The 72089-nt window shown below is 40.4% G+C and overlaps 2 pseudogenes; one reads left to right on the plus strand and one right to left on the minus strand.

Annotated features, from left to right (window-relative positions):
• Positions 1–27411: 27411 nt before the first annotated feature.
• LOC148136806 (Ig heavy chain C region-like) lies at positions 27412–43513 on the minus strand (annotated as a pseudogene).
• Positions 43514–43878: 365 nt separating this feature from the next.
• LOC148136807 (Ig heavy chain C region-like) lies at positions 43879–59989 on the plus strand (annotated as a pseudogene).
• Positions 59990–72089: the final 12100 nt, after the last annotated feature.

A 72089-nucleotide genomic window follows, 5' to 3' on the forward strand; every position in this document is an offset into this window, starting at 1 on the left:
GGGGAGTAGAGAAAATGCTGGTTTTGATAGACCACTAAGCCTCACTTCTGTTATGGTAAAGTGTTAGAAAAGGTTTCAACAGACAGGATTTATAATCATCTTGAAAGGAGCAAGTTGACTCAGGACAGTCAACACGATTTTGTGAAATATCGGCCGTGCCTTACATACTTTATGAGTGTATTGAGAATGTGACCAACCGGTGGATGAGGGTAAAGCGGTTGATGTGTGTATATGGATTTCAGGAAGGTTTTGGTAAAGTTCCACACGGTAGGCTATTGCACAAAATTTGGTGGCATTGGATTGAGTGTGATTTAGCCGTTTGGGTCAGACATCGGCTAGCTGAAAGAAGATAGAAAGTGGTGGTTGATGCGAAATGTTCATCCCGGAATTCAGTTATTCGTGGTGTACCTCAAGTATCTGTTTTCGGTTCACTGATGTTTGTTATCTTTATGAACGACTTGAGTAGAGTCTAAAAGGATAGGATACTAAATTTGCAGATTTAAAGTTAGTAGAGTTGTAGATAGTACAGAAGAATGTTATGGGTTACAGAGGGACCTAGATAACCTGCAGAGACGGGCTGAATGGTGGAAAATGGAATTTAATGGGGAAACGTGTGAAGTGATTTAGTTTGGATTGAGTACTCGGAATAAAAAGTACTGCAGTAATGGGAAGATTCTTGGTAGTGTCGATGAGCAGAGAGATCTTCAGGTATTTAGACCATTGGGTTGCCTTCTCATCAAGGTGCGACATGAACCTGAAAGTCGAGTTGCATCTGAACTGGAGGGGCACACATCTCCTGTGTAGGCGATTTGCTCTTTAGTTCAGGACGGGACTGGGTACCAGAGTTACATATCTGAGAGGGGGGTATTGTAGATGAGGCAGTGACACGATGTAGTGAATCTATCGGGAAGGTTTTTCATGCAATGAAACAAAGGGATCGGTTAAAGTGTGTCTGCTTTAACGCAAAGAGTGTCAGAAATAAGAGTGATCAACTTATAGAATGGATCAGTACTTGGGACTATGATGTTGTTGCCATAACGAAGACATGTGTTGCACAGAGGCAGTAATGATTGCTACATGTTCCAGGATTTAGAACTTTTAAAAAGAACAGGGAGAGTGGAAAAAGTGGAGAGGGTGTAGCATTGCTAATCAGTGAATACGTCACAGCTACTGAAATGAAGATTGTCGAGGAAGGCTTGTCTACTGAGTCAGTATGGGTGGAAGTTAGGAACAGCAAATGAACAGCTACCTCATTTTTTTTGTAGACCCCCAACTTGCAGGAGGGAGATCAAAGAACTCAAAGGTCGGCAGATGTTGGAAAAATGCAGATGGAGCAGGGTTGTTGTTCATGGGTGAATTCAACTTTCCCAATATTGACTGGAACCACCTTCATTCAGATGGTTTGAATGGAGCCATTTTTTGTCTGTGTTCAGGAGGGTTTCCTCACTCAGTATATAGACAGACCGACAAGGGGAGAGACTATTTTGGATTTGGTGCACGGCAGTGAGCAATGGAGAAGACTTTGGTGACAATGATCACAACTGCCTCAGATTTACCATAGCCATGGAAGGGGGAAGGAGCTGTTACCATGGGAAGGTATTTATTTGGGGAAAAGGCAATTATGACGCTATCAGGCAGGAGTTGGGAAATGCAGATTGTGTGCAATTGTTCCACAGAAAGTGCACAACAGACATGTGGAGAAAGCTTAAGGTGCAGTTGGTGCGAGTGATGCATAAATGTATTCCTTTGAAACAGGCAAGAAGGAGTAAGATTAAGGAGCCTTGAATGACGAGAACAGATGTGATTCTCATCAAAAGAAAGACGACAGCTTATGTAAGGTGGAGGAAGCAAGGATCTAGCACAGCTTCAGAGGATTACAAGCTGTAGAAAAGAGCTCAGAAATGCAATGAGGAGAGCTGGGGTGAGTTGGAATGGAAAAGGCTCATCCGTCAGGAATACAAGAAGGATCAAGGTGAAGGTAGGGCCGGTCTGGGATAGCATGGAAAACTTGTGTACGTGGTGTCTGAGCAGATAGGGGAAGCCCTACATAAGTTTTTTTGCTTCAGTTTTCACGAATGAAAGGGGCCTTAATGAGAACTTTGAGGAGCTGGGAAATAGGCTTGAACAGATAGAGATTGAGGAAGTTGATGTGCTGGAAATTTTGGCAAACATTGAGATTGATAAGCCTCCAGGGCCAGACCAGATTTCTCCTAGGTTGATCTGGGAAGAGAAACAGGAGGTTGCTAACCTGCTGACGAAGACCTTTTCTTCCTCGCTCTCCACGGGAGTCATACCAGAGGATTGGAGGGAGGCGCTTGTTGTTCCTCTTTTCAAGATGGGTAATGGGGAAATCTCTGGCAATTACAGAGCAGTCAGTCTTATGTCTGTGGTCAGCAAGGCTTTAGAAATAATTTTGAGGGATAGGATTTATGATTATTTGGAGACGCATAGCGTGATTAAAGGCAGTTAGCAAAACTTTGTGAGAAGCAGGTCATGCCTCACAAAGTTTGTTGAGTTATTTGAGGAGGTGACGAGACCGGTTGACGAAGGTCGAGCAGTGGATGTAGTCTACATAGACTTCAGCAAGGCATTTGTTAAGGTTCCCAATGGTCGGCTCATTCCTCAAGACAGCAGGTATGAGATACAGGGAGGCTTGGCTCCCTGGATTCATAATTACTTGGCTGGCAGAAGGCAGAGAGTAGTTGTCGATGCAAAGTATTCTGCCTGGAGGTCAGTGGCGAATGGTGTACCGCAGAGCTGTGTTTTTGGGCCTCTGCGCTTGGTACTTTTTTTAAATGACTTGGATGAGGAGGTTGGGGGGTGGGTAATTAAATTTGCCGATGATACAAAGGTTGGAGGTGCCGTTGATGATATCCTGGGCTAGTGTAGGCTGCAGCGTGACATTGACAGGATGCAGAGTTGGGCTGTGAAATGGCAGATGGAGTTCAACCTGGATAAATGCGAAGTGATGCATTTTGAAAGGTCGAACTTGAATGCAGAAGAAAGGATTAAAAACAGGATTCTTGGCAGTGTGGAGGAACAGCGGGGTCTTGGTGTTCAAATGCAGAGAATCCTCAAAGTTGCTACCCAAGTGGATAGGGTTGTTCAGAAAGGATATGCTGTTTTGGCTTTCGTTAACGGGGTATTGGGTTTCAAAGCCACGAGGTTTTGATGCAACTCTGCAAAGCCCTGGTGAGACCACACTTGGAATACTGTATCCAGTTCTGGTCGCCCTATTATAGGAATGATATGGAGGCTTTGGGGAGGGTGAAAACAAGGTTTACCAGGATACTGTCTGGACTGGAAGGCTTGTCTTATGAAGAGAGGTTGATAAAGCTCGGACATTTCTCTCTGGAGAAGCAAACACCGAGATGATAGTCAGACACTTTTCCCCAGGGCATGATTGACTGCACAAGGAGTCATAGTTTTCAGGTGTTAGGAGGAAGATACAGAGGAGACTTCAGAGATAGGTTCTTTACACAGAGAGTTGTGAGCACATGGACTGCATTGCGAGCGGCTGTGGTGGAAGCAGAGTCATTAGGCACATTTAAGTGACTGCTGGACACAGCGGTAAATTGAGAAGAGCGTATGTTAGGTTATTTTATTTTAGATTAGGAATAAGCCTGAGCAGAACATCGTGGGCCGAAAGGCCTGTTCTGTGCTGTACTTTTCTATGTTCTATGTCATATGTTCTATTATTAGATACGCTGACGCCACCTTGAGAATGCAATTCTGATATTTACATATTAAAGAACCTAAACCATCATATCCCATTTCAAAAGATGATATGCGTAATTTAAATTTGTTTAAGAAGTATAACCTGGTGTTGTGTGATTTCTTGTTTAAACAACTAAAGTTGTCATTGTCCTGTAACAATTTTGGTGTACATTCTGTGTTGTACGATCATGTTCCACAGCCACCTGATGAGGAGGCAGCGCCTTGTAAGCTAGGGCTTCTAAATAAACTTGTTGGACTATGATAAGGCGTTGCGTGATTTTTAACTTTGTCCACCCTAGTCTAACACTGGCACCTCCAAATCATTCCTCTCTGACTGAATCCTTCAGTGTTTTCACCCGCCACCAACTCCATGCAATGGCGTGGGAAGGCAAGCAGAGAGGGAAATTTGTTGCACTGTTTCGACTCTGCTCCCGGGGACAGACAATTTCTGATTCGACCACATTGGAGTAGTAGCCCATTGGAACTGACCAGCTTGACGTTGAAAAATAGGGAGCTAAGGCATTTGTTATCATTCCTTTGGTGGTTGGGTTCTGGTAACGATTTGTGATAGCATGCTGGAACTTCACGCGTCGAAACAGTTTATATGTTGCTCTGTGTGAGTTTGCTGAACTGTTAATGAACAGTAAGGTCATGTATTTAATAGTAAAACATTTTCTGTTTAACCATTCTGTTTCGTTTCATTGGAACCCACTGAATAATGTAATTTTGATGGAAGGTGACAGACGGTTCTAAGCTGAAAGAATTACCCAGAAAGAAATTCTATTTTCCTGGCCAATTCATTTGCGTTGTGCTACAATAGGCAATCCGCACATTCTCAGCTCAACGCTCTGCCTGCATTGGTAGAAAGACACTCTGTCAGGAGTGTGATGGAATACTTCCCACTTGCCTGGATGGGTCTAGATCCTACAAACATTCAAGACGGTCGATACCTTGCAGGACAAAGTAAGCCGCTTCTTTCTCACCACATCCACAAGCATCGAGTGACTCCACAACCAATGCTCAGGAGGAGCGGTGCGTACTATCTATAAGGTGCACGGTAGAGGTTCATCACAAATCCTCAGACAGCAACTGACCACTTCCATCCAGAAGTACAAGGCCAATAGATACATGGGAACACCACCCCAGCAAGTTCCCCTCCAAGTTTCTCACATTCCTGATTTGCAAATGTAGAACGGTTTGTTTCGTAAAATTGGGTTGAATTCCCTGACTACCCTCCCTTGTAATTATGTGGGTTGACATATAGCACATGCACAGCAGCAGTTCAAGAAGGCAGCTCACAAACAACTTCCCACGGGGGAGCTAGGGAAGGGTAATAAAAACTAACCCATCCAGCGATGCCCATATCCCATGAGTGAACTTTTAAAACTCATTTATCCATCTGGAAACAAAATGACCCTCCTGTGCGTTTACTTGATGAGTTTTATTTTTTCATAACACAAGGAATTCACGTAACCAGGTAGTTTACTGTTTTACTGATCTTTGCTCTGAACCTAGACAATGTTACGACATAAATAAATGTGTTTGTGCAGCAAGTTAGATTCCGCAACATGAAACCAACTTTCCTCAAGTGAAATAGAAAAGGCGAGTAATCATCTGGATGGATTCCTTGAATGAAAAGAATATAAGAAATCTATAACAGTGATTAACCACAGGAGGATGAAGCTCCCAGATATGGCGAAGAGCGAAATCATAGATTTCTTTCTGCTCTCCATCTCTGGGTCTCTGCGTTTCTCTCCTTTGATCTGACACATTAACCCATTCCGAACTTGACTGGTTATTAAAATGTGTCTGACTGTCAGAGCATTGAGCAACAGAATTAAAACGAATGGTAGTAAAGGGGTAAAAACCGTGTCAAGTCAATCGAATGCCACCCACCAAGACTCAGTATAGTAGCTTGACTTTCTTTTACAGTAGAATGGCACATTATTGATAATCCACCGAGGCTCAATTGTAAAATAGATGGGGATATTTGTCAAAAAGAACAGGGTGCATGTTGTTGTTAGAACCACAGTTGCAGTTTTCTCAGTGCAATATTTTGTTCTCAGCTACTGACAACAAATTGTTACAAATCTGTGAAAGGAGAAAGTGACGGTGAACCAGACAGAACAATCGATAGCAGCAAAGGTTAAGACCCGAGCAACACTACACACAGGAGGGATGGCCAAAAAACAGAGTGGGTAATAATAATAGGTAAATCTCCTCAGTATAACACCAGAGATAATGACCATCAGATCGGCAACTGCCATAAGCACCAGGTAACGAGTAGTGGACCGAGAAACTCCGCTATTTACTAGGGAAAGGATAACAATCACCAGCAAATTAACTGTGGAAGACAAATGGGAAAGGAAGCAATGAATGATTGATTAGAAACTACTTCTCCTGTTCCAACGAAAAGCAGTAAGATTTTACCACCGAAACCCAGTGCACTGTGTGAGTGGAAGTGTTTGGTGTTGAGTGGGTTTGAAGTCTAAGCCTTTTGGAGCCACCTCAGATGCTCCTCCAGCCCAGTCGTTTCAGAGATTATGGAGTTTTGACAGAAGTTGAGCGCATGCTAGGAGAGCAAAAGGAATTCCAGGTAACTATTTGAATGATTGGAGTAGACACTTTAAGTTATCAGCTCCAACTCTGACAAGAGGAGAACGCCAACTCACTCATAGGGCTCGTGATTGGACTGTCAATAAAGCAATCTCAAGCCTCCTTTGATTGGTTTATTTTCCACTCTTAGCACTGAATGATATTCTGGTCAGAGTCACATCAGGATCAGGAAAAAATGATTATCAAAAACTGCACAAGATTTCAATCAAGACACACAGGACAACATTCCTCAGCATGCACGGGCTGGTTAAGGACAATTTGTGCGTGTTAGGACTGCTGATATATTTACACTGTAAATCTACACATATGTACATGACATGTATCTCAACATGCAGGCAGAAGGAGGGATATCTCCCAAGACTGGAATTACTTGATCAAAGACAGTGAGGAAGAAAGATTTTCCCGAAGATATGTTAGTTAGATAAAGCTTTGCAAACTACAGTGCGGCACGTATCCTTCGATTCCTTTACTTACAGAAAAAAAATGACATCCGATTTAAAAACTGATGAAGCATCCACTGCTGTTTGCGGAAGAGAGTTCCAAACCTTTCCCATCGTTTGTGTGGAGAAGTGCTTCCTAACATCTCTCATTAACTTTCTCTCCCCAATACTCATATTGTGCTCCTTCATTCTAGAATCTACCAGAAATGGAAATAGCTAATCTTTCCTCTTTTTTGCCATTAATATTTTGAATGATTTCGCTCAGATCATCCCTTAAACTTCAAAATTCGAGCGAAATCAGGCTTCATTTATACAACAAAAGCAGAAATTTCACAGTGGGACTGACAACATCTATATGAGAGAAAGCTGAGTTAATGTTTCCAGTCCAGTGACCCTTCTTCAGAACTAACCTGCCTGATCGCTCTGCATAACTTCAAATCATGTGAAAGTGGAACAGTTGATACAACACTGACATCTGAAAATGCTGCAGCAGCAGTGAAGTTGGGCATCTCTGTCAGTGGAGAATTGTACCAAGAATGCTGCTCAGTGAATTGCTATCACTGTTCTGGTGTCTGGATAAGGCTAACCAGTAGTGAACTGGAGACATTATTCTTAAAAGGTTAAGAGCATATTATCAGCAGATTTAAACAAATTCAATTGTCATGAAGCCTTACCAGGAATGCCAGCAAAGGCAAGGGTGGTGTAGAAGACCAGGTGATCAATTGGTTGAAACATTTCTTCCATGCGAGATGATCAGTCCCTTCAGGCAACTGGCAAGCTCCTTGTTTGAAACTCTGAGCTGATGCATTCCCCGAAATGCTGCCTTATTACTGTGTGGAAGCTCCTTGGAGAGATCGAAGTTACACCATGACTCTATTTCGCATCTTTTTTTTTGCTGTTTTCCAATTTTCTGTCAATGAACAATTTAATTACAATAATAAACTTAATGCCAATTGTCAAGGATGTTATTGCTCAGTACATCATAATGAAATAAGAAAAACACAAAATCTGGAATTTTACAGCAATAACACTGTCCACGCAAACACCATGAGTTCTATCCTTAGATTAGAAACTATTTCAACCAATGCTGCATCAAGATAGTTTATTCTAAGTGTGAAAATATTTTTCAGAACTGTTCTCCTTTACTCTTGTCTTAGACGTCAGGCCCGCTGGTCTATAGTTCCCTGGTTTGTAATTAACACCATACTAAAACAGTGACACGACGTTTGCCAACCTTCAGTCTTCCAGCATCTCACCTATGACTATCGATGATATATATATCTCAGCAAGGGGCCCAGCAATCACTTCCCTAGCTTCCCACAGAGTTCTAGGGTACACCTGATCAGGACCTGGAGGTTTATCCACTTTTATATGTTTGAAGACATCCAGCACTTCCTCCTCTGACATATGGTCATTTTTCAAGGTGTCCCCATCAATTCCCCCCATTCCATATCTTCCATGTCCTTTTCCACAATAAGCACTGATGCAAAACACTCGTTTATTATTTCCTCCATCGCCAGCAACGCCACACAATGGCAGCCTTGTTGATGTTTGAGGGGCCCTATTGCAGAACATAGAACATAGAACAATACAATGCAGAGCAGGCCTTTCGGCCCTCGATGTTGCGCCGACCTGTGAACTATTCTCAGCTCATCTCCCTAACTATTCCATCATCATCCATGTGCTTATCCAAAGATTGTTTCAATCTCTCCAATGTGGCTGAGTTAACTACATTGGCAGGTAGGGCATTCCATGCACTTACCACTCTCTATTTAATGAACCTGCATCTGACATTATCTTAAATCTATCAGCCTTCAATTTGTAGTTATGTCCCCTCATACAAACTGACGTCATCATCCTAGGAAAAAGGCTTTCACTGTCTTCCCTATCTAACCCTCTGAGCCTCTTTTACGTCTGTATCAAATCCCCCTTAGCCTTCTTCTTTCCAATGAGAACAGCCCCAAATCTCTCAGGCAACATACTGGTAAATCCCCTCCACAACCTTTCCAATGCTTCCACATTACCTTTCCAAACGCACATACTCGATATCCAGCATTGTCCACAAAGTCCAGACACATGCAATTTCAATCGCAATGCCACCAGCCCAGCTGCAGCTTGTTGTGTTGACAAATATCGTCTGGAGAACCGTGCCTTCAACGATCGCACACTGTGCTCCTTGGTACTCACAGACCTTTGGAGTCATGGCGATATGCTGCTGAGCAACTGCTACGACCCTTATGCCAAATGCATTTGAATTGTAATCTAACAGTGGGATTCTTTTCGCTCCCGAATGACACAGTTGCTTTGGTGTCAGCAACTGCTTAGAACTCAGTTACGCGTTTTGTTCAATGGCTCATGTTGCTTACGCAATCTTCGCCTGACAGCGCATTCAGCAAGTTATCACGCCTTCCTGCAGCGTTTGTCAGCGACAGATCATTTGCTAAGATGATTGCTTCAGACAGCGCTACATCCTACATTTGAAAGTGGAAAAGGTGGAAACATTTATAGGCTGAATAGCCTGTCACTATTTTCCGGGCGCGTCAGAGGCTGGGAGCTGATCTTATAGAGGATTTTCAATCATGAGGGACATGAATAGGGCAAATACACAAGTTCCTTTCGCTCAGGTGGGGCAGTGCAGAACTGAGGGTATAGATCTGGTGTGGGAGAGTGAAAATTCGAAAGTCAGTGAGGGGCAACGGCTTCACGCGGAGTGTGATGCTGGTTTGGAATAAGTTGCCAGATGAGTTGTTAGCGGCTGGTACAATTCCAATACTTCTAAGGAACCTGGACGTGTATTTGAATAGCAAGGGTTTAGAGAGAAATGGGTCAAGTGCTTGCAATCGCGGCAGGATCGGTTTCGGAGGTCTGTTGGACAAGGACGAGTTGGACTGAAGTCTGTGTTTTCCCTGCTGTCCATATCTAATGGCTCTATGATATTGCTGTGCACGTTGCTAACAGGGTGAGAGGGTGATATGATAACTCCAATTTTGATCCATGAGAGTTGAGCAAGCGAATTCATTCTCCTAGAAGACGTGTGAAACGTCTTGATAGACATCCAGCAAAATAAAATGAACACATTTTTGATTTGATTTGAAACCGGAACTCTGTTTCTCGTCCGAGACTGTGCCCGCTCTGCTTCATACTGCATACATTTCATGTTTTGCATTTGGATTCTCCTTAACTCTGTTCGCCAAATCTCTCTCATGCCCCCTTTTTGCCCTCCTGATTTCCTTCTTAAGTGCACTCCTATTGCCTTTGTTCTCTTCCAAGGGTTCATTCGATCTATATTGTCTATACCTGACAGATGCTACCTTCGCTTTGTTCACCAAATCCACGATTTCTTTACTCATCCAGCATTCCCTTCACCTACCAATCTTTCCTCCCAACCTGACATGAATATGCTGTCTCTGCACTCTCGTTATCTCGTTATCTCATTTCTGAAGGCTTCTCATTTTCCAGCCATCCTTTCACCTGTGAATATCTGCCCCAAGCAGCTTTTGAAAGTGTGTGCCCAATATCATCATAATTAGCCTTCCTCCAGTTTTGAACTTCAACTTTTAGATCTGGTCTACCGTTTTCCGTTTACCGTATTATAACTAATAATATTATGATTGCTGGCCCCATACGTGCACACACATAGTTAATCAGAAAATTTTCATAATACATACTTAAGAAATTCCACTCCATTTAAACCCTTAACACTATGGCAGTCCCAGTCTATGTTTGGAAATCCCCTACCATAACCATCCTATTATTCTTACAGATAACTGATAACTCTTAACAAATCTGTTTCTCAATTTACCTCTGTCTATCAGGGTCCCTGTGGTACTCAGTGCCATTCTCTATATGTCAGCCTTACTTCATCATTCTAATTCCCCATTGTGTCTATCTCCTTGTCTCCTGTATGTATTCAGGAAGTTACTGTCTCCATAGACCTCCCAGTTGCTGAGTGTCTCGTCCATCACGTCATTGAAGATGGTTTGTTATCCAGGGGGAGAAACGTTAATGGAGGCCTGGAGCTTTCAATAAATCCTGCAGCTAGGTAGGATCACATACTGTGAACAGAACAGGGATCAATAGGAGGGCTCCAATCATCGAATAACAAAGTGTGGCATAGATACATTTCTGGAGGTGGAGCACAGTACAGACACAATCCAAGCTTAATCACCATCCCTAATTTAATGTATGTTGTAATAAGACGCCATAAGGAGTTCACAGTCATCAATCCAGAACTGTACTGTCGAGTGGGCATCAGTACAACACATGTGAAAGCAGCGCTACCAAGAGACGGCGGCAATGCTTCCTGGGATCCTTGTGTTCTGTGTTCCCTCTCTGAAACTGTATCTGTGGCACATTTTGTCGACCATGCTAACTCCTATAACAGTTACCATCATTGTAACCTTCTCGTCTCTCGCTTATTTCTCCACCTATTTGAAACGTACTCAAACCCAGACTATCATCCCTATCTCTGTAAATTGTGATTGTTTCCATTGCATGTCTTATCTCGGTATCCTTCTCGTCCAGTAACTGGAGACATGTAGCACAGAAACAGACTCTGCAATCCATCTCGTCCATGCGAACCAGGTTTCCTAAACGCATTTTCCTGCGTTTGGCCCATATCTCTTCAAACCTTCTCCACTCCATGTACCTGCTCAAATGTCTCCCCCATGTTTTCGTTGTACTTGTTTCTAACATTTCCTCTGGCAGTTCGTTCCATACATAGAAAATAGAGAATCGATCATTCAACACTGCAGTGCAATGCAGACCCTTCGGTCCTCGATGTTGTGTGAACCTGTCAAAATAATCTGAAGCCCAGTCTACCCGACACTATTCCATTTTAATCCATATGTCTGTCCAATGACCATTTAAATGTCCTTAAAATTGGCGTGTGTACCACTGTTGCAGGCAAGGCATTCCACAACCGTACTACTCTCTGAGTAAATAAACTAACTCTGACATCTGTCCTATTTCTATCACGCCCCGAATTTAAAGCTATGTCCCCTCGCGCAAGCCATCACCATCCGAGGAAAAAGGCTCTCATCGTCCACCCTATCCAAACCTCTGATCATCTCATATGTTTCACTTAAGACTCCACTCAACCTTCTTCTCTCTAATGACAACAGCCGCAAGTCCCTCAGCCTTCCTTCGTAAGACCTCCCCTCCATACCAGTAAACATCCCAGTAAATATCTTGTGAACCCTTTCCAAAGCATTCACATTCTTCCTATAATGTAGCAATCGGAGTATGTGCAATACTCCAACACCAGCCGTACCAGAGATTTGCACAGCTGCAGCATAACCTTATGGCTCCGATACACAATTCCTCTATTAATAAAAGCCAAAACAACGTAGGGCGTCTTAATACCTTTATCAACCTGGATGGCAACTTTCTGTGCATGGACACAGACATCTCTCTGTCTATTTACACTACCAACACACTTACCATTAGCCCAGTCCTCTGTATTCCTGTTACTCCTTCCAAAGTGAATCATCTCACAGTTTTCAACATTAAACTCCATTTGCCACCTCTCAGCCGAGATCTGCAGCTTATCTATGTCCTCCTGGAACCAACAACATCCTTTGGCACTATCCCCAAGTCTACCGACCTTCATGTCATTCGCAAATTCACTAAACCATTCTTCTACACCCTGATCCCAATCACTTGTAAAAATGACAAACACCAGTGGCCCCGAATGAGATCCTTGTGGTCCAACACGAGTTAATGAACTCCATGATGAACACTTCCATTCAACCACAACTCTTAGTCTTCTTTCAGCTCGCCAAGTTCTGACCTGAACCGCTAAACCACACTCAATCCCATGCCTCCATATTTTGTGCAATAGCCTACCGTAGGGAACTTTATAAAACGACTTACTGAAATCCATGTTCATCACATCAACCGCTTTACCCTCACCCACCTGTTTCATCACCTTCTCAAATAACTCAGTAAGTTTTGTGAGTCATGATTTACCCTTCACAAAACCGTGTTGACTATCCCTAATTAATATATTCTTTTCTCAATCGTTATAAATCCTATCTCTTACAACCCTGTCCAACATTTTGCGCACAACCGAAGTAAGGCTCATTGGCCTATAATTGCTAGAGTTGTCTCAACTCCCCTTCTTGAACAAGGGAGCAACATTTGCCATCCTCCAGCTTTCGGGCACTGTTCCTGTAAACAATGACAAAATAAAGACCAAAACCAAAGACTCTGCAATATCCTCCTTGGCTTCCCAGAGAATCCTCGGATAAATCCCATCTGTGCCAGGGGTCTTATCTACTTTCACACGTTCGATAATTGCTAACACCACCTCGTTGTGAACCCTACTCCAATCTAGTCTGGTAGCCCGTATCTCAATATTCTCATCGATAACATTGTCGTTTTCCATCACGAATGCTGATAAGAAATATCCACTTCGTGCTTAAACTATCTCTTCTGACTCCACACACACTTCCTACAACTATCCTTGATTGGAACTAATCTTACTAGAATCATTCTTTTGTTCCTGATAAACCTTCCGAGTTTTGCTTGGTACTATCCGCCAATGGATTCTCATGTCCACTCCTGGATCTCCTCAGCTCTCGATCAAGGTCTTTCCTAGTTAACCATGTACTTCTCAAGAACCGTAACTGAGACATCACATCTCATCCTAACATAAGCCTTCTTCTTCCTCTTCACAAGAGATTCAACTTCTTGAGTAAACTTGGTTCCTTCACTCGACACCCTCATCTCTGCCTGACAGTCATATACTTATCAAGGACAAGTGGCTGTTCCTCGAATAAGCTTCACATTTCAATTGTGCCATGCTATACAGTGTCCTTCCACATCCTATGCATCCTAAATCTTGCCTAATCACATTATAATAGCCTTTCCCCCAGCTATAACTCCTGCCCTGCCGTATATGCACATCCGTTTCCAGCGCTAAAGTAAATATATCCGAATTGTGGGAACGGTCACCAAAGTGCTCACTTACTTCAAATCTAAAAAGTGGCCGGGTTCATTCCCCAGTTCCATATTCAATGTGTCCTTGACCCTTATTTACTTGTCGACATACTGTGTAAAGAATAATGAAATACAAACAGACTCGAACCGCAACGTATCCGCAATGGGACAGGATGCAAGGTCGTTCAGTGAATAAATGGCTGTAAAATTTCAAGGGAAGGAAAGAGTCAAGATTAGAGTGGTGCTGGAAAGGTACAGCATGTAAGGCAGCATCTGAGGAGCAGGGAAATCGACGCTTTGGGCAAGGGCCTTTCATCAGGAATGGTGAGGCCTGCTCATTGGTTGCTGCCTGAACTGCTCTGCTTTCCTCGAATCACTCTAATCTTGACTCAAATCTCCAGCATCTGCAGTCCACACTTTCACCTAAGGGAAGGAAGGAATTGCATTGTCTCTTATGTTTCCATCTGAATGGTGTTTTATTGATTTCAAAACAGGGAAATGATGGCCACTCAGTTGGACAATGTGGAGTCTGTTCCCAACAATGCTAGCGTTTTATTAGCAGTACGTGGTACCTCCATTGTGTGGGATGCCATATCCTGAATGCTAGAGGCACGCCTGAAAACTCAGGACGTCCCACCTAAACAAGACCACGTAGCTAACAGCAGCGTATCCCAACTACATACTGGAACAACCTCCTATCCATGATCGCGGTCATTTCTGGAACTGGAAATCCAAGCAAATGAGTAGAAGAGGCCATGGGAGGCGGAATGTACACAATGTTGCCAGGGCCAGGTTGGCAGGTTCTGCTGAGGCCATTAATGATTCATTTAATATCCCTCCAGTTGGCACATGGACCTTCACCGAGCGGAAGTATTGTGAACATAGCTTTTTCAGTATTATCAAGCTAAAATTGAAGAGCAGCCATGCGAGAAAAAGTATTCACGTTCAGTGCTGTACACTTGAGACGTTTTTGTGTGTGTTTATGCGAAAGGATTTATAATGTTGTTAAAACTCAATTCGTTTCATACAATGGTGATTTATTGTTTATTCATTTGTGGGATTTGGGCGTCGCTGGCTGTCCAGCATTGATAGCCCATCCCTATTTGCCCTCGAGAAGGTAGTGGTGAGCTGCCTTCTTGAATTGCTGCAGTCCACGTACTGTGGGTTGACCCACAATGCCTGTAGGGAGGGAAATTCAGGGTTTTGACCCAACGACTGTGAAGGAATGGCGATATATTTCCAAGTCAGGATGGTGAGTGGCTTGGAGGGGACTTGCAGGTGGTGGTGTTCCCAAGTAATTGCTCCTCTTGTCTTTCTAGATGGAAGTGGTTGTGTGTTTGGAAGATGCTGTCTTGGAATCTTTGGTTAATTTCTGCAGTGCACCTTGTAGATTGTAATAACTGCTGCCACTGAGTGCTGGTGGTGGAGGACTGAATGTTTATGGGTGTGGTGCCAAACATGCGGGCAGCTTTGTGTCAAGCTTGTTCAGGATTGTCAGAGCTGCACCCATCTAGTTAAGATATTGAAGGTTTAGTTAAGAAAACGAAGGAAGCATATGTAAGGTATAGACAGAATAGATCGAGTTAATCCTTAAAAGACTATAAAGGCAGTAGGAGTATAATTAAGAGGGAAATTAGGAGGTCAAAATGGGGACATGAGATAGCTTTCGTAGATAGAATTAAGGAGAATCCAAAGTGTATTTGCAAATACATTAAGGACAGAAGGGTAACTAGGGCCCCTCAAAGATCGACGAGGCAGCCATTGTGTGGAGCCGCAGAAAATGGAGGAGATGTCAAACGAATATTTTTCATCAGTATTTACTATGGAAAATGATATGGAAGATATAGAATGTAGGGATATAGCTGGTGACACCTTGCAAAATGTCCATATTACAGAGGAGGAAGTGCTGGATGTCTTGGAACGGATAACGATGGAGGGAATCCTGAGGGACAGGATGTGCACGTATTTCAAAAGGCAAGGATTTTTTACGAATAGTCAACCTGACTTGGTGCGTGGAAAATCATGTCTCACAAAACTTGATTGAGTTTTTTGACGAAATAACAAGGAGGATCGATGAGGACAGAGCGGTACACATGATCTATATGGACTTCAGTAAGACATTCGACAAGGTTCCCCAGAAGAGACTGGTCAGCTAGGTTAGATCTTAAATACAGGGTGAACTCACCATTTTGATACAGAACTGGCTCAAAGGTAGAAGACAGAGCGTGGTGGTGAAGGGTTGTTTTTCAGACTGGAGGACTGTGACCAGTAGAGTGCCACAAGGATCGGTGCTGGGACCTAGACTTTTTGTCAGTTATATAAATGATTTGGAAGCGAGCATATTGGGTACAGTAAGTAAGTTTGCAGATGACACCAAAATTGGAGGTGCAGTGGACAGCGAAGAAGGTTACCTCAGATTACAACAGGATCTTGTCCAGTTGAGCCAATGGACTGAGAAGTGGCAGATGGAGTTTAATTCTGATAAATGTGAGGTGCTGCATTTTGGGAAAACGAATCTTATAAGAACTTAGACACTTAATGGTAAGGTCCTAGGGAGTGTTGCTGAAAAAAGAGACCTTGGAGTGCAGGTTCTTTGCTTCTTGAAAGTGGAGTTGCAGGTAGACTGGATCGTGAAGAAGGCGTTTGGTATGCGTTCTTTTATTGGTCAGAGTACTGAGCTGCCAGAGGAAGTGGTAGAGGCTTATACAATTGCAACAGTTAAAAGTAATTCGAATGGGTATATGAATAGGAGGGTTTGGAGGGATATGAGCGGTGTGCTGGCAGGTGGGACTAGATTGGGTTGGGATATTTGGCCGTTATGGACGGGTTGGACCGAAGGGTCTGTTTCCATGCTGTATATCTCTATGACTCTATGACACTAAGTCGGGAGTCTTCCACCACACTCTCGAGTTGTGCCTTGTAGATGGTGAATAGACTTTGGAGTGTCAAGAAGTGAGTTACTCACCGCAGTGTCCGTCGGCTCTGACCTGCTCTTGTAGCCAGTGTGTTTATGTGGTAAGTCCAGTTGAGTTTCTGGTCAATGCTAACGTCAAGGATGTTGAAAGGTGGGGATTCAGTGATTGTAGTCCCGTTGAATGTCATGGCGTTGGGGCTTGATTGTCTCTCATTGGTGATGGTCATTGCCTGGTAATTGTGCGTTGCGTATGTTACTTGCACGTGTCAGCAGTAGCCTGGAAATTGGACAGCTCTTGTTGCGTTTGAGCAAGGACTGTTTCAGTATTCGAGGAGTTGCGAATTTAGACAAAGGCTTACAGAGGACATACAGAACAGAAACAGACCAGTTGGTGCAATCAGTTCATGCCAGTTCTGATGTTCCACTCAAGATATTTCACACTTTCCCTCATCTAAACTGGATATTGTATTTCCCTATTCCACTCCCTTCAATATGCTTGCCTAGTTTACTTGAAATATATTAAAGTATGCACTTCAACCATTCTGTGTGATCACATATTCCCTGTTCTCATCATTCTTTCAGTGATTTCGTGGATTTCGTGGAAACTCATAAAGTCATCGAGATGTACAGCGTGGAAATAGTCCCTTGTGTCCAACTCATCCATGCCGACCAGATATCCCAACCCAGTCTTTTCCCACCTGCCAGCACACGGCCCATATCCCTCCAAACCCTTCCTATTCATATACCTATGAAAATGCCTTTTAAATGTTGCAATTGTACTAGCCACCACCACTTCCACTGGTAGCACATTCCATACACATACCACCCTCTGAGTGAAAATGTTGTCTCCTAGGTCTCTTTTATATCTTTCCCCTCTCACCCTAAATCTATACCCTCTCGTTCTGGACTCCCCCATCCCAGGGGACAGACGTTGTCTATTTTTCCTATCCAAGCCCCTCATGATTTTATAAACCTCTATAAGGTCACCCCTCAGCCTCCGATGTTGCAGGGAAAATAACCCTAGCCGTTTCAATCTCTCCCGATGGCTCAATTCCTCCAATCCTGACAATATCCTTGTAAATATTTTCTGAACACTTCCAAGCTTCACAACATCTTTTCCGATTGGAAGGAGACCAGAATTGCACGCAATATTCCAAAAGTGGCCGAACCAATGTCCTGTACAACAGCGACATGACCTCCCCACTCCTGTCATCAATACTCTAAACAATAAAGGAAAGCATACCAAACGCCTTCTTCACTATCTGCCTGCGACTCCACTTTCAAAGAGCTATGAACCTTCACTTCAAGGTATTTTTGTTCAGCAACACTCCCTCGGACCTTACCATTAACTGTTTCAGTCCTGCTAAGATTCGCATTCCCGAAATGCAGCACCTCACATTAATCTAATTTAAATTCCATGTGTCACCTCTCAGTCCACTTGCCCTTCTGTAAAAGATCCCGTTGTAATCTGAAGTCACCTTCGTTGTCCTCTGCACCTCCAATTTTGGTGTCATCAGTAAACGTACTAACTATACTTCTTATTCTCACATCCACATCATTTATATAAATGATGAAAGGTAGTGGACCCAGCACCAATCCTTGTGAAACCCCAGCACCGATCCTTGTGGTCACAGGCCTCCAGTCGGAAAAAGAACACTCCACCACCACCCTCTGTCATCTACCTTTGAGCCAGTTCTGGATCAAAATGGTGAGTTCTCCCAGTATTCCATGAGATCTAACCTTACTCACCAGTCTCCCATGGGGAACCTTGTTGTACGCCTTACTGAAGTCCATAAAGATAATGTCTACCAATCTGCCCTCATCAATCCTCTTCGTTACTTCTTCAAAAAAACTCAATCAAGTTTTTGAGACATGATTTCCCACGCATAAAACTATGTTTACTATCCCTAATAAGTCCTTGCTTTTCCAATTACATGTACATCCTGTCCACCACTGACATCAAACTTTCTGGTCTTTCGCTCCCTGGTTTGTCCTTATCACCTTTCCTTATCAGTGGCACCACGTTAGCCAACCTCCAGTCTTCGGGCACCTCGCCTGTGACTATCGATGATACAGATATCTCAGTAAGAGGCCCAACAATCACTCCCTAGCTTCCCACGGAGTTTTAGGGTACACCTAATCAGGTCCTGAGGATTTATAACTTTTATGCGTTTCAAGGCATCCAGCACTTCGCCCTCTGTAATATGGACATTTTTCAAGATGTCACCACGTATTTCCTTACATTCCATACCTTCCATACACTTTTCCATAGTTAATACTGATGCAAAATACTTGTTCAGTTATCTGCCCCACCTTCTGAGTTTCCACACAAAGGCTGCTTTGCTGATCTTTGAGGGGCCCTATTCTCTCCCTAGTTACCCTGTTGTTCTTAATGTACTTGTCAAAGCCCTTTGGATTCTCCTTAACTTAATTTGCCAAAGCCATCTCCTGTCCCTTTTTTTACCCTCCTGATTTCTCACTTAAGTACACTCCAACTGCCTTTATATTCTTCTAAGTATTCACTCGATCGATCCTGTCTATACCTGACATATGCTTCCTTCTTTTTATTGACAGCCTCTACTTCTTCTCTATCCCATGGAGGAAATGTTTTCTCTGCCCCTGCTCTTATCAAAACCTTTCATAATGTTTGACCCCTCCGCCTGTTTTTCTTTTCAAGAAAGAAGTGAACAGCACAACAACTCCTCCAGAAAAATGCACACTTAAAAATTTGTGTTTCACTCTTTTAAATCTCACTTCATCCTCTCCGGTGCTTATGGGTCCATTCTATAACGTGGCAGCAGGAACTGCAGGCAATACTTTTAATTATAGTGTAAACCAGTTTTAATAGGGATTTAGCAAGATATCCCTACTTTCAAATCCCTCCATTTATACATAAAGCTTAGAGTTTTGTTTGCGCTTTGATGGTCTTCCTTTTCCTTTGGCAATTTTTTTTTAGTGTCTGATGTAATTGTATGAGATCCCTTTATCTGTCTCTCCCATTTAGACGTGAAAATTCGAATTAGTGACCTGCTATACTATTGTTATCAAGATACATCACGTTACATTAATCTGTATCGAACTTCGTTTGCCAATTATTTCACCACACTAAATTTATTTATGACCTCCTGAAACTTCTTGCCGTCCTCAGATCTGACTAGCTTACCACATTCCCTAACTCTTTGATGTCATTGAATTGCTAAATATTTTTATTTTGTAATAATTAGAGACTGCATTTAATTTGCAGTTATACTTTATTGTGCTTTGGGGATTTTTTTGGTTAAGTACTTAGAGAAATGCAGTAATTTACATGATAACTGTAACAACTAAATGTAAAATGACGGGTTGATGAAAGTTATTACAAGTAAAGAAATAATTTAGAGGTTCTATTAACTGCAAGCTCGAGGAATTGAAAAGGCACCCATCCTCGATTTTGAACCAACTGATATTAAAACAATGACATCATTCATGTGAAATGCAGCATGATTTATGAAGGACTCCCTCCCGGTTTCTACATCTTCACGGCCACATTCAGTAATATAATAAGATGCTTAATAGGCTGCTTGCTTTCCCTGGAGCATCTGAGGGCGAGGGGTATGACATCTGGAGCGGCGTAGATATAGTGGATAGACAGGATTTTTTTTTTCCCTGGGTTGTGGGAATCCAGAACTAGGGGGTGTAGGTTTAGGGTGAGAGAGGAAAAAATGAAAGGGCCCTAATGGGCAACTTTTTAATGCAGAGGATGTTGCACGTATGGAATGAGCTGCCAGAGGAAGTGGTGAAGGTTGGTACAACTTCCATATATTATATATCGTATCATATCACTTTTCTCCCTCCTGATTTCTCTTTTTAAAAATGTCCCTACAACTCTTATATTCTTCAAGAAATTCACTTGATCTCATTTGTCTATGTCTAATATACAACTCATTTTTATTCTTAACCAGAACATTAGCATCTTTATTTCTCCATTGTTTCCTCGTTTTTCCAGCCTTACCTTCACTCGAACAGGAACGAAATGCCGCTGAAGTTTCGTTATCTCACTTATGAAAGCCTCGCAATTGTTGGCTCTCCCTTTACCTGCAAACAGTTTACTCTAATTAACTCTTGGTAGTTTTTGTTTCATGCTATCAAAGTTTCCCCTAATCCCATGAGAAACGTTAACTTTTATACAAGGCCTTTCCTTTCCATAAGTATTTTCGAACTAATTGAATTATAGTCACTGGCCCTAAACTGCTCCGCTACACACACTTCAATCACTTGCCCTGCCTGATATCACAAGACAAGGTGATTCTTTATTTTCTCTGTGGTGGTTGCATCTACATATTAACTAAGAACATTTTGTTGAGCTCATGTAAAACATTCTTCACCATCCAAGTCCTTAACATTATGGCTGTCCCAATTTATGTTTGGAAGATTTAAATTTACTATTATTACAACTCCATTATTCTTACATATAAATGAGATATCTTTATATATTAGTTCTTCAATTTCACTCTGACTACTGGGGGAGTCTATTACAATCGCATCGCCTTCTTATTTCTGACTTCCATTTACTTAGCTTTACTGGACCATCCCTCAGAAATATCGTCTCTTAGTTCAGCAGTACTATCTCACGACAGGAAAATAACCTGACGGGAAGCGCCTTCTCGATCATCCGACTTCTGCATCACCTTTTGTTGGTGTGAATTGCCCTTCCAGGACTCTGTGCATAAATTAATCTAGTTATCCTTAATAACTGTAAATAGAAAACATAATAGGTGACTTGGTGATGGGAAATATAAAGGTACATTGTGCGTAAGGCAAATTCTGGATATAGCACATAATAGAAGAAAAACTCACTCCATTCTCGCTGCTCAGGTCTTGTCTGGGCTGCTGTACCTTCAGAGTATTTTCTATTTGATTTTTGATGAAATCAAATTCATCTCATTCGCTGTTTTGCAGTAGTCAAACATTTGTTACCAGAAGTTTGCTTTTTCAGGATGTAAGTTGCCTTTTCATGTACATCCTAGGAATTCAATGTTTAGATTATTTGTTGTTCCAACCTTTGCCACAGTCCAATAGGCACAATTCAAGAAGAAAAATGAATAACAACTTAAGGTCAAATATTACGATGTTGGAAGAACAATATAGAACTTCAAATTTTACAGATGTTGCAGGGAAGGACATAAAATGGAAAGTAGCAGAAGTTCCAGTAAGGACCTCCTTGTGTCAGATATATCTCAGTTTCGTGAAGGTGTGACGTGCTTCTTTATTTTGTGATGAACTCAGAAGAACATATAATAGTAAAAGTGTAAATCCAAAGGTGAGCAGAAGGAGAGGATCATCGATGTTTGTGTGCTCAAATCAGGGAATGTACCATGACATGTCGACAGAAGAACAAATAAATACCAACTTCATAAATAGTGCTGCAGACAACAAGTCCAAAGGAATTCTGTTAAACTGAAATAAAACAGGCCGTTGTCTCACCTGGAATATTGCATCCAGTTTCAGGTGCTACATTTCTGAAAAACAATGCAAAGTCATGAGAGAGGGTGCATGACTGATTCACAGTAGTGTTCCAGGGATGATACATCTCGTCGAATTTGAGGAATTAGAACTGTTCTCTGCTGAACAGGAATTTTAAATTTTAAATCCCTGATACATTTTGGTAGATTCGCTTAGAGATAAACTGTTCCAGCTGAAGAAGAATGCAGAGCATTCAGGCACTTTCTAAATATAATTGGCAAACGAAACATCACAAAACAAGATAAAGTGAAATTTACTTGAATGCAGCGAATGCTTTAGATGATTTCTGCTCCTGTAAAATGTGCAGCGGACTCAGGATTAATTATGACATTCAAGGTGCATTCCCTTTTTGCCTGGCGTGATGCTTTGAAACAGCAGTTGTGATTGATCTGTGGATAAGCACATCGACCTGGACCCAATATGCCGACCACTACAGCGGACAGCTGGAACTGACAACTGGAAGCGGCAGATTCATACCACAATAAATGACGGAGAAAACATCACAGAAACGCTTCACAGGAGGCTCCCAAGCACTGAGGATATCACCTGGACAGGGGACGAAACGTCTGCAACACAAATTCCCAGCTCGGCGAACAGAACCACAACATATGCGACTAATGTTCTAACCGTTGAGGGAGAGCCTCTGTGTGTGCCGAATTTCTTCAAATGAGCAGTTCATTTCAAATATGAGAAGGCATACGTGTGTAAATGTCTGTATTTTAGTTGAGCATTTGTCCCTTGCAGAGGTATAAATTTCATGTTTAACGATGAAATGATAAATTAAAATACATGGGAAAGCTTTGTTGTGTGAATTTCTTATCAGGCCTTGAGTAGTTACAGGTCGTTGGGTGTTCTAGATATCAGATTTAGCGGAGGAAAATCTAAATTGATGGATTATTTGAAAAATCTACAATTGTTTTCATAAGGGATTCCTACTACATATATAGCTTCCCGAACTAATACACTATGACCAGTAGAGACGTTTTCAGAGTCTCGAGACCAGATCGGATCCAGACTCTGCAAACAGTTGCAATGATTGGTGCTGAATTCCGACTGTACATCTGATTTCTGCCTTGTCTGATCGCAATCGAGCGTGATTTATAATTTTTGAGGGTTCCTGTTCAGTAATATTCCTGTATAAAACATATCACAGCCTCACTTAATGTGATTTGAGAGGTGTGGTGTGTCAAATAGATCCTAGAATTTATGCTCCATGAGTCATATGTGTGAGAAAAACTCCAGTTGAGAGAATCCACCCTTGGTTTGTTCATCTGTTGTACCTGCATATGTGACTGAACGTTGACATTTTTGGCTGATGAACGTTTAGTTGGACATTTCGGATGTCGAGTTATGCATTACTAACCAAGGCTGTCCTGACATTGGGAGTACTTTTAGTTTTAGTTTTTAAACAGATTCAACTTTCTAATTCCATTGCCTACCTCTTATACGTTTCTGTGGTGCAGTGTTCCTGATTTTTATTATCACATGACCCGTGGGTGTGACGATTTATGCTTAAGAGGAAATGGTGTCTCATCATTCTGCCTCTGGAGAATTCTATAAGACAGACAGTGTGAAAGATGCATTTATTTTAGTGGTCCACTTGTTGGCGCAGCATTAACCTTATGACTGGATGAAACACAACTGGACAGATCAAGTGAAAAGTGTTTGCGGGGAAGGAAGTGGGACGTGTAAACTTGGGAAACCTTATTTTTACTTATTGGACTTGAAGAAAGAATCAAGCAAACTCAAAGTTAGTGCATTTCATTCAAGAGTTATTAACCATTTCAGAAGCATTTTTATCGAAAAACTTATGATAAAGTTAATAGAAGTGAATATATTGACTGGATGCTACATTGAGACGAGATTGCATGCACTATGAGCCGTGAATTATATATACATCTGTAACAATCGCCAGAAAGAGAATACGCTCAACATATAAGGGAGGCAAACATTCTGAATAAGGGACAATTAAAAAAAGAAACAAGTTGAATTGGGAAGCTATAAATTATTCCAACTATAATAATCTCCAAGATATCAAAGTGAAAGCGAAAGGCCATCAATATTTATTACAGTTACACACTGACAAATTTAAGTGAACTCACTGTTGGAGTCAGCAACAGGACAGATTGTAGATTGGGAATTCAGAAGCTTTGATAAACAGATAAACAGGAAAATCTACGGTGTCCACAACTCATTCACTAAACCTGGAAAAGAGAGATAAAGTCATGACGCAGATGTTTATGATCAGATGCATTCAGGTTCTCAGTTGTATTCAGTGGCACACTTCGATATTTCACAAGACATCTTTGGCTCGTTGCTGTGTGAAATATTTGATTACTCTCACCTTCACCAGAGTGACGGCAGCACTATAGAAAATACTCAGGAAGAACAGGGTGATGAATGTGGAAGCAGTTGTCCAGATGTTGCCATTATCATCCTCATAGTCTTCAATCCAAGTGCGGTCTATTGAATCTATGAATATAAAGCCGAGAGAACGTATTCAGATTGTTTATTGATCCTGACTGATCTATCTGCACCTAAGTATTGTAATTAGAGACCGTTACATCTTCTTTAGGCAGTCAGGTGTTTCTCAGGTTTGACTCTCTATCTGCATGTATTAATGCATTACTGACTCTCAGCAAGAAATTACTAATACTATCTGCACATTTTTCCTTACTGTCCGTGCCAGAAAACTTCGAATTTATTTGCCTTTTAATCTATTATTGAAGAATATTATCATTTGAGGAATATTTACTGAGAACAAATATTTTAATTTTATCTTATACTTTAAATATGGGCTGTGACCGCAGTTTAGTTCAAACTTTTGTCCATCACTGGATAAAGGTTCAAATATGATTCTCATCTTCATGATATATTGGTGACCAATTGCTTGGCAAATCATGAATATAAATTTCATCCACAGTAGAAACATTGCTTCATATTTTTGTTTGTCGGATCTGCATATTTAGGAATAAGTTTTTGTCCATGTCTCTCTTAATTTATTTTTTCTACTGCTTGATGTTTTTCTTTTGTTTGTGGATGTGGTAATGCGTGTCTCTTACTTTGCACTTGCCCATTTTGGAGTGTGTGCATGAATAAACATACTCATATTCTTTTCTGCTGATGTGCTCACGTGTATTTTGTATATAAATCTTGTTCCCTTCACAATGTGTCAGCATCATCATGCTAAAATGGCACTTAGTTGACGCCTATGTTTTCATTTAATGTCCTTGTGCGTGTATAGTTTTCGTTAGTGCCATCCTACCAATAGACAGCAGGATCTGTCTATTTCAGATCCTACCTACATTAGATTATTTTCATGTTTGTGCTCAATAAATGTGAGCAAGCAACGTCATGTTTGGTGGATGTTTATCTTTGCGTGATGATCTCTGTTTGTGTGGCAATCCATCCTAAACCATTGCCTGAGGTGCATGTTTGTGCTATTATGTGTGGATGTTTGCTGACGCTTGTGCCATTCTCTTTGTTTAATAAACGCCCCATTACTTGCGCGTCTGCATGTGAGACTCTGAATTTATGTGTGTGTGACCATGTATAAGTGCTGATCAAAGTGGTTTAAAAATAAATTAAGCTGCCTCTGCAATCATATGTTTGTGATTATGAAAATTAAAAAAATAATAATATTAATGTCAAACCCTGTGCTCATATGTGCCTGTGTGAGTTTACATGTGGGAGGACATTTTTCAGATGTTGTATCTTTGTGCGTATGAATATATGTCGGTCAGCATTATGCTGCAGGAATAGAAATGCAGTCATGTCCATTTGTGTATTAATTTGCGTCTATGCTTTTCGTAATTATGTGTGGATATCCTTGTTCACTTGTGCACGTGCTATTCTTTCTGTGTATGTGCATTTTTGTGGGAGCTTAGATGAGTGTTCAAGTACCATTTGCATGTGTGGCTCTGTGTATGTTAGAGTGTGTGACAGTTCATCTGTGTGCATGTTTGTGTGTGTGCATAAGCATGTGTCTTTAGGTGAGAGCCTGTGTATGTGTTTTTACGTGTGTATTTGTGAGCATTTCTCTGCAACTGTTTCAGCTCTTATACTAGACAGTAATTTGTATTATTGTTCAAGTTTTTATGGATTGTCAACATTTATATCTGACCCAGATGTTGTCAGGAACATTTCTGATCGTCGTGGAGAGATAGATGCTGAAGGACATAGAACAATACAGCACAGAACAGGCCCTTCGACCCTCGATATGAGCAACTCTTCTGTTACAGCGAAAGAATTTCTGTCTCTGAGACAAGAGACCTGAGTTCAAATCCCCACTACTCCAGATATGCAGAATTGCATTTCTGAACATGCTCATTACAAAATATCTACAAATGTTCTGTACGTGAAGCAAAATTATGTCAGATGTTCGAAGACCAGAATTTATCCCATGTGCTCCAGAAAACGGAGACAAAACTATGGACTACAAACTGGGATGATGTAAATACCAGTTTTGGATTAAGGGGAGTCAATGTTAACAAACGATTAATAGGGTCAATTGAATTAGGCAGACACAAAGGTATTATTTTACATGGAAACATGGAATCTTCGGACAGTAAACAACTAGCTGACTGTACTGTCAGCAACTGGGTTACATTACAGAGGACTTCTATCTTGAAAACTCTGCAGAGTGAGTAAGAGTACAGACCATTAATAATTCCCCTCTCCCCCTACCTCGGCTCAACAACAATAACCTTCCTTTCGGGTCACTTTGGTGTGCAAATAAAGATGCATTCTTTCAACCACTGCACTGGTACAAGATCCCTCCTTCCACAGAATGAAGGGTTATATTCATCTGACTCTGCACTGTTTGCGATTGGCATTTTCCAATCAAAACTAATGCCAAATGTCTCTTAAGATTGCGGTTGCAATTGTTGCATTGTGGCAGTTTAAAGCCGACATGAATTTTGTGAGAATGTGCAATCGGGGAATCAGAAAAACAAAGTTGAAAGTTCGTAGTATTTACTTGAGAGAAATTGGGCATTTTCAGATTTCGTTTAAATGGAATTTAAGATGGTTAAGGTACTTTGCAGAATCTGGCACTGAGTGAGCTTTACTTTGCCTCTGATCCTAAGTTTACTTGAGCAGGGGACATTAACTGCACAAGTCACGAGTCCTCGACCTGTTAATAATCCAACTTAACTTTACAGGTGGAATATAAGTAAAAGTGGGAAACACAATTAATTAAACGGTTGTATATTTAAATCACAATTTGAGGAAAAAAGCTTTATTACTTTTGTTGAATTATTAAAAGCAACTTTGAGTTATTTATTGACATGAATTAATAATGTCCATCAGTGCAAGTGAAATGTTCACAAAACTCGGTTTACCGCTGGATTTATCGACTGTTCTGTTGAGGATATTCAGTGAAATAGCTTCATGTCCCACCACACAGGAGTATGAAGCACCGCTGGCCCACTCCTCCGCTGTAAAGGATAACAGGCTGTACATGAAGAAGGAGGTGTTCTCGCTCTCCGCCATCACCTCGTTGTTCTTGTAGTTATTGGGTTTCACTGGCTTGTCATTGTTTGTCCATTTGATGAAGATCTCTCGGGGGTAGAAGCCTCTCACTAAACAGGTGAGGGAGCGAAACCTCTGAGCGGAAACGTCTTCTGTGCGTGGCAGTAGGATAGATACTGATGGCTCCAGTAGCTTTTCTCCTGCAGAATATTTGAAACAAATATAAATCTACTATAAAAATCCAGAATCAACATTGCAATTTCACTACATATTAAAATATGCCAGTTTTGTTTTTAAATTTGGGCTTTATACGCTCTCATTTTCTAAACCAGCAGAATAATATCCATTCTGTTCATTAAGAGTAAAGAGTTTTATTCGAAAGTGGACTCCATGTTTCTAACCCACAACTAAGACATCCTGTACATTTGTCATTGCTGATGTTAAAAACACAAACAAGGTTTCTTCCTGTTTTATTTGACTTCTAATCATAAAAGATCAACCTTTGGTCCATTCTGTTCTCAATCTGATATTTAGCTATCCTGCCATCAGACACATCTTTCATGGTGCAAAGATTATTTGGAGCCAATCTAAGCATGCCATGTATGTAACTGGATCTAGATTACACATGGAATACTTTGTTCTTTTATCTCACCGCTCACCATTTCCCTTGCGGATGGAGTCTCTCAGAGGAGTCGGTAGATACGGATGGTTCACCACGCATTCAAAACTAAAGTGACTCAGCAAGGTTTGAGTAGAAATGCTCAATTTGCTGATCACGCTGTCGGGATCTTCTCCAGGCTGGTTAGCAATCTCTGATTTCAGAGTCTTCTTTTCTTGTATCCAGGTGACATTGACTCCAGAAGGAAGATTGGACACAACACAGGTTAATGTCACCGTCGCCTCCAGTAAGACCTGTTCTACTGGCGGTGGTAGAATTTTAACTGTGTAATCGTGGCACTCATTAACTCCTCTGAAACAAAAATCAAATCAATGAAAAATGCCTCTTTAGAATCAAAACACCGAGCCTTCAGGCTCCTCCCACATGAAGTGAAGAAACCACTTTGAAATGGCAGCTTCCAACTATTGCTGAAATGATGGTTCCTGTTGTTTATATATTTTGATTTGTGAAGACATTTGTTATTATCTATAACATGCCCCGTGTAATCATTCATAAAGAACACTGGCTTTGCAACAAGTGAAACCTGTGAAAAAGTAAAATCAAAGATACCATGGCGTAACACATGGAATTACCTTCCTTCCAGAGTTCTTCTCTCACTAACGACCATCCATTCATACTTGTGACAAGAGTAATCTGAATATAACGACTTCATTTCTATGTTCATAAAACTTACTTGCAAATGCTGCTGGGCATTCTGAATGCCAAATTACATCCCGAATTTTGGGCAAACTGTAATCATTCATAATTATTGTCTTTGTTCTCATGTATTTGCAGAGGACATAACGTGTTACGAGGCAGTGATCAGTAACAGAAATTCTAATCAATATGTTTAACGTTATTGAAAATGATTAACATTATTGGTGTGAGATCATTCTCTAAAACATACCATGAGATATTATTACTCCTGTCAAATTTGGAGTAGATCTAAAAACAAAACAGTGAATTCCTTAGTAGAACAAAGACTAAAAAAATACGAGTGTCTTAAATTATTCTACCAACTTGATGGAAATTTGCGCGAGTATTATTCAGACTTCCACTGCTCACTGCATGAACATTTCCATCCTCACCTGGGCTCAATCAGTCTGACTCAAATTCCTAGATCGTTCATCCCTACTGTAGCCTTACCACTAGAATGTATTCTCCTGCCACATCCACTAATGGCAGAGAGTATCTTAAAGAGGCTCAATTAGGTCATGTTTATCCAGATCAACCAACTTGGTCTTTGGCCTGGTTCCATGAATGAAGTTGAAGAGCTCAGTACCAGATAAAATCTATGACGTACAATGCACAAGGACAACAGGTCATTCCTGAACTGGAAATGAAGCACTGAACATATTTTGAAAAAAGGGTCGCTGCACATTTTACCATGTCATTTTGAGACCACAAGATAGGAAGATAAAGGTGCAGAATGAGGCATTTCGGCCAATCGAGTCTGCCCTGCCATTCGATCAAGGCTGGTATGTTCTTCTACCCCATTCTCCAGCCTTCTCCATGTCCTAACCGATCTATCGCCACCTTTAATACAGTCACTGACTTGGCCTCCATAACCCTCTGCGGCAATGAATTCCACACATGCACCACCCTCTGGCTGAAGAAATTCTTCCCAATCTCAATGCCAAATGGTGCACCCTTTGACTCCGAGGATATGGACTCATGTCCTACTCTAGCCTACGGCCAAAACATTTACTCCACGTTCATCCAATCTCGGCCTCTCAGCATGTTCTATGTTTCAAAGAAATACCTCTCTGACCCTGCACCCCGGCCCCCACAAGACAGGCACCCCTCCCCCACCCCAACCCCTTTATCCTTAAGCAAGTCACCAGGTATGGATTCGGCACTCTGCCTCTCCAAAAATGTGGTCAGCCAACAAACTACTTTAAAAAAGACTATTAATCCAGCTCACTGTCTATATGTCTTCAATATAAAGGGAAACATGCTTTTCTGATTTGACATAATGTTGAATTATGAGCAATGCCAATGTAACACTCAAACTGAAATACATGACACGTTTGTGAATGGGATGCTATACACCTGAGTGCTGTTCACTAAATTTGATCAATGTGTGTATCTGATTCACATCGGAGTTCAAAATGATTTCTAGTTCTCTCGTATGTATGTCTTACCCTGGGGTGTCGTGATGTTTTGACTTTGAGTGTTCTCTCCATGAGTGACCTGGCAGGTATAGACTGCGCTGTTGAACCATTCACCATAAGGGACTGTCAGCCGACTCATCACCGAGAAGTTCCCATCCGCCTCACACACAGGAGACGTGAAGACAACAGAATCCACGGATTGGCCATTTTTCAACAATGTCACGGAGATTTCCTTCGGATGGAAATCAATGATTGAACAGATGATGGTTGCAAACTTGCTGCTTGCGATTTCTTCACTGGGACTCACGGTGAGAAGAAGAGTTGGCGGGAGAAATGGACCTTTATGAAAAACATTGCATAAATTATCTGACAAATTTGATAACAAATACATTCAGTTCTATTATAACAAAGTTTTTTTATGGCTAATAGATACTAACCTTACTATTACAAGTATCATAATTATGCAGAGTGTTACAGAAGCTGAGATCAACACTGTACAATTAGCAGGACGATGTGATAATGACAATGTAATGCTAAGGTCACAGCAAGGAAGTCAAGAAGACACAGAAATGATAGGCCAGTTAAATCAGAGGGTGAGATAGTAATGTTGGATAGCATTCATTTCAATGATAGGAGCATGATAAACAAGGCCGGTGAGTTAACGGCATAAAGGAGGAAGTGTTGATATCATGGAGACATGTTGAGAGAGGGGGAGGAGTGGCAGTTCAATATTCCAAATATAATGTCTTCAAGCGAGGCAGGAAAGGTAGAAGGGCGGTAAAGATTGTTGATGTTCACCAGTGTGAGGGGATATGTGTGTATCGGAAACATGGAGAAGTGTTGTGATTTTTTTTTCAGGAATTAGGATAGATAATGTGATGTGCTGTCTTGCTGGATGAAATATAGTTATATTTCCAGGGCAGATAAAATGTATGCCAGGTAAAGGATGACATAGTGGGTCGCTGGCAATAATTTATAATTCCTGGCCACAGGGGATATGGCAAAACTGCCAATGTGGTATTGTTATGCAGGACGGATGAAGGGAAAAACAATGAAACCACAGGCTTGGCTCAAGCTAGACTCAGTAGTAGGGAAGACATTGTAACCATGGAGAGGCGAATTAACCTTCGTCTGGAAGAGTAATATAAAAATATCAGCACGAATTTATTGACAGGAAGTCATGTCTGAGCAATTTGATTGTAGTTCTTGCAGAAATAAGTCGATGTCCAGATGATAATAAAGATCAGAGCCAGGTGAGATCATGTCAATTTGACGAATTGAATCCTGAGGTAGCTGAGTGGCGGGGTGCAGAGGATAATGGCTGTAGGATGTTTGTGTGGCTGGAAGTATATGTCTATACTGCAGGATTCAGTGTTGATTTATTGATGTCTCTATTATGTAAAAGTGATTTAGAATATACTGCAGGAGATTTGGCTAGTAAGTTCACAGATGAAGCGAAAATTGCCGTGTTGGCAGGTTCTGACCATGATATCTTTAGATTGCAGCAAGATACAGAAGGGTTGGCCACTTGTGCTGAGAAATGGCAAATTGAAATCATTCTGGATAATCTAAGGTGATGCACTTGGTCAGAAGAAACTAAGAGGTATTATGTTTTGAATGGTGGAACCCTGAACAGGATTTCATGCCCATCTATCCCTTATGGTAATGTGGCAGGGGAATAAAAAGGCTAAGAATGTGTGAAGGGTATTTGCTTTTATGAGCCAACACATTTACATTAGGTGTTGGGAGATGATACCGGAAATTAATGAAATACTGGTTAAGCCAGACATGAAGCATCGTGTGTAGTATAGGACTGCATGTTATGGAAGGAATGTGATTAGACAGAAGGCAGCATTGTTGAGATATTCCAGGATTTTTCCTGGGCTTGAAGTTTTTAATTATGAAATGTGATTCACCAAACTGGGGTTTTCCTTGGAGCAGAGAAGATTGAGAGAGAAGATGATTGTGATGTCTGGAATTATGGTAGACATACACAGAGTAAACAGAACAAAACATTTTCCCTTAATGGATGGAGCAATGTCTCAAGGGCATAGGGTTGAGGTAAAGACAGGAGGATATCGGGGAAAACAAAATCACACAGAGAGTGTGAATCTGTAGCTCAGTGCCAGTAAGTCATGTCGAGGCTGAGCCTCGCATAATATGTGAGAAATATTTAGATGCATATAAGAAATGCCAAGTCACACAAAGCAATGGATCAATTGCGGACATATTGAACTGGAATAGTTAGGGATTGGCTTGGACTGGATGGGCCGAATGACCTTTTCCTGTGCTGTATATCTCTATGGCTCTGTCAAATGTATTATAACTAATGCCCTATTCATGTTAACCACAGATGTACTGTTCATCTCAGTTCCCACAAGACTTACATGGCATTCCAGTGCTCTGCTTTGACCCGCTGTGTTGAACCTCACAGGAGATTTTGCTGCAATCCGCTTCTGACTCAGGCAGGGTTAACTGGCTGCTCAGGGTGTAAGTTCCCTTCTTGTTTCTCACGGATGGATAAGTCTTCAATGCAGTCGTGATTGGCTGCCCACTTTTCTTCCACGTCACCTTGGTAACGTCAGGGGAATAGTCCATGGCCAAACAACCAAAGATCACAGAACCGTCGGCGTTGTGTTGCTGACAGGAGGAGACAAGTCCATAAAGTGTGGGGGTAGATACAGTCTCTAGGATAGAATGATCAATTGAGCAAGTTACTTTCTGTTAATTCGACCTTATTGGTTACCTAAATGTTTCCTCAGCTGTAAATGTATGCCAGTGTGTTCCTGCTAAAATCTTCAGCATACCTTAAGTTTATTTTTGTTTCCAATCAGTCGTTGATCATGATCTATTGGTTCCCTCTTCAGAAACATGCCCTCGACCTTGACCATTCCGATATAACTTAGAAATAAGAACGCCCTGATCCCACGAAAAGTAACTGTTAGACAATCTCACCAACAACACTTTCATTGGATTGCAGGTGACGAGCACAGTCGTTTCACAAAATGCAAACCAAGAAAACGTGGAAGTTGGAATTGGAAATAAAAACCGAAGTTGCTGGAGAAACCCAACAACTGGCAGCATCAGTGGAGAGAAAGCAGAGTGAACGTTTCGAGTCCAGTATCCCTTCCTCGCTTATCAATGTCAGTCAGAATCTCCTCTCTGTGAACAAGGCAGTTGCAGCGCACTGGGACTGAGAGAATGTCTGTCACAGCTGATATTATGCCAATTATCTGGAAGCTCAATGATCGACTTGACAATTATCTGAATTCTGGAGGCCTCTGAAACATAGAGGACCATTAAGGTTCAGAGACTTTGGAGTGTGACAGCTAGCTGAACTGAGCATTTATGTGAATATGATTCGAGAAATGAACAAGCACTCTTTTACTTCAATAAGTATTACACTTACAAGCGGTTCATAGTAAAACTCTAATCTCTCAGACTAACCAACGCTCTGACTCTCTCTCTCAACCTCAATTTCCACTCACATTGACAACCCCTATACTGTTACACGCTCATTCACTCTCGGAACACATGACCCTCATTGCAAGAGATATCACGCATTCAAGGCAATCCATATTCCGGACGACAATGTAATCTCAATTCCTTTCACTCAATTCCACTCCTTCTACACTGTACCTTGTCCTTGGTGAATCTCGTCCTGATATCAGACTTTTCACAACCCCTGACAGGATGCCACTCCCCCAGATATCACCTCAGACCTTCACCACTGACGTCTCATTTTACCCAAGTCAACCTGTGCACATTGCATCCTAGCTCTGTTCCCATCTGCCCTTCGCCACACTCCGAACTTTACATTTTGACATCATATCCACTTGACACATCAGTACAGTAACCTTCAGTCACCGAAACAGCCCAGCACTCTGCTAAGTCGATCAACTAAACTTCCCGACACCCTGCCCACCTCTCAACTAACCAGCCCGGCAGCCTGCCCACCTCTCAGCTAACCAGTCTGACAAACTGCACATCTTGCAACTAACCAGTCCGACACTCTGCCAACCTCTCAACTAACCAGTCTGACGTCTTGTCAATGTCTGAACTAACCAGTCTGACACCCTGTTTACAACTCAACTAACCAACATGACTCCCTCCCCACCTCACAACTGACCAGCCCTGCACCCTGTTGACCTCTCAACAAATTGGCTTGGCACCCTGCCCACCTCCAACTAACCAGCCCCGCACCCTCCCCAGCTCTCACCTAACCAACCCTGCAGCCTGCTGGCCACTCAATTAACCATCTTGGCACCGGGGAGACACCCTGCATTGCTGCTCAAACGACCCCTCACCTACCAAGCACAATGTGACCAAGTTATTTCCTTGTGACCATTATGATTTGCTTTGATGCCACCCTGTCAGACTAGGTGCATGCAAGCTTACCCAGCAGCCACCCAACACCTCACGGCCTATCAGCTCAAAATCTACCACATCACCAACCTACCTCCTCACGAGATCACCAGCTTCCAACTTGCAGCCTACTCCACCATAAAGTCAGAGATTTAGAGCGACATACAACACAGAAACAGGCCTTTCGGCCCAGCTCGTCCATGACAACCAGGGTTCCCAAATTAAACAAATTCTATTAGCCGGCATTTGGCCCATATCAATCCAGATCTATTCAGTGCCTTTACCTGTCCAAATGTCTTGGAAATTTTGTAACTGGATCTGCATTTGCCACTTCCTCCGGCAGTTCATTCCAATGTCAGGTACAGTTGCAACACAAACTCCCAACCTTTATACTCAATGCTCTGTGCAATGAGAACACATTTTGGAAACACATTCTTGAACACGCCAGCTACTTGAGACACCACTTTCAACAATATATGTATCTGATCACTCAGGTCCCTATGTTCCACCAAGCTTCCCATTGCCATATCATTAACTCTGTACGAATCTATGTATCTGAATCCCCAGGTGCTTCTGTTCGACATCACGACCCAGTGCACTACCATTCACTTTAAGCTGTTTCCTGATTTCTGTTCCAAAAATGCAATGAGTCATATTGAGTTGAAACTGAACTCTATCTACTGCTCCTCTGCCCATTGGCCGAGATGATCATGAACTCGTTGTACTTTTAGATAACTTTTATTGTCAATTATAGAACCAATTTTGCTGTTATGTGAAAACTTAACAACCATGCCCCATTCAATTTTTTCACAATTTTCAACCAATATTGTACAGGGTTCAACTTTTTCCCCACATACCTATTATTTCCTTCAACGCTTGAAAAAACTATCACCTTCTTGAAATCATTTGATGTTTTGTCCTCAAACCCTTTCTGTGACAGAGAAATCCAGAGGTTCATTCTTTAGTTGAACAGTACACAAAAGGGTTCAATCTTATCGCGTGTGGGTAAGACAGTTAACTGTTCCTCCAAATATTACTACATTTTGACTTGCAATTCTTTCATTGCCCCTTTACTCTTTCTGTATCACAGCCATGGAACTCACTTCCTGACAGAGCTGTGAAAATGTTAATACCACACAAATGTCAGAAAGTCACGGAGGCCAAAGTCAACTGATCTCTCAAGGAGATGTAAAATGCCTAACATTTCCACGCCTATCTACAGATGCAAATAACTACTAGAAAAAATGAAGATTATTCTGGCGCTTGCGTGTCCACACAAAGATGACGTGCTTAATAGTTTAATTTTGTGTCGTTTAATTGTATTTCCAGTGAACTACTTCTTAATCATTTAATGGGCAAGAAGCTTTACTCATTTTTAGGACGGCAATCATACATTATACTTCCCTGGAATAAAGAAAAATAATGTTAAATTAAAGGGATCTGACGATTGGGATGATTGAGTTGTATATTGCCAGAAACGAATAACTTATTTTCACGAGTAATTAATTACAGCTTCATTGTGTCACATTGCATACTCACACAAATATCTTTAAGAAATGGTGTCTTCCTTTGTTATGTGCAGTTGAATCATTAAATCTGGGATAGTTATTGCTTCTTAATCAGATGTGTTAAAGAGTTTTAATCAAACGTTAGCTCGCAGATGTACCATGTATTAAGTAAGTGATGGAATAGCTCGAGGGACTGAGTGCTTTATTCCTGATCATATATTCCTATTATTCTGTCATTCATTCAGCTAGCAAAGGTGCTGGACACTTTTTAATACAATATTTCAACAAACTAATTGTTAAAAACATTCTTTAAAAATTCGTGTTGATTATTTGGAACAGGAGCATTGATATTCTCTGTTTGAGTGGTCAGAATAACTCCCATCCAAGTACACTCCATAGATGCGAAGGTCAGGTGAATTGGCCATGCTAAATTGCACGTGGTGTTCAGTGATATGTAATTTAGATGTATTCATTAGCGTTAAATGTACGGTCTAAAGGGTAGGGGAATGGGTCTGGGTGGGTTACTCTTCAAAGGGTAGGTATGGACTTGTTGGGGCAAATAGCCTGTTTCTACACTGTAGAGATTCAATAATTCCATACAGCAGCCATTGCCCTCTGGAACAGGTTGTTACTTCATCGTACAGTTTCTTCTGAAATTATGGCTCCACATGAGATCACTCACTTTCGACGATGACGTGGTATTAAGTATTTCTGAAAATTCACAATTTGGTAAAATATATTTTCTCTCTGAACAACTTGTTTCATATAAAGTACATTTTATATGAAACAACAAACTTTGAATGCTTGGAATCCGAAATAAAAACAGAATTCTCTGAAGAAAAGCGGCAGGTCTGGCAGCTCCTGTGGAGAGAAAGGAAGCTTAACATTTCAAGTGCAGTGATCCGCCTTCAGCAAATTGTTTTCATATTCTCCTGCACGAGAACTTATACCTATTGATTTAGACAGTGATTAAGTTTACCTGACTTCTGTTGGGAAAGCATTATATGAAGATGTACTGGATGATCTGAGATATCCGTTGAAGACGAGTTGAAAAGCTACAACCAAAGTGTTGGATTCAAGCAAAATCCCACCAGACTGAACAGTCAAATTCACTCACAGTAATCGTTTGATACAAACGAAACCTGCTCCAACTTAAAGTCATCAAATATGCTTTGGAAATAATTAATTGTGGTATAGTTATAAAAGGTATTGATAGAACAGCAAGGCAAGATCCCGGATTTCTTTGAGGAATTACACTATTAACCCAGCTCGCAATTCCCAAAAGCCTGTGAACAAATATTGATTTGAAAAAAGGCTGCAAACCGCCAAACTTCTGTCTCATACCTGAGGCCCAAGTCTGGACAGCGATTAAATCGATTTAACAGGCCTCTTGAGTGGACTTCCAATCGTACTCAAAGAACTCAATGTGTTTTCCACCAAATTAACCGGAAAAGACATGGTATTACATTCCTCTCCAACACATTGTAAATGTACACAATTCACATGTCTCAGAGTCAGAGACACTACCACTACATTATACCAGATCTGAACCCAATCTCCAATAAGACAGACCACCGGTTTGAGAGTGCACAAATTTGTTAATAATTAACCAAGAATTTCAGCAACCAGGGATTGTTACAAAATGCTTACACGATGAAAATAGCATTTCAACAATTATCCAAGAATGCTTTGATAGCAATTCCGAATTGTTCAAGCTCTATGGGAACTGTAGACGAATAAAATTAGGATTTGCACTGCCATAAATTTACTGTCACTGGATTTCAACTCAGAACTCCCTTCCTCTTAATCCTGTGTATGTTGCTGCACCAGATGGTCTGCTTAGGTTGAAATAGATTAGAATCTTTTGAAGTGTAACATCACCTTTGCCAGTAACATTACATGCTGACAATAAGTTCTTAATAATTTGATTCTACATTGTGCCACGAAATGTGTCACTGACAAGAGAGGCACAAAGAAAATATGCAGCATATTTCCCTCTGTCTCACTGAATGATATATCGTTCATTGCTAACAACTGACTTCAGGGGTCTTACAATTTGACTTTTGTTACTGAAGTGTTTATTCTGATTGTAACAATTCAGTCAGGTCCATCAATTCTGTGGTGCCTAATCTGTGGCAGACAAAAGCGGTTTTGAAGCACCACATGAAATTGAACTGTCTGAGAATCAGGTGTCTGAACCGGTCAATTTACAACTGGTCAGGAACAGCTGACAACTCGGTCGAGATAACACGGGAACACACTGTACAACAGTCTTGATCCGAGAAGATATATCTGCTCAATTCGTCACATCAAATGTATTCACTGTAATTTAACTTTCATAATAGGGACTAGCCAGAGAGAAAGCATCAATGCTTCTCAGAACGTTTTCACAGTGACGTAAGATTACCTACTGATTTAATAAACTTACTCGATTGTAAATAAGAAAATTATTGAGGTGTACCAATTCACCAATTGAAGCACAGTCCCGACGGAAATAAAATATTCTCTAAATTATTTCTGCATATTCTTAAAATATTTCTTGAACTTTGGAAATGTTGCACGCACTGCTCAAAACCAATACTGCATTCCATTGTGTAAATGCATGCCTGTTGGATACATTAGGGCAAGTATTTACTCTCAGACGTGCTTGGCAATGGCAAGTTATTTTCCTTGATACCTCTTTCTAAAGAACGATTTAAAAAAAATATATATGAATTGAAAACAGTTTTTGTCTGCATTCCCCGCTTTAACTAATGTCGAAATAAATGGTCATCAACATTTAACTAATATGAACAATCTCATTCAGGTTGCTACAATACAAAAATCGCCCCATATATTAATTGAAATTAATATTACTTTATTCTCAGTGTGTAAATACACAATGTGCTCTACTACCCTCTAGCTCCTGTCTTCTCTAAATTTGTGAATTCTGCAACTGTCGGAAAGCATGGACAGGCACATTAAGGGGGTGGTACGGTGGCTCAGTGGTTCGCACTGTTGCCTCACAGTGCCAGGGAATCCCGGTTCAAATCCCGCCTCGGGCATCTGTCTGCACATTCTCGCCATGTCTGGGCGGCATTCCCATACATGTTCAGGTTTCCTCCCACAGTCACAAAGATGTGCAGGTTCGGCGATATGGATAAGCTGAATTGTCCATACTGTTAGGGGTTAATGTCGGGGAACGTGTCTGGGTGGTTGCTCAGCGCAGGTTTGGACTTGTTGGGCCGAAGGGAATCTTTAAAATCTCCGATTTTGCATTATGTATTCCCATGGTGAGTTGATGATGGATTATTTTAATTGATTCGAAATCTAGACTTGGTGACATAATCGACTATAGCAGCTGTTTCCTAATGAATGACTCTTCAGTTGATATGTTGTTGTAAAATGTATCTATTTACTGAAAACATAGCATGGATTAAATCACTCAGTTAATGTTACATTTTTTAATCCTGTAAATTTAATTTAATCAGATGTACAAGAATTAATCATTTCAAGTTAAACTGAAAAACTGATCAATTCAGTGAAATCAATTTGTTCTGCATCGAAATATTTGGAGCAGAATTTCTTAATCGTCTTTTCCAACGATCTCTTCCAGCCAGGAAACCTGTGTGTCAGGGACAGCGGAATTGAAAGCTAATTCTTGATTAATGATATCACAGGAATGGCATTTTTGCCCAATCGCAAGAAAAATTAGAACATTATATTTTTGAAATTCTATTTGTAATTCTTGTGACTTGTAAACTGTTGCAAGACAAGCTTGTGATTTAAGGAGAAAATTGAGTTCTGAGTTTTGAATTTAAGGTTTGGATTAGACCAGTCCCAATTGTTACTTTCAAATAAAACTCGCGCCCTAACGTATCTGGTTTCCCTTCATTTCCAAATCCTTTGCGATTTGCCTTTCACCTAATATTAGGTTTAATGAAAGTTCAACTCCAATGCTGATTGCATTGAATGAGGAAACTAAAGCAGTTCACTATCACCAACCATGCAAACATATCTAAAGCAATGTAGAAATCAAAAACAGCTTCAACAATATATTAGCTTAATTTTACCAAAGCACATTCTCTCATCAACTGAACAACGATTACCAAATCACAACACTGAGGATCAATGATGTGTTTGCAGCAAAACTGTCTCTTTGCAAACATTTTCAACAGAACCAAGAACATAATGTATTCTCACAACAAATATCACAAATTGGAAACCATCAAAACTGCTCACCATCACACAAGCGAATAATTCAATCAAATAGAAATACAAAGTCATAACAGTTGCCTTGGTTCTGATATAACTTATTGAACAACGCTTAAAGCTTTAACATTTTCGGCAACAAGTCAATTTGTTATCAACCTATATAGTATTTCTGATCATGTTAATCTTGTGCAGTGCACAGTAGAGCAGCTGAAGGCATCTATTGATTAATCGCCTTAAGGTCAAAATAAAATTAGTTCAATGGACAAACATTATAATTGAATGTTATGATAAGTTAGTCTCAATTATGAAATCTGATGAATTCGGCAGCTTAAGATTTTCGTCCCAAATTTTATTTTGAATGAGGCTACTCAAAACAGACTTTAACTAGTTTAAAATGAGAACTGAGATTGTGTACATAAAAAAACTCTAAAAAGTCGTCGTTTTTTTTCATTTCTCACACTTTCGTGTTTCTGCCTTAAGTGGGTCTTCAGACAGTTACAAACGGATATAGTGTTTTCAATCAATCAGAAAAAATATTGCCCCGCGTTTAACAAATGCAGAAACGATTCAGTACAAACAAAGCTCTTCACAGATATTCGTAATTGAGAGTCATCAAGAGAGACAATCTGTTTTGCTAATAGAAAATACCGATTACTGAAAGCATGAAAGCGCAGTTCAATTCCACAAGATGGATCAACTCATTTCAACACAATCAAATAAAGCAAAGTCAGAACCCAATCAACTTTTCAACAGAAGCAAATAAAACATATTCAGCATCCAATCCAAAGAATGAAATGCAGCACCGCAAGAAGATTCCATGACAGTATCCAACGTGCTTGTCATCAACAAAATTAACAAATCAAATGACAAAATGCAATCATGGTAAGAGCATTATGCACCCAGGGAATATATTCAATAAATTAACATATTTTCATCCTGTTTAGTGATATTTCCAACATCTTTAAGTTTCTTAGCATTTGATGTCGACAATAAAACTCACAGATAGTGGGTGTCACTAAACTTTGCTTATAACTGACTGATTGAGAGACTTTAGGTGTTTCAAGTAAGTCAGCCACACAGAATGCCCATCTGAGTTTTAAACAAAATATGCACTGAGCATCTGAATCCGCCACCACTACTTCAGTCATTTTCTGAGACTTAATGTAACTCTATTGTCAGTTTTAAGAAAAATCAAACTGAACCAAACCAAGGTCAGCACAGGATCTAAGTTTCATTTAAATTCAGGAATTATTCGCATGAATGGAACGTTAGCAAAAAATAAAGTCACTGAGAAAGTTCACATTCTTACCTGAAGTCACCGTCACCATGGTCCCTTGGCCCCAGTAATCAAGATAATCACAGCGTTACATTCTCTGGACTGGGTCACACAATATCTGACTTTGCATAAAAACAAACAAAAACCTGCATTATTCTAAATATTCAGAACTACTGTCAAAATGAAGTCGCGATAAATCTTCATCACATTATAATTGTACAATGGATACTGATCATTCTTATTAAATTATTATAATGTTTTATACTTCACAGAGTAACGCATGAGCTGATTCTCAAAATCACCAACTGCTACAATAATAATCACACTTTTGCGAATTAAATTTACAATTTAAACAGCAATAATTGCACAATACCCCACAGAACTAACACTGAAGTGTGAGTTTAGGTAGTCTGTATAAGTAAACATTGACTCGTTTCAAACAATGGGTGCTGGACGGGTTTTAGTATTGATTATAATTGCAGTGTCAGCCCAGTATGTCACTGTGAGACACATTGTGTCAAATACTACAGCGGGATGCAACCTGTAAAATGCAGATATTTAATTTCATCAATTCCTGGAAAGAAGTGATTCAGACTCCTCTAAAAATTATTTAGTGGAATTATTCAGCTTTTTCTATTCATTGTATTTTAAAAGCTCGGAATACTTTTGCAAGTTCAGCGTGCATTAATGTAGCCATAAACATGAGGAAAGTAGAATAATTTTATAAATGTGTCCAAACTCGTCACTCCTCCATGGGATTTAAATTAAGTCTCACATTATTTTCTCGCTCCTTCAATTTTAGTCATCACCAACTTGAGACAAACCCTTGTAAGTGGTTTTTGTTTGAGGATGTCACTATCGACATCACTGTGACCCACTGTAGTATCACAGCGATTTCGACCCGTACGTATTCTGGAAGACACTCTGGGTCTCAATGCTCACGTGAAATAGACATTTAGTGCTGATAGTGTTTAGAATTCACGGCATGGTTTACAGAACACGATTAGCAGACATTTCCCGAAATGTCAGATACATTAAAACTAACATCATGTCCAAGCATTTAATTGGTGCAAGAGTAAGCAGTACATACGACATGCCAAAAACATTGTCCCATGATATCACCCAGTTTGTTAGTTTCAATGGTATGTTTACTCTATGATAGGGTTGTAAAAGGCAGCCCGAGGTGTGCTTCAGATCGCAGTTGGTTGAACTGAAATTAAAACGGGTCCTGACCGTCAGTTAACGATGAAATTGGTAAAATGTCCCCTTGAACTGTTTGTTGAAAGGGTCCAGCCCTGGTTCCTCTCGCTGTGGTATCTTGCACAGTAATAGATGACGGTGTCTTCGACCTTCAGGCTCTTCATCTCCAACGCGAAGATGTTGATTGAAGTGTCTTTGGACGCAGTAAATCGATTCTTAATCGCTGGGGCATAGTTACTGCTGGATGGACTTTTGTATTGAAGCAGCCACTCCAGCCCTTGTCCGGGAACCTGTCGGACCCAGTGCATCCAGGAACTGGTAAGATCGAAGCCGCTGGTCTTACAGGTCAGTATCAGGGAGGCTCCGGGATGGCCACTATCTGCCTCTGGTTGAGTTAAAACGATCTCCGACTGGACACCTTTATAAATGAAAAAAAAAAACCCATGAGAATTAATGCTGATACAATGATGCCTGAGTCTTTTACATTTCTGAGGCAGACTAAAATTGAGACAGTAACAAAGAGAGACATGAACAAAAAACACTCACATGATAAGAATGTCAGTAACAAACTGAGAAAAATTGTCGACTTAATCATTCTGATAACTTGTGGAAAACGGTTCTGTCAAGAGCTTTCTAAACAAACCAAATCCAGGAGTGTTGAACTAAAGCACAGTGACCCGGATTTATATGATCATCAGAAGGGGCAGGTTTACAGGTTCCGCCTGTTGGTTTCCTGCTGGAGGCTGAGATTGGATCCTCGGAGCACTTTGCACAGCCCTAACAGATTGGTTCATATTTACACGAGATTATTCTTAAACGTGGAAATATACACATCTTGGGATATTGTTTGCTGATTAGCCTGCTAGGAAGTGTTTTTTGAATGGGGAAAGTGAAATTTAACAGCTTGAAGTATTTTTCAGATGAAGTTTTCAGATATTTCGTTTTCCACAAGTTATCAGAATGATTAAGTCGACAATTTTTCTCAGTTTGTTACTGACATTCTTATCATGTGAGTGTTTTTTGTTCATGTCTCTCTTTGTTACTGTCTCAATTTTAGTCTGCCTCAGAAATGTAAAAGACTCAGGCATCATTGTATCAGCATTAATTCTCATGGGTTTTTTTTTTCATTTATAAAGGTGTCCAGTCGGAGATCGTTTTAACTCAACCAGAGGCAGATAGTGGCCATCCCGGAGCCTCCCTGATACTGACCTGTAAGACCAGCGGCTTCGATCTTACCAGTTCCTGGATGCACTGGGTCCGACAGGTTCCCGGACAAGGGCTGGAGTGGCTGCTTCAATACAAAAGTCCATCCAGCAGTAACTATGCCCCAGCGATTAAGAATCGATTTACTGCGTCCAAAGACACTTCAATCAACATCTTCGCGTTGGAGATGAAGTGCCTGAAGGTCGAAGACACCGTCATCTATTACTGTGCAAGATACCACAGCGAGAGGAACCAGGGCTGGACCCTTTCAACAAACAGTTCAAGGGGACATTTTACCAATTTCATCGTTAACTGACGGTCAGGACCCGTTTTAATTTCAGTTCAACCAACTGCGATCTGAAGCACACCTCGGGCTGCCTTTTACAACCCTATCATAGAGTAAACATACCATTGAAACTAACAAACTGGGTGATATCATGGGACAATGTTTTTGGCATGTCGTATGTACTGCTTACTCTTGCACCAATTAAATGCTTGGACATGATGTTAGTTTTAATGTATCTGACATTTCGGGAAATGTCTGCTAATCGTGTTCTGTAAACCATGCCGTGAATTCTAAACACTATCAGCACTAAATGTCTATTTCACGTGAGCATTGAGACCCAGAGTGTCTTCCAGAATACGTACGGGTCGAAATCGCTGTGATACTACAGTGGGTCACAGTGATGTCGATAGTGACATCCTCAAACAAAAACCACTTACAAGGGTTTGTCTCAAGTTGGTGATGACTAAAATTGAAGGAGCGAGAAAATAATGTGAGACTTAATTTAAATCCCATGGAGGAGTGACGAGTTTGGACACATTTATAAAATTATTCTACTTTCCTCATGTTTATGGCTACATTAATGCACGCTGAACTTGCAAAAGTATTCCGAGCTTTTAAAATACAATGAATAGAAAAAGCTGAATAATTCCACTAAATAATTTTTAGAGGAGTCTGAATCACTTCTTTCCAGGAATTGATGAAATTAAATATCTGCATTTTACAGGTTGCATCCCGCTGTAGTATTTGACACAATGTGTCTCACAGTGACATACTGGGCTGACACTGCAATTATAATCAATACTAAAACCCGTCCAGCACCCATTGTTTGAAACGAGTCAATGTTTACTTATACAGACTACCTAAACTCACACTTCAGTGTTAGTTCTGTGGGGTATTGTGCAATTATTGCTGTTTAAATTGTAAATTTAATTCGCAAAAGTGTGATTATTATTGTAGCAGTTGGTGATTTTGAGAATCAGCTCATGCGTTACTCTGTGAAGTATAAAACATTATAATAATTTAATAAGAATGATCAGTATCCATTGTACAATTATAATGTGATGAAGATTTATCGCGACTTCATTTTGACAGTAGTTCTGAATATTTAGAATAATGCAGGTTTTTGTTTGTTTTTATGCAAAGTCAGATATTGTGTGACCCAGTCCAGAGAATGTAACGCTGTGATTATCTTGATTACTGGGGCCAAGGGACCATGGTGACGGTGACTTCAGGTAAGAATGTGAACTTTCTCAGTGACTTTATTTTTTGCTAACGTTCCATTCATGCGAATAATTCCTGAATTTAAATGAAACTTAGATCCTGTGCTGACCTTGGTTTGGTTCAGTTTGATTTTTCTTAAAACTGACAATAGAGTTACATTAAGTCTCAGAAAATGACTGAAGTAGTGGTGGCGGATTCAGATGCTCAGTGCATATTTTGTTTAAAACTCAGATGGGCATTCTGTGTGGCTGACTTACTTGAAACACCTAAAGTCTCTCAATCAGTCAGTTATAAGCAAAGTTTAGTGACACCCACTATCTGTGAGTTTTATTGTCGACATCAAATGCTAAGAAACTTAAAGATGTTGGAAATATCACTAAACAGGATGAAAATATGTTAATTTATTGAATATATTCCCTGGGTGCATAATGCTCTTACCATGATTGCATTTTGTCATTTGATTTGTTAATTTTGTTGATGACAAGCACGTTGGATACTGTCATGGAATCTTCTTGCGGTGCTGCATTTCATTCTTTGGATTGGATGCTGAATATGTTTTATTTGCTTCTGTTGAAAAGTTGATTGGGTTCTGACTTTGCTTTATTTGATTGTGTTGAAATGAGTTGATCCATCTTGTGGAATTGAACTGCGCTTTCATGCTTTCAGTAATCGGTATTTTCTATTAGCAAAACAGATTGTCTCTCTTGATGACTCTCAATTACGAATATCTGTGAAGAGCTTTGTTTGTACTGAATCGTTTCTGCATTTGTTAAACGCGGGGCAATATTTTTTCTGATTGATTGAAAACACTATATCCGTTTGTAACTGTCTGAAGACCCACTTAAGGCAGAAACACGAAAGTGTGAGAAATGAAAAAAAACGACGACTTTTTAGAGTTTTTTTATGTACACAATCTCAGTTCTCATTTTAAACTAGTTAAAGTCTGTTTTGAGTAGCCTCATTCAAAATAAAATTTGGGACGAAAATCTTAAGCTGCCGAATTCATCAGATTTCATATTTGAGACTAACTTATCATAACATTCAATTATAATGTTTGTCCATTGAACTAATTTTATTTTGACCTTAAGGCGATTAATCAATAGATGCCTTCAGCTGCTCTACTGTGCACTGCACAAGATTAACATGATCAGAAATACTATATAGGTTGATAACAAATTGACTTGTTGCCGAAAATGTTAAAGCTTTAAGCGTTGTTCAATAAGTTATATCAGAACCAAGGCAACTGTTATGACTTTGTATTTCTATTTGATTGAATTATTCGCTTGTGTGATGGTGAGCAGTTTTGATGGTTTCCAATTTGTGATATTTGTTGTGAGAATACATTATGTTCTTGGTTCTGTTGAAAATGTTTGCAAAGAGACAGTTTTGCTGCAAACACATCATTGATCCTCAGTGTTGTGATTTGGTAATCGTTGTTCAGTTGATGAGAGAATGTGCTTTGGTAAAATTAAGCTAATATATTGTTGAAGCTGTTTTTGATTTCTACATTGCTTTAGATATGTTTGCATGGTTGGTGATAGTGAACTGCTTTAGTTTCCTCATTCAATGCAATCAGCATTGGAGTTGAACTTTCATTAAACCTAATATTAGGTGAAAGGCAAATCGCAAAGGATTTGGAAATGAAGGGAAACCAGATACGTTAGGGCGCGAGTTTTATTTGAAAGTAACAATTGGGACTGGTCTAATCCAAACCTTAAATTCAAAACTCAGAACTCAATTTTCTCCTTAAATCACAAGCTTGTCTTGCAACAGTTTACAAGTCACAAGAATTACAAATAGAATTTCAAAAATATAATGTTCTAATTTTTCTTGCGATTGGGCAAAAATGCCATTCCTGTGATATCATTAATCAAGAATTAGCTTTCAATTCCGCTGTCCCTGACACACAGGTTTCCTGGCTGGAAGAGATCGTTGGAAAAGACGATTAAGAAATTCTGCTCCAAATATTTCGATGCAGAACAAATTGATTTCACTGAATTGATCAGTTTTTCAGTTTAACTTGAAATGATTAATTCTTGTACATCTGATTAAATTAAATTTACAGGATTAAAAAATGTAACATTAACTGAGTGATTTAATCCATGCTATGTTTTCAGTAAATAGATACATTTTACAACAACATATCAACTGAAGAGTCATTCATTAGGAAACAGCTGCTATAGTCGATTATGTCACCAAGTCTAGATTTCGAATCAATTAAAATAATCCATCATCAACTCACCATGGGAATACATAATGCAAAATCGGAGATTTTAAAGATTCCCTTCGGCCCAACAAGTCCAAACCTGCGCTGAGCAACCACCCAGACACGTTCCCCGACATTAACCCCTAACAGTATGGACAATTCAGCTTATCCATATCGCCGAACCTGCACATCTTTGTGACTGTGGGAGGAAACCTGAACATGTATGGGAATGCCGCCCAGACATGGCGAGAATGTGCAGACAGATGCCCGAGGCGGGATTTGAACCGGGATTCCCTGGCACTGTGAGGCAACAGTGCGAACCACTGAGCCACCGTACCACCCCCTTAATGTGCCTGTCCATGCTTTCCGACAGTTGCAGAATTCACAAATTTAGAGAAGACAGGAGCTAGAGGGTAGTAGAGCACATTGTGTATTTACACACTGAGAATAAAATAATATTAATTTCAATTAATATATGGGGCGATTTTTGTATTGTAGCAACCTGAATGAGATTGTTCATATTAGTTAAATGTTGATGACCATTTATTTCGACATTAGTTAAAGCGGGGAATGCAGACAAAAACTGTTTTCAATTCATATATATTTTTTTTAAATCGTTCTTTAGAAAGAGGTATCAAGGAAAATAACTTGCCATTGCCAAGCACGTCTGAGAGTAAATACTTGCCCTAATGTATCCAACAGGCATGCATTTACACAATGGAATGCAGTATTGGTTTTGAGCAGTGCGTGCAACATTTCCAAAGTTCAAGAAATATTTTAAGAATATGCAGAAATAATTTAGAGAATATTTTATTTCCGTCGGGACTGTGCTTCAATTGGTGAATTGGTACACCTCAATAATTTTCTTATTTACAATCGAGTAAGTTTATTAAATCAGTAGGTAATCTTACGTCACTGTGAAAACGTTCTGAGAAGCATTGATGCTTTCTCTCTGGCTAGTCCCTATTATGAAAGTTAAATTACAGTGAATACATTTGATGTGACGAATTGAGCAGATATATCTTCTCGGATCAAGACTGTTGTACAGTGTGTTCCCGTGTTATCTCGACCGAGTTGTCAGCTGTTCCTGACCAGTTGTAAATTGACCGGTTCAGACACCTGATTCTCAGACAGTTCAATTTCATGTGGTGCTTCAAAACCGCTTTTGTCTGCCACAGATTAGGCACCACAGAATTGATAGACCTGACTGAATTGTTACAATCAGAATAAACACTTCAGTAACAAAAGTCAAATTGTAAGACCCCTGAAGTCAGTTGTTAGCAATGAACGATATATCATTCAGTGAGACAGAGGGAAATATGCTGCATATTTTCTTTGTGCCTCTCTTGTCAGTGACACATTTCGTGGCACAATGTAGAATCAAATTATTAAGAACTTATTGTCAGCATGTAATGTTACTGGCAAAGGTGATGTTACACTTCAAAAGATTCTAATCTATTTCAACCTAAGCAGACCATCTGGTGCAGCAACATACACAGGATTAAGAGGAAGGGAGTTCTGAGTTGAAATCCAGTGACAGTAAATTTATGGCAGTGCAAATCCTAATTTTATTCGTCTACAGTTCCCATAGAGCTTGAACAATTCGGAATTGCTATCAAAGCATTCTTGGATAATTGTTGAAATGCTATTTTCATCGTGTAAGCATTTTGTAACAATCCCTGGTTGCTGAAATTCTTGGTTAATTATTAACAAATTTGTGCACTCTCAAACCGGTGGTCTGTCTTATTGGAGATTGGGTTCAGATCTGGTATAATGTAGTGGTAGTGTCTCTGACTCTGAGACATGTGAATTGTGTACATTTACAATGTGTTGGAGAGGAATGTAATACCATGTCTTTTCCGGTTAATTTGGTGGAAAACACATTGAGTTCTTTGAGTACGATTGGAAGTCCACTCAAGAGGCCTGTTAAATCGATTTAATCGCTGTCCAGACTTGGGCCTCAGGTATGAGACAGAAGTTTGGCGGTTTGCAGCCTTTTTTCAAATCAATATTTGTTCACAGGCTTTTGGGAATTGCGAGCTGGGTTAATAGTGTAATTCCTCAAAGAAATCCGGGATCTTGCCTTGCTGTTCTATCAATACCTTTTATAACTATACCACAATTAATTATTTCCAAAGCATATTTGATGACTTTAAGTTGGAGCAGGTTTCGTTTGTATCAAACGATTACTGTGAGTGAATTTGACTGTTCAGTCTGGTGGGATTTTGCTTGAATCCAACACTTTGGTTGTAGCTTTTCAACTCGTCTTCAACGGATATCTCAGATCATCCAGTACATCTTCATATAATGCTTTCCCAACAGAAGTCAGGTAAACTTAATCACTGTCTAAATCAATAGGTATAAGTTCTCGTGCAGGAGAATATGAAAACAATTTGCTGAAGGCGGATCACTGCACTTGAAATGTTAAGCTTCCTTTCTCTCCACAGGAGCTGCCAGACCTGCCGCTTTTCTTCAGAGAATTCTGTTTTTATTTCGGATTCCAAGCATTCAAAGTTTGTTGTTTCATATAAAATGTACTTTATATGAAACAAGTTGTTCAGAGAGAAAATATATTTTACCAAATTGTGAATTTTCAGAAATACTTAATACCACGTCATCGTCGAAAGTGAGTGATCTCATGTGGAGCCATAATTTCAGAAGAAACTGTACGATGAAGTAACAACCTGTTCCAGAGGGCAATGGCTGCTGTATGGAATTATTGAATCTCTACAGTGTAGAAACAGGCTATTTGCCCCAACAAGTCCATACCTACCCTTTGAAGAGTAACCCACCCAGACCCATTCCCCTACCCTTTAGACCGTACATTTAACGCTAATGAATACATCTAAATTACATATCACTGAACACCACGTGCAATTTAGCATGGCCAATTCACCTGACCTTCGCATCTATGGAGTGTACTTGGATGGGAGTTATTCTGACCACTCAAACAGAGAATATCAATGCTCCTGTTCCAAATAATCAACACGAATTTTTAAAGAATGTTTTTAACAATTAGTTTGTTGAAATATTGTATTAAAAAGTGTCCAGCACCTTTGCTAGCTGAATGAATGACAGAATAATAGGAATATATGATCAGGAATAAAGCACTCAGTCCCTCGAGCTATTCCATCACTTACTTAATACATGGTACATCTGCGAGCTAACGTTTGATTAAAACTCTTTAACACATCTGATTAAGAAGCAATAACTATCCCAGATTTAATGATTCAACTGCACATAACAAAGGAAGACACCATTTCTTAAAGATATTTGTGTGAGTATGCAATGTGACACAATGAAGCTGTAATTAATTACTCGTGAAAATAAGTTATTCGTTTCTGGCAATTTACAACTCAATCATCCCAATCGTCAGATCCCTTTAATTTAACATTATTTTTCTTTATTCCAGGGAAGTATAATGTATGATTGCCGTCCTAAAAATGAGTAAAGCTTCTTGCCCATTAAATGATTAAGAAGTAGTTCACTGGAAATACAATTAAACGACACAAAATTAAACTATTAAGCACGTCATCTTTGTGTGGACACGCAAGCGCCAGAATAATCTTCATTTTTTCTAGTAGTTATTTGCATCTGTAGATAGGCGTGGAAATGTTAGGCATTTTACATCTCCTTGAGAGATCAGTTGACTTTGGCCTCCGTGACTTTCTGACATTTGTGTGGTATTAACATTTTCACAGCTCTGTCAGGAAGTGAGTTCCATGGCTGTGATACAGAAAGAGTAAAGGGGCAATGAAAGAATTGCAAGTCAAAATGTAGTAATATTTGGAGGAACAGTTAACTGTCTTACCCACACGCGATAAGATTGAACCCTTTTGTGTACTGTTCAACTAAAGAATGAACCTCTGGATTTCTCTGTCACAGAAAGGGTTTGAGGACAAAACATCAAATGATTTCAAGAAGGTGATAGTTTTTTCAAGCGTTGAAGGAAATAATAGGTATGTGGGGAAAAAGTTGAACCCTGTACAATATTGGTTGAAAATTGTGAAAAAATTGAATGGGGCATGGTTGTTAAGTTTTCACATAACAGCAAAATTGGTTCTATAATTGACAATAAAAGTTATCTAAAAGTACAACGAGTTCATGATCATCTCGGCCAATGGGCAGAGGAGGAGTAGATAGAGTTCAGTTTCAACTCAATATGACTCATTGCATTTTTGGAACAGAAATCAGGAAACAGCTTAAAGTGAATGGTAGTGCACTGGGTCGTGATGTCGAACAGAAGCACCTGGGGATTCAGATACATAGATTCGTACAGAGTTAATGATATGGCAATGGGAAGCTTGGTGGAACATAGGGACCTGAGTGATCAGATACATATATTGTTGAAAGTGGTGTCTCAAGTAGCTGGCGTGTTCAAGAATGTGTTTCCAAAATGTGTTCTCATTGCACAGAGCATTGAGTATAAAGGTTGGGAGTTTGTGTTGCAACTGTACCTGACATTGGAATGAACTGCCGGAGGAAGTGGCAAATGCAGATCCAGTTACAAAATTTCCAAGACATTTGGACAGGTAAAGGCACTGAATAGATCTGGATTGATATGGGCCAAATGCCGGCTAATAGAATTTGTTTAATTTGGGAACCCTGGTTGTCATGGACGAGCTGGGCCGAAAGGCCTGTTTCTGTGTTGTATGTCGCTCTAAATCTCTGACTTTATGGTGGAGTAGGCTGCAAGTTGGAAGCTGGTGATCTCGTGAGGAGGTAGGTTGGTGATGTGGTAGATTTTGAGCTGATAGGCCGTGAGGTGTTGGGTGGCTGCTGGGTAAGCTTGCATGCACCTAGTCTGACAGGGTGGCATCAAAGCAAATCATAATGGTCACAAGGAAATAACTTGGTCACATTGTGCTTGGTAGGTGAGGGGTCGTTTGAGCAGCAATGCAGGGTGTCTCCCCGGTGCCAAGATGGTTAATTGAGTGGCCAGCAGGCTGCAGGGTTGGTTAGGTGAGAGCTGGGGAGGGTGCGGGGCTGGTTAGTTGGAGGTGGGCAGGGTGCCAAGCCAATTTGTTGAGAGGTCAACAGGGTGCAGGGCTGGTCAGTTGTGAGGTGGGGAGGGAGTCATGTTGGTTAGTTGAGTTGTAAACAGGGTGTCAGACTGGTTAGTTCAGACATTGACAAGACGTCAGACTGGTTAGTTGAGAGGTTGGCAGAGTGTCGGACTGGTTAGTTGCAAGATGTGCAGTTTGTCAGACTGGTTAGCTGAGAGGTGGGCAGGCTGCCGGGCTGGTTAGTTGAGAGGTGGGCAGGGTGTCGGGAAGTTTAGTTGATCGGCTTAGCAGAGTGCTGGGCTGTTTCGGTGACTGAAGGTTACTGTACTGATGTGTCAAGTGGATATGATGTCAAAATGTAAAGTTCGGAGTGTGGCGAAGGGCAGATGGGAACAGAGCTAGGATGCAATGTGCACAGGTTGACTTGGGTAAAATGAGACGTCAGTGGTGAAGGTCTGAGGTGATATCTGGGGGAGTGGCATCCTGTCAGGGGTTGTGAAAAGTCTGATATCAGGACGAGATTCACCAAGGACAAGGTACAGTGTAGAAGGAGTGGAATTGAGTGAAAGGAATTGAGATTACATTGTCGTCCGGAATATGGATTGCCTTGAATGCGTGATATCTCTTGCAATGAGGGTCATGTGTTCCGAGAGTGAATGAGCGTGTAACAGTATAGGGGTTGTCAATGTGAGTGGAAATTGAGGTTGAGAGAGAGAGTCAGAGCGTTGGTTAGTCTGAGAGATTAGAGTTTTACTATGAACCGCTTGTAAGTGTAATACTTATTGAAGTAAAAGAGTGCTTGTTCATTTCTCGAATCATATTCACATAAATGCTCAGTTCAGCTAGCTGTCACACTCCAAAGTCTCTGAACCTTAATGGTCCTCTATGTTTCAGAGGCCTCCAGAATTCAGATAATTGTCAAGTCGATCATTGAGCTTCCAGATAATTGGCATAATATCAGCTGTGACAGACATTCTCTCAGTCCCAGTGCGCTGCAACTGCCTTGTTCACAGAGAGGAGATTCTGACTGACATTGATAAGCGAGGAAGGGATACTGGACTCGAAACGTTCACTCTGCTTTCTCTCCACTGATGCTGCCAGTTGTTGGGTTTCTCCAGCAACTTCGGTTTTTATTTCCAATTCCAACTTCCACGTTTTCTTGGTTTGCATTTTGTGAAACGACTGTGCTCGTCACCTGCAATCCAATGAAAGTGTTGTTGGTGAGATTGTCTAACAGTTACTTTTCGTGGGATCAGGGCGTTCTTATTTCTAAGTTATATCGGAATGGTCAAGGTCGAGGGCATGTTTCTGAAGAGGGAACCAATAGATCATGATCAACGACTGATTGGAAACAAAAATAAACTTAAGGTATGCTGAAGATTTTAGCAGGAACACACTGGCATACATTTACAGCTGAGGAAACATTTAGGTAACCAATAAGGTCGAATTAACAGAAAGTAACTTGCTCAATTGATCATTCTATCCTAGAGACTGTATCTACCCCCACACTTTATGGACTTGTCTCCTCCTGTCAGCAACACAACGCCGACGGTTCTGTGATCTTTGGTTGTTTGGCCATGGACTATTCCCCTGACGTTACCAAGGTGACGTGGAAGAAAAGTGGGCAGCCAATCACGACTGCATTGAAGACTTATCCATCCGTGAGAAACAAGAAGGGAACTTACACCCTGAGCAGCCAGTTAACCCTGCCTGAGTCAGAAGCGGATTGCAGCAAAATCTCCTGTGAGGTTCAACACAGCGGGTCAAAGCAGAGCACTGGAATGCCATGTAAGTCTTGTGGGAACTGAGATGAACAGTACATCTGTGGTTAACATGAATAGGGCATTAGTTATAATACATTTGACAGAGCCATAGAGATATACAGCACAGGAAAAGGTCATTCGGCCCATCCAGTCCAAGCCAATCCCTAACTATTCCAGTTCAATATGTCCGCAATTGATCCATTGCTTTGTGTGACTTGGCATTTCTTATATGCATCTAAATATTTCTCACATATTATGCGAGGCTCAGCCTCGACATGACTTACTGGCACTGAGCTACAGATTCACACTCTCTGTGTGATTTTGTTTTCCCCGATATCCTCCTGTCTTTACCTCAACCCTATGCCCTTGAGACATTGCTCCATCCATTAAGGGAAAATGTTTTGTTCTGTTTACTCTGTGTATGTCTACCATAATTCCAGACATCACAATCATCTTCTCTCTCAATCTTCTCTGCTGCAAGGAAAACCCCAGTTTGGTGAATCACATTTCATAATTAAAAACTTCAAGCCCAGGAAAAATCCTGGAATATCTCAACAATGCTGCCTTCTGTCTAATCACATTCCTTCCATAACATGCAGTCCTATACTACACACGATGCTTCATGTCTGGCTTAACCAGTATTTCATTAATTTCCGGTATCATCTCCCAACACCTAATGTAAATGTGTTGGCTCATAAAAGCAAATACCCTTCACACATTCTTAGCCTTTTTATTCCCCTGCCACATTACCATAAGGGATAGATGGGCATGAAATCCTGTTCAGGGTTCCACCATTCAAAACATAATACCTCTTAGTTTCTTCTGACCAAGTGCATCACCTTAGATTATCCAGAATGATTTCAATTTGCCATTTCTCAGCACAAGTGGCCAACCCTTCTGTATCTTGCTGCAATCTAAAGATATCATGGTCAGAACCTGCCAACACGGCAATTTTCGCTTCATCTGTGAACTTACTAGCCAAATCTCCTGCAGTATATTCTAAATCACTTTTACATAATAGAGACATCAATAAATCAACACTGAATCCTGCAGTATAGACATATACTTCCAGCCACACAAACATCCTACAGCCATTATCCTCTGCACCCCGCCACTCAGCTACCTCAGGATTCAATTCGTCAAATTGACATGATCTCACCTGGCTCTGATCTTTATTATCATCTGGACATCGACTTATTTCTGCAAGAATTACAATCAAATTGCTCAGACATGACTTCCTGTCAATAAATTCGTGCTGATATTTTTATATTACTCTTCCAGACGAAGGTTAATTCGCCTCTCCATGGTTACAATGTCTTCCCTACTACTGAGTCTAGCTTGAGCCAAGCCTGTGGTTTCATTGTTTTTCCCTTCATCCGTCCTGCATAACAATACCACATTGGCAGTTTTGCCATATCCCCTGTGGCCAGGAATTATAAATTATTGCCAGCGACCCACTATGTCATCCTTTACCTGGCATACATTTTATCTGCCCTGGAAATATAACTATATTTCATCCAGCAAGACAGCACATCACATTATCTATCCTAATTCCTGAAAAAAAAATCACAACACTTCTCCATGTTTCCGATACACACATATCCCCTCACACTGGTGAACATCAACAATCTTTACCGCCCTTCTACCTTTCCTGCCTCGCTTGAAGACATTATATTTGGAATATTGAACTGCCACTCCTCCCCCTCTCTCAACATGTCTCCATGATATCAACACTTCCTCCTTTATGCCGTTAACTCACCGGCCTTGTTTATCATGCTCCTATCATTGAAATGAATGCTATCCAACATTACTATCTCACCCTCTGATTTAACTGGCCTATCATTTCTGTGTCTTCTTGACTTCCTTGCTGTGACCTTAGCATTACATTGTCATTATCACATCGTCCTGCTAATTGTACAGTGTTGATCTCAGCTTCTGTAACACTCTGCATAATTATGATACTTGTAATAGTAAGGTTAGTATCTATTAGCCATAAAAAAACTTTGTTATAATAGAACTGAATGTATTTGTTATCAAATTTGTCAGATAATTTATGCAATGTTTTTCATAAAGGTCCATTTCTCCCGCCAACTCTTCTTCTCACCGTGAGTCCCAGTGAAGAAATCGCAAGCAGCAAGTTTGCAACCATCATCTGTTCAATCATTGATTTCCATCCGAAGGAAATCTCCGTGACATTGTTGAAAAATGGCCAATCCGTGGATTCTGTTGTCTTCACGTCTCCTGTGTGTGAGGCGGATGGGAACTTCTCGGTGATGAGTCGGCTGACAGTCCCTTATGGTGAATGGTTCAACAGCGCAGTCTATACCTGCCAGGTCACTCATGGAGAGAACACTCAAAGTCAAAACATCACGACACCCCAGGGTAAGACATACATACGAGAGAACTAGAAATCATTTTGAACTCCGATGTGAATCAGATACACACATTGATCAAATTTAGTGAACAGCACTCAGGTGTATAGCATCCCATTCACAAACGTGTCATGTATTTCAGTTTGAGTGTTACATTGGCATTGCTCATAATTCAACATTATGTCAAATCAGAAAAGCATGTTTCCCTTTATATTGAAGACATATAGACAGTGAGCTGGATTAATAGTCTTTTTTAAAGTAGTTTGTTGGCTGACCACATTTTTGGAGAGGCAGAGTGCCGAATCCATACCTGGTGACTTGCTTAAGGATAAAGGGGTTGGGGTGGGGGAGGGGTGCCTGTCTTGTGGGGGCCGGGGTGCAGGGTCAGAGAGGTATTTCTTTGAAACATAGAACATGCTGAGAGGCCGAGATTGGATGAACGTGGAGTAAATGTTTTGGCCGTAGGCTAGAGTAGGACATGAGTCCATATCCTCGGAGTCAAAGGGTGCACCATTTGGCATTGAGATTGGGAAGAATTTCTTCAGCCAGAGGGTGGTGCATGTGTGGAATTCATTGCCGCAGAGGGTTATGGAGGCCAAGTCAGTGACTGTATTAAAGGTGGCGATAGATCGGTTAGGACATGGAGAAGGCTGGAGAATGGGGTAGAAGAACATACCAGCCTTGATCGAATGGCAGGGCAGACTCGATTGGCCGAAATGCCTCATTCTGCACCTTTATCTTCCTATCTTGTGGTCTCAAAATGACATGGTAAAATGTGCAGCGACCCTTTTTTCAAAATAGATCAAAATATGTTCAGTGCTTCATTTCCAGTTCAGGAATGACCTGTTGTCCTTGTGCATTGTACGTCATAGATTTTATCTGGTACTGAGCTCTTCAACTTCATTCATGGAACCAGGCCAAAGACCAAGTTGGTTGATCTGGATAAACATGACCTAATTGAGCCTCTTTAAGATACTCTCTGCCATTAGTGGATGTGGCAGGAGAATACATTCTAGTGGTAAGGCTACAGTAGGGATGAACGATCTAGGAATTTGAGTCAGACTGATTGAGCCCAGGTGAGGATGGAAATGTTCATGCAGTGAGCAGTGGAAGTCTGAATAATACTCGCGCAAATTTCCATCAAGTTGGTAGAATAATTTAAGACACTCGTATTTTTTTAGTCTTTGTTCTACTAAGGAATTCACTGTTTTGTTTTTAGATCTACTCCAAATTTGACAGGAGTAATAATATCTCATGGTATGTTTTAGAGAATGATCTCACACCAATAATGTTAATCATTTTCAATAACGTTAAACATATTGATTAGAATTTCTGTTACTGATCACTGCCTCGTAACACGTTATGTCCTCTGCAAATACATGAGAACAAAGACAATAATTATGAATGATTACAGTTTGCCCAAAATTCGGGATGTAATTTGGCATTCAGAATGCCCAGCAGCATTTGCAAGTAAGTTTTATGAACATAGAAATGAAGTCGTTATATTCAGATTACTCTTGTCACAAGTATGAATGGATGGTCGTTAGTGAGAGAAGAACTCTGGAAGGAAGGTAATTCCATGTGTTACGCCATGGTATCTTTGATTTTACTTTTTCACAGGTTTCACTTGTTGCAAAGCCAGTGTTCTTTATGAATGATTACACGGGGCATGTTATAGATAATAACAAATGTCTTCACAAATCAAAATATATAAACAACAGGAACCATCATTTCAGCAATAGTTGGAAGCTGCCATTTCAAAGTGGTTTCTTCACTTCATGTGGGAGGAGCCTGAAGGCTCGGTGTTTTGATTCTAAAGAGGCATTTTTCATTGATTTGATTTTTGTTTCAGAGGAGTTAATGAGTGCCACGATTACACAGTTAAAATTCTACCACCGCCAGTAGAACAGGTCTTACTGGAGGCGACGGTGACATTAACCTGTGTTGTGTCCAATCTTCCTTCTGGAGTCAATGTCACCTGGATACAAGAAAAGAAGACTCTGAAATCAGAGATTGCTAACCAGCCTGGAGAAGATCCCGACAGCGTGATCAGCAAATTGAGCATTTCTACTCAAACCTTGCTGAGTCACTTTAGTTTTGAATGCGTGGTGAACCATCCGTATCTACCGACTCCTCTGAGAGACTCCATCCGCAAGGGAAATGGTGAGCGGTGAGATAAAAGAACAAAGTATTCCATGTGTAATCTAGATCCAGTTACATACATGGCATGCTTAGATTGGCTCCAAATAATCTTTGCACCATGAAAGATGTGTCTGATGGCAGGATAGCTAAATATCAGATTGAGAACAGAATGGACCAAAGGTTGATCTTTTATGATTAGAAGTCAAATAAAATAGGAAGAAACCTGGTTTGTGTTTTTAACATCAGCAATGACAAATGTACAGGATGTCTTAGTTGTGGGTTAGAAACATGGAGTCCACTTTCGAATAAAACTCTTTACTCTTAATGAACAGAATGGATATTATTCTGCTGGTTTAGAAAATGAGAGCGTATAAAGCCCAAATTTAAAAACAAAACTGGCATATTTTAATATGTAGTGAAATTGCAATGTTGATTCTGGATTTTTATAGTAGATTTATATTTGTTTCAAATATTCTGCAGGAGAAAAGCTACTGGAGCCATCAGTATCTATCCTACTGCCACGCACAGAAGACGTTTCCGCTCAGAGGTTTCGCTCCCTCACCTGTTTAGTGAGAGGCTTCTACCCCCGAGAGATCTTCATCAAATGGACAAACAATGACAAGCCAGTGAAACCCAATAACTACAAGAACAACGAGGTGATGGCGGAGAGCGAGAACACCCCCTTCTTCATGTACAGCCTGTTATCCTTTACAGCGGAGGAGTGGGCCAGCGGTGCTTCATACTCCTGTGTGGTGGGACATGAAGCTATTTCACTGAATATCCTCAACAGAACAGTCGATAAATCCAGCGGTAAACCGAGTTTTGTGAACATTTCACTTGCACTGATGGACATTATTAATTCATGTCAATAAATAACTCAAAGTTGCTTTTAATAATTCAACAAAAGTAATAAAGCTTTTTTCCTCAAATTGTGATTTAAATATACAACCGTTTAATTAATTGTGTTTCCCACTTTTACTTATATTCCACCTGTAAAGTTAAGTTGGATTATTAACAGGTCGAGGACTCGTGACTTGTGCAGTTAATGTCCCCTGCTCAAGTAAACTTAGGATCAGAGGCAAAGTAAAGCTCACTCAGTGCCAGATTCTGCAAAGTACCTTAACCATCTTAAATTCCATTTAAACGAAATCTGAAAATGCCCAATTTCTCTCAAGTAAATACTACGAACTTTCAACTTTGTTTTTCTGATTCCCCGATTGCACATTCTCACAAAATTCATGTCGGCTTTAAACTGCCACAATGCAACAATTGCAACCGCAATCTTAAGAGACATTTGGCATTAGTTTTGATTGGAAAATGCCAATCGCAAACAGTGCAGAGTCAGATGAATATAACCCTTCATTCTGTGGAAGGAGGGATCTTGTACCAGTGCAGTGGTTGAAAGAATGCATCTTTATTTGCACACCAAAGTGACCCGAAAGGAAGGTTATTGTTGTTGAGCCGAGGTAGGGGGAGAGGGGAATTATTAATGGTCTGTACTCTTACTCACTCTGCAGAGTTTTCAAGATAGAAGTCCTCTGTAATGTAACCCAGTTGCTGACAGTACAGTCAGCTAGTTGTTTACTGTCCGAAGATTCCATGTTTCCATGTAAAATAATACCTTTGTGTCTGCCTAATTCAATTGACCCTATTAATCGTTTGTTAACATTGACTCCCCTTAATCCAAAACTGGTATTTACATCATCCCAGTTTGTAGTCCATAGTTTTGTCTCCGTTTTCTGGAGCACATGGGATAAATTCTGGTCTTCGAACATCTGACATAATTTTGCTTCACGTACAGAACATTTGTAGATATTTTGTAATGAGCATGTTCAGAAATGCAATTCTGCATATCTGGAGTAGTGGGGATTTGAACTCAGGTCTCTTGTCTCAGAGACAGAAATTCTTTCGCTGTAACAGAAGAGTTGCTCATATCGAGGGTCGAAGGGCCTGTTCTGTGCTGTATTGTTCTATGTCCTTCAGCATCTATCTCTCCACGACGATCAGAAATGTTCCTGACAACATCTGGGTCAGATATAAATGTTGACAATCCATAAAAACTTGAACAATAATACAAATTACTGTCTAGTATAAGAGCTGAAACAGTTGCAGAGAAATGCTCACAAATACACACGTAAAAACACATACACAGGCTCTCACCTAAAGACACATGCTTATGCACACACACAAACATGCACACAGATGAACTGTCACACACTCTTACATACACAGAGCCACACATGCAAATGGTACTTGAACACTCATCTAAGCTCCCACAAAAATGCACATACACAGAAAGAATAGCACGTGCACAAGTGAACAAGGATATCCACACATAATTACGAAAAGCATAGACGCAAATTAATACACAAATGGACATGACTGCATTTCTATTCCTGCAGCATAATGCTGACCGACATATATTCATACGCACAAAGATACAACATCTGAAAAATGTCCTCCCACATGTAAACTCACACAGGCACATATGAGCACAGGGTTTGACATTAATATTATTATTTTTTTAATTTTCATAATCACAAACATATGATTGCAGAGGCAGCTTAATTTATTTTTAAACCACTTTGATCAGCACTTATACATGGTCACACACACATAAATTCAGAGTCTCACATGCAGACGCGCAAGTAATGGGGCGTTTATTAAACAAGGAGAATGGCACAAGCGTCAGCAAACATCCACACATAATAGCACAAACATGCACCTCAGGCAATGGTTTAGGATGGATTGCCACACAAACAGAGATCATCACGCAAAGATAAACATCCACCAAACATGATGTTGCTTGCTCACATTTATTGAGCACAAACATGAAAATAATCTAATGTAGGTAGGATCTGAAATAGACAGATCCTGCTGTCTATTGGTAGGATGGCACTAACGAAAACTATACACGCACAAGGACATTAAATGAAAACATAGGCGTCAACTAAGTGCCATTTTAGCATGATGATGCTGACACATTGCGAAGGGAACAAGATTTATATACAAAATACACGTGAGCACATCAGCAGAAAAGAATATGAGTATGTTTATTCATGCACACACTCCAAAATGGGCAAGTGCAAAGTAAGAGACACGCATTACCACATCCACAAACAAAAGGAAAACATCAAGCAGTAGAAAAAATAAATTAAGAGAGACATTGACAAAAACTTATTCCTAAATATGCAGATCCGACAAACAAAAATATGAAGCAATGTTTCTACTGTGGATGAAATTTATATTCATGATTTGCCAAGCAATTGGTCACCAATATATCATGAAGATGAGAATCATATTTGAACCTTTATCCAGTGATGGACAAAAGTTTGAACTAAACTGCGGTCACAGCCCATATTTAAAGTATAAGATAAAATTAAAATATTTGTTCTCAGTAAATATTCCTCAAATGATAATATTCTTCAATAATAGATTAAAAGGCAAATAAATTCGAAGTTTTCTGGCACGGACAGTAAGGAAAAATGTGCAGATAGTATTAGTAATTTCTTGCTGAGAGTCAGTAATGCATTAATACATGCAGATAGAGAGTCAAACCTGAGAAACACCTGACTGCCTAAAGAAGATGTAACGGTCTCTAATTACAATACTTAGGTGCAGATAGATCAGTCAGGATCAATAAACAATCTGAATACGTTCTCTCGGCTTTATATTCATAGATTCAATAGACCGCACTTGGATTGAAGACTATGAGGATGATAATGGCAACATCTGGACAACTGCTTCCACATTCATCACCCTGTTCTTCCTGAGTATTTTCTATAGTGCTGCCGTCACTCTGGTGAAGGTGAGAGTAATCAAATATTTCACACAGCAACGAGCCAAAGATGTCTTGTGAAATATCGAAGTGTGCCACTGAATACAACTGAGAACCTGAATGCATCTGATCATAAACATCTGCGTCATGACTTTATCTCTCTTTTCCAGGTTTAGTGAATGAGTTGTGGACACCGTAGATTTTCCTGTTTATCTGTTTATCAAAGCTTCTGAATTCCCAATCTACAATCTGTCCTGTTGCTGACTCCAACAGTGAGTTCACTTAAATTTGTCAGTGTGTAACTGTAATAAATATTGATGGCCTTTCGCTTTCACTTTGATATCTTGGAGATTATTATAGTTGGAATAATTTATAGCTTCCCAATTCAACTTGTTTCTTTTTTTAATTGTCCCTTATTCAGAATGTTTGCCTCCCTTATATGTTGAGCGTATTCTCTTTCTGGCGATTGTTACAGATGTATATATAATTCACGGCTCATAGTGCATGCAATCTCGTCTCAATGTAGCATCCAGTCAATATATTCACTTCTATTAACTTTATCATAAGTTTTTCGATAAAAATGCTTCTGAAATGGTTAATAACTCTTGAATGAAATGCACTAACTTTGAGTTTGCTTGATTCTTTCTTCAAGTCCAATAAGTAAAAATAAGGTTTCCCAAGTTTACACGTCCCACTTCCTTCCCCGCAAACACTTTTCACTTGATCTGTCCAGTTGTGTTTCATCCAGTCATAAGGTTAATGCTGCGCCAACAAGTGGACCACTAAAATAAATGCATCTTTCACACTGTCTGTCTTATAGAATTCTCCAGAGGCAGAATGATGAGACACCATTTCCTCTTAAGCATAAATCGTCACACCCACGGGTCATGTGATAATAAAAATCAGGAACACTGCACCACAGAAACGTATAAGAGGTAGGCAATGGAATTAGAAAGTTGAATCTGTTTAAAAACTAAAACTAAAAGTACTCCCAATGTCAGGACAGCCTTGGTTAGTAATGCATAACTCGACATCCGAAATGTCCAACTAAACGTTCATCAGCCAAAAATGTCAACGTTCAGTCACATATGCAGGTACAACAGATGAACAAACCAAGGGTGGATTCTCTCAACTGGAGTTTTTCTCACACATATGACTCATGGAGCATAAATTCTAGGATCTATTTGACACACCACACCTCTCAAATCACATTAAGTGAGGCTGTGATATGTTTTATACAGGAATATTACTGAACAGGAACCCTCAAAAATTATAAATCACGCTCGATTGCGATCAGACAAGGCAGAAATCAGATGTACAGTCGGAATTCAGCACCAATCATTGCAACTGTTTGCAGAGTCTGGATCCGATCTGGTCTCGAGACTCTGAAAACGTCTCTACTGGTCATAGTGTATTAGTTCGGGAAGCTATATATGTAGTAGGAATCCCTTATGAAAACAATTGTAGATTTTTCAAATAATCCATCAATTTAGATTTTCCTCCGCTAAATCTGATATCTAGAACACCCAACGACCTGTAACTACTCAAGGCCTGATAAGAAATTCACACAACAAAGCTTTCCCATGTATTTTAATTTATCATTTCATCGTTAAACATGAAATTTATACCTCTGCAAGGGACAAATGCTCAACTAAAATACAGACATTTACACACGTATGCCTTCTCATATTTGAAATGAACTGCTCATTTGAAGAAATTCGGCACACACAGAGGCTCTCCCTCAACGGTTAGAACATTAGTCGCATATGTTGTGGTTCTGTTCGCCGAGCTGGGAATTTGTGTTGCAGACGTTTCGTCCCCTGTCCAGGTGATATCCTCAGTGCTTGGGAGCCTCCTGTGAAGCGTTTCTGTGATGTTTTCTCCGTCATTTATTGTGGTATGAATCTGCCGCTTCCAGTTGTCAGTTCCAGCTGTCCGCTGTAGTGGTCGGCATATTGGGTCCAGGTCGATGTGCTTATCCACAGATCAATCACAACTGCTGTTTCAAAGCATCACGCCAGGCAAAAAGGGAATGCACCTTGAATGTCATAATTAATCCTGAGTCCGCTGCACATTTTACAGGAGCAGAAATCATCTAAAGCATTCGCTGCATTCAAGTAAATTTCACTTTATCTTGTTTTGTGATGTTTCGTTTGCCAATTATATTTAGAAAGTGCCTGAATGCTCTGCATTCTTCTTCAGCTGGAACAGTTTATCTCTAAGCGAATCTACCAAAATGTATCAGGGATTTAAAATTTAAAATTCCTGTTCAGCAGAGAACAGTTCTAATTCCTCAAATTCGACGAGATGTATCATCCCTGGAACACTACTGTGAATCAGTCATGCACCCTCTCTCATGACTTTGCATTGTTTTTCAGAAATGTAGCACCTGAAACTGGATGCAATATTCCAGGTGAGACAACGGCCTGTTTTATTTCAGTTTAACAGAATTCCTTTGGACTTGTTGTCTGCAGCACTATTTATGAAGTTGGTATTTATTTGTTCTTCTGTCGACATGTCATGGTACATTCCCTGATTTGAGCACACAAACATCGATGATCCTCTCCTTCTGCTCACCTTTGGATTTACACTTTTACTATTATATGTTCTTCTGAGTTCATCACAAAATAAAGAAGCACGTCACACCTTCACGAGACTGAGATATATCTGACACAAGGAGGTCCTTACTGGAACTTCTGCTACTTTCCATTTTATGTCCTTCCCTGCAACATCTGTAAAATTTGAAGTTCTATATTGTTCTTCCAACATCGTAATATTTGACCTTAAGTTGTTATTCATTTTTCTTCTTGAATTGTGCCTATTGGACTGTGGCAAAGGTTGGAACAACAAATAATCTAAACATTGAATTCCTAGGATGTACATGAAAAGGCAACTTACATCCTGAAAAAGCAAACTTCTGGTAACAAATGTTTGACTACTGCAAAACAGCGAATGAGATGAATTTGATTTCATCAAAAATCAAATAGAAAATACTCTGAAGGTACAGCAGCCCAGACAAGACCTGAGCAGCGAGAATGGAGTGAGTTTTTCTTCTATTATGTGCTATATCCAGAATTTGCCTTACGCACAATGTACCTTTATATTTCCCATCACCAAGTCACCTATTATGTTTTCTATTTACAGTTATTAAGGATAACTAGATTAATTTATGCACAGAGTCCTGGAAGGGCAATTCACACCAACAAAAGGTGATGCAGAAGTCGGATGATCGAGAAGGCGCTTCCCGTCAGGTTATTTTCCTGTCGTGAGATAGTACTGCTGAACTAAGAGACGATATTTCTGAGGGATGGTCCAGTAAAGCTAAGTAAATGGAAGTCAGAAATAAGAAGGCGATGCGATTGTAATAGACTCCCCCAGTAGTCAGAGTGAAATTGAAGAACAAATATATAAAGATATCTCATTTATATGTAAGAATAATGGAGTTGTAATAATAGTAAATTTAAATCTTCCAAACATAAATTGGGACAGCCATAATGTTAAGGACTTGGATGGTGAAGAATGTTTTACATGAGCTCAACAAAATGTTCTTAGTTAATATGTAGATGCAACCACCACAGAGAAAATAAAGAATCACCTTGTCTTGTGATATCAGGCAGGGCAAGTGATTGAAGTGTGTGTAGCGGAGCAGTTTAGGGCCAGTGACTATAATTCAATTAGTTCGAAAATACTTATGGAAAGGAAAGGCCTTGTATAAAAGTTAACGTTTCTCATGGGATTAGGGGAAACTTTGATAGCATGAAACAAAAACTACCAAGAGTTAATTAGAGTAAACTGTTTGCAGGTAAAGGGAGAGCCAACAAGTGCGAGGCTTTCATAAGTGAGATAACGAAACTTCAGCGGCATTTCGTTCCTGTTCGAGTGAAGGTAAGGCTGGAAAAACGAGGAAACAATGGAGAAATAAAGATGCTAATGTTCTGCTTAAGAATAAAAATGAGTTGTATATTAGACATAGACAAATGAGATCAAGTGAATTTCTTGAAGAATATAAGAGTTGTAGGGACATTTTTAAAAAGAGAAATCAGGAGGGAGAAAAGTGATATGATACGATATATAATATATGGAAGTTGTACCAACCTTCACCACTTCCTCTGGCAGCTCATTCCATACGTGCAACATCCTCTGCATTAAAAAGTTGCCCATTAGGGCCCTTTCATTTTTTCCTCTCTCACCCTAAACCTACACCCCCTAGTTCTGGATTCCCACAACCCAGGGAAAAAAAAAATCCTGTCTATCCACTATATCTACGCCGCTCCAGATGTCATACCCCTCGCCCTCAGATGCTCCAGGGAAAGCAAGCAGCCTATTAAGCATCTTATTATATTACTGAATGTGGCCGTGAAGATGTAGAAACCGGGAGGGAGTCCTTCATAAATCATGCTGCATTTCACATGAATGATGTCATTGTTTTAATATCAGTTGGTTCAAAATCGAGGATGGGTGCCTTTTCAATTCCTCGAGCTTGCAGTTAATAGAACCTCTAAATTATTTCTTTACTTGTAATAACTTTCATCAACCCGTCATTTTACATTTAGTTGTTACAGTTATCATGTAAATTACTGCATTTCTCTAAGTACTTAACCAAAAAAATCCCCAAAGCACAATAAAGTATAACTGCAAATTAAATGCAGTCTCTAATTATTACAAAATAAAAATATTTAGCAATTCAATGACATCAAAGAGTTAGGGAATGTGGTAAGCTAGTCAGATCTGAGGACGGCAAGAAGTTTCAGGAGGTCATAAATAAATTTAGTGTGGTGAAATAATTGGCAAACGAAGTTCGATACAGATTAATGTAACGTGATGTATCTTGATAACAATAGTGTAGCAGGTCACTAATTCGAATTTTCACGTCTAAATGGGAGAGACAGATAAAGGGATCTCATACAATTACATCAGACACTAAAAAAAAATTGCCAAAGGAAAAGGAAGACCATCAAAGCGCAAACAAAACTCTAAGCTTTATGTATAAATGGAGGGATTTGAAAGTAGGGATATCTTGCTAAATCCCTATTAAAACTGGTTTACACTATAATTAAAAGTATTGCCTGCAGTTCCTGCTGCCACGTTATAGAATGGACCCATAAGCACCGGAGAGGATGAAGTGAGATTTAAAAGAGTGAAACACAAATTTTTAAGTGTGCATTTTTCTGGAGGAGTTGTTGTGCTGTTCACTTCTTTCTTGAAAAGAAAAACAGGCGGAGGGGTCAAACATTATGAAAGGTTTTGATAAGAGCAGGGGCAGAGAAAACATTTCCTCCATGGGATAGAGAAGAAGTAGAGGCTGTCAATAAAAAGAAGGAAGCATATGTCAGGTATAGACAGGATCGATCGAGTGAATACTTAGAAGAATATAAAGGCAGTTGGAGTGTACTTAAGTGAGAAATCAGGAGGGTAAAAAAAGGGACAGGAGATGGCTTTGGCAAATTAAGTTAAGGAGAATCCAAAGGGCTTTGACAAGTACATTAAGAACAACAGGGTAACTAGGGAGAGAATAGGGCCCCTCAAAGATCAGCAAAGCAGCCTTTGTGTGGAAACTCAGAAGGTGGGGCAGATAACTGAACAAGTATTTTGCATCAGTATTAACTATGGAAAAGTGTATGGAAGGTATGGAATGTAAGGAAATACGTGGTGACATCTTGAAAAATGTCCATATTACAGAGGGCGAAGTGCTGGATGCCTTGAAACGCATAAAAGTTATAAATCCTCAGGACCTGATCAGGTGTACCCTAAAACTCCGTGGGAAGCTAGGGAGTGATTGTTGGGCCTCTTACTGAGATATCTGTATCATCGATAGTCACAGGCGAGGTGCCCGAAGACTGGAGGTTGGCTAACGTGGTGCCACTGATAAGGAAAGGTGATAAGGACAAACCAGGGAGCGAAAGACCAGAAAGTTTGATGTCAGTGGTGGACAGGATGTACATGTAATTGGAAAAGCAAGGACTTATTAGGGATAGTAAACATAGTTTTATGCGTGGGAAATCATGTCTCAAAAACTTGATTGAGTTTTTTTGAAGAAGTAACGAAGAGGATTGATGAGGGCAGATTGGTAGACATTATCTTTATGGACTTCAGTAAGGCGTACAACAAGGTTCCCCATGGGAGACTGGTGAGTAAGGTTAGATCTCATGGAATACTGGGAGAACTCACCATTTTGATCCAGAACTGGCTCAAAGGTAGATGACAGAGGGTGGTGGTGGAGTGTTCTTTTTCCGACTGGAGGCCTGTGACCACAAGGATCGGTGCTGGGGTTTCACAAGGATTGGTGCTGGGTCCACTACCTTTCATCATTTATATAAATGATGTGGATGTGAGAATAAGAAGTATAGTTAGTACGTTTACTGATGACACCAAAATTGGAGGTGCAGAGGACAACGAAGGTGACTTCAGATTACAACGGGATCTTTTACAGAAGGGCAAGTGGACTGAGAGGTGACACATGGAATTTAAATTAGATTAATGTGAGGTGCTGCATTTCGGGAATGCGAATCTTAGCAGGACTGAAACAGTTAATGGTAAGGTCCGAGGGAGTGTTGCTGAACAAAAATACCTTGAAGTGAAGGTTCATAGCTCTTTGAAAGTGGAGTCGCAGGCAGATAGTGAAGAAGGCGTTTGGTATGCTTTCCTTTATTGTTTAGAGTATTGATGACAGGAGTGGGGAGGTCATGTCGCTGTTGTACAGGACATTGGTTCGGCCACTTTTGGAATATTGCGTGCAATTCTGGTCTCCTTCCAATCGGAAAAGATGTTGTGAAGCTTGGAAGTGTTCAGAAAATATTTACAAGGATATTGTCAGGATTGGAGGAATTGAGCCATCGGGAGAGATTGAAACGGCTAGGGTTATTTTCCCTGCAACATCGGAGGCTGAGGGGTGACCTTATAGAGGTTTATAAAATCATGAGGGGCTTGGATAGGAAAAATAGACAACGTCTGTCCCCTGGGATGGGGGAGTCCAGAACGAGAGGGTATAGATTTAGGGTGAGAGGGGAAAGATATAAAAGAGACCTAGGAGACAACATTTTCACTCAGAGGGTGGTATGTGTATGGAATGTGCTACCAGTGGAAGTGGTGGTGGCTAGTACAATTGCAACATTTAAAAGGCATTTTCATAGATTTATGAATATGAAGGGTTTGGAGGGATATGGGCCGTGTGCTGGCAGGTGGGAAAAGACTGGGTTGGGATATCTGGTCGGCATGGATGAGTTGGACACAAGGGACTATTTCCACGCTGTACATCTCGATGACTTTATGAGTTTCCACGAAATCCACGAAATCACTGAAAGAATGATGAGAACAGGGAATATGTGATCACACAGAATGGTTGAAGTGCATACTTTAATATATTTCAAGTAAACTAGGCAAGCATATTGAAGGGAGTGGAATAGGGAAATACAATATCCAGTTTAGATGAGGGAAAGTGTGAAATATCTTGAGTGGAACATCAGAACTGGCATGAACTGATTGCACCAACTGGTCTGTTTCTGTTCTGTATGTCCTCTGTAAGCCTTTGTCTAAATTCGCAACTCCTCGAATATTGAAACAGTCCTTGCTCAAACGCAACAAGAGCTGTCCAATTTCCAGGCTACTGCTGACACGTGCAAGTAACATACGCAACGCACAATTACCAGGCAATGACCATCACCAATGAGAGACAATCAAGCCGCAACGCCATGACATTCAACGGGACTACAATCACTGAATCCCCACCTTTCAACATCCTTGACGTTAGCATTGACCAGAAACTCAACTGGACTTACCACATAAACACACTGGCTACAAGAGCAGGTCAGAGCCGACGGACACTGCGGTGAGTAACTCACTTCTTGACACTCCAAAGTCTATTCACCATCTACAAGGCACAACTCGAGAGTGTGGTGGAAGACTCCCGACTTAGTGTCATAGAGTCATAGAGATATACAGCATGGAAACAGACCCTTCGGTCCAACCCGTCCATAACGGCCAAATATCCCAACCCAATCTAGTCCCACCTGCCAGCACACCGCTCATATCCCTCCAAACCCTCCTATTCATATACCCATTCGAATTACTTTTAACTGTTGCAATTGTATAAGCCTCTACCACTTCCTCTGGCAGCTCAGTACTCTGACCAATAAAAGAACGCATACCAAACGCCTTCTTCACGATCCAGTCTACCTGCAACTCCACTTTCAAGAAGCAAAGAACCTGCACTCCAAGGTCTCTTTTTTCAGCAACACTCCCTAGGACCTTACCATTAAGTGTCTAAGTTCTTATAAGATTCGTTTTCCCAAAATGCAGCACCTCACATTTATCAGAATTAAACTCCATCTGCCACTTCTCAGTCCATTGGCTCAACTGGACAAGATCCTGTTGTAATCTGAGGTAACCTTCTTCGCTGTCCACTGCACCTCCAATTTTGGTGTCATCTGCAAACTTACTTACTGTACCCAATATGCTCGCTTCCAAATCATTTATATAACTGACAAAAAGTCTAGGTCCCAGCACCGATCCTTGTGGCACTCTACTGGTCACAGTCCTCCAGTCTGAAAAACAACCCTTCACCACCACGCTCTGTCTTCTACCTTTGAGCCAGTTCTGTATCAAAATGGTGAGTTCACCCTGTATTTAAGATCTAACCTAGCTGACCAGTCTCTTCTGGGGAACCTTGTCGAATGTCTTACTGAAGTCCATATAGATCATGTGTACCGCTCTGTCCTCATCGATCCTCCTTGTTATTTCGTCAAAAAACTCAATCAAGTTTTGTGAGACATGATTTTCCACGCACCAAGTCAGGTTGACTATTCGTAAAAAATCCTTGCCTTTTGAAATACGTGCACATCCTGTCCCTCAGGATTCCCTCCATCGTTATCCGTTCCAAGACATCCAGCACTTCCTCCTCTGTAATATGGACATTTTGCAAGGTGTCACCAGCTATATCCCTACATTCTATATCTTCCATATCATTTTCCATAGTAAATACTGATGAAAAATATTCGTTTGACATCTCCTCCATTTTCTGCGGCTCCACACAATGGCTGCCTCGTCGATCTTTGAGGGGCCCTAGTTACCCTTCTGTCCTTAATGTATTTGCAAATACACTTTGGATTCTCCTTAATTCTATCTACGAAAGCTATCTCATGTCCCCATTTTGACCTCCTAATTTCCCTCTTAATTATACTCCTACTGCCTTTATAGTC

This window comes from Chiloscyllium plagiosum, unplaced genomic scaffold (genome assembly GCF_037043375.1).
Source record: "Chiloscyllium plagiosum isolate Xiang-an unplaced genomic scaffold, Cpla_swu_hap1 HiC_scaffold_45, whole genome shotgun sequence".
Taxonomy (NCBI): domain Eukaryota; kingdom Metazoa; phylum Chordata; class Chondrichthyes; order Orectolobiformes; family Hemiscylliidae; genus Chiloscyllium; species Chiloscyllium plagiosum.